The sequence below is a fragment of the Lacerta agilis genome, chromosome 16 (genome assembly GCF_009819535.1).
Source record: "Lacerta agilis isolate rLacAgi1 chromosome 16, rLacAgi1.pri, whole genome shotgun sequence".
Classification (NCBI taxonomy): Eukaryota; Metazoa; Chordata; class Lepidosauria; order Squamata; family Lacertidae; genus Lacerta; species Lacerta agilis.
Window position 1 is genome coordinate 6,215,734 of NC_046327.1, and position 71,819 is coordinate 6,287,552.

General features: G+C 45.6%; 1 protein-coding gene across 4 annotated transcripts; it reads left to right on the top strand.

Moving 5' to 3' along the window:
• Positions 1–506: 506 nt before the first annotated feature.
• On the top strand, positions 507–60,007 carry MUSK (muscle associated receptor tyrosine kinase). 4 transcript variants are annotated; one of them, XM_033173454.1, is made up of 18 exons: positions 507–899; positions 3,255–3,381; positions 5,827–5,978; positions 8,330–8,457; positions 8,592–8,733; positions 11,322–11,351; positions 17,007–17,131; positions 29,229–29,388; positions 30,484–30,490; positions 36,248–36,511; positions 40,465–40,640; positions 42,013–42,036; positions 43,152–43,240; positions 44,155–44,314; positions 47,199–47,388; positions 51,551–51,742; positions 54,700–54,848; positions 58,644–60,007. In XM_033173454.1, the coding sequence occupies exons 1-18, from the start codon at positions 821–823 to the stop codon at positions 59,324–59,326; spliced, it is 2,877 nt and encodes a 958-aa protein (XP_033029345.1). In that variant the 5' UTR covers positions 507–820; the 3' UTR covers positions 59,327–60,007. The 4 variants fall into 4 exon arrangements, with proteins under 4 accessions (XP_033029345.1, XP_033029346.1, XP_033029347.1 ...); XM_033173455.1 differs by lacking the exon at positions 11,322–11,351 and having other exon boundaries at positions 509–899; XM_033173456.1 differs by lacking the exons at positions 507–899; positions 3,255–3,381; positions 5,827–5,978; ... (4 more) ...; positions 29,229–29,388; positions 30,484–30,490 and having other exon boundaries at positions 36,294–36,407.
• Positions 60,008–71,819: the final 11,812 nt, after the last annotated feature.

Sequence of the window (71,819 nt, forward strand, 5' to 3'; positions counted from 1 at the left end):
CTTTTCTGCAGTGGCCCCCCATTTGTGGAATGCAGTGGCTCCCCATTTGTGGAATGCTCTCCCCAAGGAGGCTTGCCTGGTGCCATATTTTTCTCTATAAATTTTTCTCTATAAATGTTTCTCTATAACCAGGCCTTTGACTGATTAACAGCCTTTTAAATCTGTTTGTGAGTTACGGGTTTGTTTTTTTGCGTCATTACGTATTTCGTGTTCTCGTTTTGCATTTTCACGTTGTGAACTGTCCTGGATGAATGGCCAGGGCTTTTTCCTTTTTTGTTCAGCCAGAACTTGCCAGAATTTAGTTCTGGCACCTCTCAGGTGGGCGCCATTGCCCTTCTAAGAGAACGAGGGTGTTCTGGCACCTCTTTTTCTAGAAAAAAAAATACACCGTGAAAGGCGGTATACGAATTTAATAAATGCAATTGAAACGTGAAAGAAGAACACTGAGTTTATTGGCTCTTGGCCACAGAAGAGGCTGGGCATTTTCTGTCTCCCTGGCTCCAGTTATTATATTAGAAAGGCATCAAGGGCATTGTCTGCTGCCGAATGTTTGCTTAGAAGGAATTCTAAAGGGATTTGCGTTCTCTTGTTTCATGAGCCCCCACATTTTGATACTGACCTAAGTGGAAGCACAGCAGCTGGTCCTGTCCATCACTGCAGGCAAGTGCGAGGATTCCTGATTATACTTAGTACCCACAGCAGGGACAGTGGCTGAGAGGGACGTTGCAGAAAACCGTGCTTCAACGGGAAGCCATCACGAAGGAATATGCCTGCCTTTGGCTGAAGGAGACGTACCCCTTTCTCCCTCCGTGGATTAATCATGAAAGACGCTCTCAACATTCCACTGGTTCATTTCTTCACTCTTGCGGCCTTCAGCTTGGCTGAGAAATCACCTAAAGGTTGGTGTGAGATAATGTCCATCTTCTATTTTCTTTGCCCCCAAAGCCTGTGATCGATATAAAAGCCGCAGAAATTTGCACCAGTGAACTCCTTTCTCCCAGCACTGCACCTGCGATTGCCTTCGAAGGAGAACTGGTGTCTCTTTTTGTGTTTGCAAAACTGCTGGATCGGTTGCACTGTGATGGAGGAAGGAATTTCTCTGGGCTGTTTGTGTGGGAAGGCTGCTTATCCTCCGTATCATGTTAAACACAAGTGATAAGACAGAAACCTTTCCCCTGTGCTGTGAGCTGGAATATGCTCCAGCTAGCAATGCTTTGAGACGTAAGTCCCACTGAACTCTGTGCGACTTGTAAGTAAATAGATAGACCATCAGGCTGCATGAGATAAATCTTCAGAAGTGTGCTAGATAGGAAGATGCAGGGATGCTTGAGGAGTTTGATCTTTGCCCATTCAGTGCAAACTAACTGATGCGATTTGTATCTCCCAGACCAATGTGTGGATTAGAAATTAACAGTGCGATTCTCTGCATGTTTGCAAGTCCTTCTGTGTTCAATAGGGCTTTCCTGTAGTTAAGTTTGCAGGGGACTGTAGCCTTATCTGTTTATCCACCGACTTTGGCACTCCTTCCATGATTCAGCTAAACGCAAAACAAAACAGAACACGTCAAATATTTATTCTGAAAGCCCCTATAGAAATCACATTCAGGGAGAAAACACATTTTAAAAGATGCTTTGAAATACAGATCGATACAACAGATCTTCTCACATGGCTACATACACACAGATCCAAATATTCATTGCAGCCTTCTGAACAGTCAACAGCATTCAATTTCAGCTGGAACTATTCCTGCTTTATACTGTATGTTTTATATCTACATATGCATTTGAAGATGTGTAACAGTATCTCTTAAATTTATAGAGTGTCATACCTCTATGGCGCATGATCCAGTTTAAACGTCAACAGACTTCAATTTTTAATTTTCAGACTTCAGTTTGTAAATGATGGCTTCAGAAGTGTGCATGCACACGAAAGTTCGTACCAATAACAAACTCAGTTGGTCTCTAAGGTGCTACTGGAAGGAATTTTTTTTTATTTTGATGACTTCAGCTGACATCTTACAGATCTGTTTAGGGGTCAAGTGACACATTTCTGGGAGTTTTCTCCCCCCTATTGTTCTTTTCTTTTTTTAAAAGGCAACTCTGAGAGAGGTTGACATTGAAAGCAGAGGGCAAGTCGGAGGAAAGAAAGCTGTTTAAGTTTTCGTCTGTTCAGCACCTTTTGTCTGTTCAGCACTGTTCCCCCCCCATTCGACTCCCAATGGCTTTCTCTCCTGCGAGAGAGAAATTTGGAGAGCATGTACCTATTCCCACCTAGCTGAGAAAGCAGACGAACTTTTGTGTGGACATATAGCAGAAAGGGACAGAGTTAGCAGCCCCTCCTCCAGGCCACTTTTCTGCTCTTGGTTACTGCCTGCCAAGCTGTTATTTTCATTTTAAAATCCCCCAAAGCACTGGATGAAGCAGATACTCAATGGCACGCAACACAGAGGTTGGCCTTTAAGGCCACGGGTTGTGCAAACAGTTTTTATCAGTTCAGGACGAACACTACTTATAAATTATTTTTCACAGGGTGGTGGGAGGGAGGGGGGAAATATGCTGGGAGAAAGATTTACACAAATATTTCAAAGAAGTGCTTGCTTGAACTTAATTAAAATACTGGCGGTAAGATTGTGCCCGCAATCCAACTGCATAATGCTGTCAACAGCTTTTGTAAATAGAACAGGCTGAGTCACAAGTTGAAAACATTAGCTCCTAATTAGCTGCCTGGCCCATGAAAACTGGTGCCACGGCACTTTTTGTTGTCTAAGCGCAAAGAAAGAAAGAGTTGTATCCAGCTAAATCGTTGTGCATAAGGAAGAGCTTCCATGGGTACAACAGAGGAGAAAATCCACTTTGAGTGTGGAAATGATTTAGTAGTGGATGCAACCCCCCAAAATGGATGGCATTCTTTGCCTAACTTTGCACGGAGGAATCGTGATCTTAGGGTAGAGATAAAGCGGGATATCAAATCCAAACTCTTCTTCTTCTTTGTAAAGTGTGCATTGGGTAGGGTTGCCTTTAAAACTGAACTGAACGGAATTTCTCCCTCATCCCAAATTACCTGATTGTCTCTTCTTTGTCCTTCATCTTGATAACTTTCAGTTGGGAGTAATTGCTTTTTGCCTTCTAAATTGCCCCGAGGGCTTGCTTTGTGCATAAAAGACAGGTATATTTCTTTTGAGGGAACTCAAGAGTCTACCATGAACGTTACTAGTGTCCTTAAGCCATCTTTCTTTTCCCTCCTTCTGTTTGCAGCGCCCGTCATCACCGCTTCTCTTGAAACAGTGGACGCCCAAGTCGAAGAGGTGGCCATCTTTGAGTGTGTAGTCGAGGCTTATCCTCAGGCGGAGATCACATGGACTCGCAATAACATTCCCGTCAGGTAAAAATTATGTGGTCAAAAGAGGTTGGCACCGCCACAAATGAATTAGCGATAACCGAAGCAAAAGTATTGTTACAGATTTAAGGAGGGGACTCCCTCCCTAAATCCTAGAAATCAATAAATGCTAGGATTCGGGTTATTCGGGATATGAAAGGAGAATTCAAGCAGCAGAGGAAATCCCGGGCTAGCTTATGCAAAACAACCTGAATATTAAAAGAAGAATCAATTAACAATACAGTGGTACCTCGAGTTACAAACACCTCAGGTTACAAACGTTTCAGGTTACAAACTCTGCTAAGCTGGAAGAGTTACCTCGAGTTGAGAACTTTGCCTCAGGATGAGAACGGAAATCGTGTGCCGCCGGCGCAGCGGCAACAAGAGGCCCCATTAGCGAAAGCACACCTCTAGTTAAGAACAGTTTCAAGTTAAGAATGGACCTCCGGAATGAATTAAGTTCGTAACTAGAAGTACCATGGTACAAGAGAATTCCTTCCAGGGGCGTAGTAGGGGGCGGACCGCCCCAGTTTCCATAATGGAGGGGGTGACAAATTATCATGCAACAATTACTGCCCTACTAGGGCGGTTCATAAAAAACTTTTTTTTATAAAAAAAATGCCTGATCCAAAGCTCTTATCTTACTATACTAGGGATTATATAGCTATATATGGAATTTCATGCATATCGGTAAATATCTTGACCCTCCTCCACCAAAATAGATGTTCACTTGGCTGTTTTCCTATGTCGTGAAGGCTGAAATTTCAGTTCAGTGGAGCACTTACTGTTCCCGACCCTAACCCTGTGGAAAGCCATCTAATTAGACTTATATTTGATTTTGAGATGTTTTTAGGAGGTAATTTAATTATTGTTTGATTTTAGACCAATGTATCTGATGTTAGCCACCCTGAGCGCGACTTCAGCTGGGGAGGGCGGGATATAAATAAAAGTTTATTATTATTATTATTATTATTATTATTACTACTACTACTACTACTACTACTACTATTACTTGTTATTATTCCTTTGTAAGAAAATATGAAATAACGTAAAACCATTTTTGTGGGACGGGGGAATCAATGGGGGGGGTGTGACAAGAAATTTTCTGCACCGGGTACCACCTGACCTTCCTATGCCTCTGACTCCTTCTCCCTTGCCCTGAGGTGTGAACAAAGACTGGGGATTTGGAAGGCTGCCAGGGTAAATGCTCTGGGAGCAAGGGTGCCTGAGAGGAAGAAGCAGGAAGAAGAGCTGAGATCCATCTTGGGCAGGTTGGCTGAAGGGTGTCTGCATTGTTTTGTGAGTTAACAGCACCTCTTGAAATGATTTTGCTGTAAGATCTGGACTTCTTCGAAGCAGACTGTAAATATTTTTATTCATTCATTCATTCATTCATTCATTCATTCAATTTTTACACTGCCCTATACCCAGAGGTCTCAGGATGGTTCACAAACAAAACCACAGCATATAAAATGAAACCAAAAACAACAACCCACTTCCACCACCAAAAGAGCCACATTCTAAAAGGGTGTTGGATGTCAATAAGATCAACCAAAGGCTTGGTTAAAAAGGGGCATTTTTGCCTGGCGCCTAAAGGTGTGTAATGAAGGAGCCAGCCGAACTTCCCTGGGGAGAGCATTCCACAGATGTGGAGCCACTGCAGAGAAGGCCCTGTTCATGTGTTGCCACCCTTCGGACCTCTCAAGGAGACGGCACACGAAGGAGGGCCTCGGAAGATGATCTCAGGGTCTGGGTAGGTTCACATGGAAAGAGGCAGTCCTTGAGGTATTGCTGTCCTGAGCCATTTAAGGCTTTATAGGTCAAAACAAGCACTTTGAATTGGGTGAATAAACCATTTTTTCTTCAAGCCACAGCTGTCTCTGCTGTGTCTTCAGTTCTTCATAGGAGCACAGATCCAGTGTGGTTGCCTGGGACCCCATGGGTTCTTGCCACTGCTCGGCAGAGAGAGGGGCAGGCACCCAACGTTTGTAACCGACTTAAGCTCCACAGCTATTTTTTGCCAGTTATCACTCCCCATCCTATGTTTGTATTTGCTGGTGCAGCACATTAATTTCCACACATTTTTGAAAAGAAAGAAAGAAAATAGCCTATTTCACATACAGTGGTACCTCTGGTTACGTACTTAATGCGTTCTGGAGGTCCGTTCTTAACCTGAAACTGTTCTTAACCTGAAGCACCACTTTAGCTAATGGGGCCTCCCACTGCCGCTGCACCACCAGAGCATGATTTCTGTTCTTATCCTGAAGCAAAGTTCTTTACCTGAAGCGTTATTTCTGGGTTAGCGGAGTCTGTAACCTGAAGTGTATGTAACCCGAGGTACCACTGTATGTGAATGTGATAAGCCCACCTTTCAAAACAAGTGAATAATCTCAGGTCTGTAACGTACATCTTTGAAAATGCCCCTTTAATGCACTTAAATATACTTTTCAGGTTCTTTGACACACGGTATAGCATAGAGAAAAATGGACAGCTCCTGACCATTCTGAGTGTGGAGGAAAGTGATGATGGAGTCTATTGCTGCACTGCAAACAATGGCGTAGGGGTACCGGCAGAAAGATGTGGGGCATTGCAGGTGAAAATGAGTGAGTATACACGTGCAATACTGAACGTATAGTTGGTTTTGTCCTCACATGAAAAAGAAAACAAGACACAACATATTATTTGCCTTAATACTATATGGACTCAACTACACTAGTAAAAAAAAAGTTATAAATGTGTTATAACACCGTGACACCAGATGGCGCTGTGAAACTTTTCCATTGTGAGCTTTAAAGCGGTTTTTTAATAGCTGTGTAGATGCAGCCTATGTTTCAGTCTCTTTCTGCCCTTGGGATGAATCTGTGATTTGGGACATGGTTATGAATTGCTCCTAGCTGCGGCAGTTGCCTCACGAGAAACCCAACTTTGGGGATGTGTAGTCAGGATAACTTTCAGTGAGCCAGTGTGGTGTAGTGGTTAAGCGCGGTGGACTCGTAATCTGGTGAACCGGGTTCGCGTCTCCGCTCCTCCACATGCAGCTGCTGGGTGACCTTGGGCTAGTCACACTTCTTTGAAGTCTCTCAGCCCCACTCACCTCACTGAATATTTGTTGTTGGGGGGGAGGAAGGGAAAGGAGAATGTGAGCTGCTTTGAGACTCCTTAGGGTAGTGATAAAGTGGGATATCAAATCCAAACTCCTCCTCCTCCTCCTCCTCCTCCTCCTCCTCCTCCTCCTCCTCCTCTTCTTCTTCAGTGTGCTCATCTGCATGTTTACTCCAAGGTTTATCCCATCCAGGCCTCTCAAATGTCACCCTTTACTTACCCAGTTGATCCCCGTGCTCTGCAGGAGAAAGCCTTCTGAGGATGCCATCTTATCCGGCAGTCCATTCTCTGCAATATTGGAATTGGGAGCAATATTGTGGAGCCCCTGCCTTTGAAACCTCCTCCTGTAATATATTGGAGGGTCGCTGTTTCTGTTGTCTTTTCAGCAGCTGTTGAAGCCTGTCCTCTTTCAACAATCCTTACAACGGGTTTTGTTTTTTTTTAAGATCCCAGTCAGTGCCTTTGTTCCCTCCCAATCAGGATCCTAAACTGGAAATGAGCCCAAGTGAAGGGTCAAAAAAACCTCAAGGAGGGTCTGTGAGTGTAGAGAGTTCAGCACCCTCCTCTTGCTTGCCTCTTTTCCACTGAAAATGCCTCTCCACTCTCCTGCTTCACAGGGGTTGTCAGGATGCTGTCAGCTGCTCCTGACTGGTTGCCCAGGGAAGTATAAAGACAAGGAAAAGTTTCTTACCGTCCCTTTTTTATTTCAATATTACAGAGAGAGGCTATAGAACCCAGCCTCTTGGATAATGGCATTGTCCTGAGTGAATCTCTCCCACTTCCTCCTTCGTCATCATCATCACCTCCTCTACGGGTGCTGCTATGTGCCTTCTGTCTTTGAGCTCTTTGCTCTCCTACTTTTAACGCTCGCCGGGTTCTGGGAGATGGAGATGGAATGCTTTCTAAAGACACCGTGTCAGCCAGCTGCCATTCCGGTTCTGCCTCCTCCTCTCCCATTATTTCCCAACTTTCCCCCTCATCTGCCTCTGAGCTGTGACCTCCCTCAAACCCCTGTTGTAAATGTATACTGTCTCCATCTTCCTCCTCCCTGAAAGGGTCAGGCTGGGGAGGTGGTATCCACCATTCCTCCTCTGCCCAGTCCCTGACAGAGGTTCAGGGAAACCTTTGTTTCTGCTCTGAACTTTAAGAAAGTGAATATACCTATTTACCTATTAAGTGAGAGGGAAAAGAGGGCTGTTGTCTCTCCCCCCCTTTTTAGTCTTTGTTGTTTAGTTGTTTAGTTGTGTCTGGCTCTTCGTGACCCAATGGACCAGAGCATATGTGGCGGCTATCTCCATCTCATTTTTTTTCTTTGTTGTTGTTCAGTCGTTCAGTCGTGTCCGACTCTTCGTGACCCCATGGACCAGAGCACGCCAGGCATGCCTATCCTTCACTGCCTCTCACAGTTTGGCCAAACTCATGTTAGTAGCTTCGAGAACACTGTCCAACCATCTCATCCTCTGTCGTCCCCTTCTCCTTGTGCCCTCCATCTTTTCCAACATCAGGGGCCTTTCTAGGGAGTCTTCTCTTCTCATGAGGTGGCCAAAGTACTGGAGCCTCAACTTCAGGATCTGTCCTTCTAGTGAGTACTCAGGGCTGATTTCTTTGAGAATGGATAGGTTTGATCTTCTTGCAGTCCATGGGACTCTCAAGAGTCTCCTCCAGCACCATAATTCAAAAGCATCAATTCTTCGGCGATCAGCCTTCTTTATGGTCCAGCTCTCACTTCCGTACATTACTACTGGGAAAACCATAGCTTTAGCTATACGGACCTTTGTCGGCAAGGTGATGTCTTTGCTTTTTAAGATACTGTCTAGGTTTGTCATTTTTTTTCTTACTTTTTTCATTTTAGAACCCAAAATAACCCGCCCACCTTCCAATGTGAAAGTAATAGAAGGACTGAAGGCTGTTCTTCCATGCACTACGATGGGGAACCCCAAACCTTCAGTATCGTGGATCAAAGGAGAAAATGTTATAAAGGTGAGCAACCTGTTTCAAGTGTGAGTGGTGGCGCTGGGCTCAAAAGACCCTTACTGACCCATCCCCTGAAAGCTCCTTAGCCCTGGTGTAAAGCAAATCCCTTCCTTTCTCACTCTGGGCATTTTTTGTGGCAGGAAAATGCTCGGATTGCTATTCTTGAATCAGGCAACTTGAGGATTCATAATGTTCGAAGAGAAGACAGTGGTCACTATTGGTGTATGGCAAAGAACAGCCTTGGGACGGCGTACTCAAAGCCTGTAACTTTGGAAGTGGAAGGTGAGTGATCCAGAAGATCCATCTATAGACTCAGCTTTGGATCCAAAGTCCATTTGGAAGAAAGACCATGGGATATTGAGCCTAAAGACTAGCTTAGTTTTCAGGAGGGAACTGAAAGCGAACCAGTCAGTCTATTCTGGGAAGCTCAGCTTTGTTACTGTGGAAATTCTGAATAAAGAAACTTTTCCAGGAACGTACATTTGGGGATTCCTCTCATGCCATTGCTAATCGCAGGGTGTAAATTAGAGCCGTTCTAAGATATTTTGGGGTGATGTGTAACATCCGAATGGAGTCTTCTGTGAAGGTGCCAGAGAATGAGATCACTTCAATTCCATCAATATGTTGCTTTTCTGGCAAGGCACTCTAGGCAGATAAGCAGTTTTGTAATATGAAAACAAACAAATGCTGCAAATGATAGAACAACAGAGGTCTCTCGGGCTGACTGGTGGTCTCTTGAGGAGCTTATGACACAAGGTCCCTGGCTTGAAACGCCTCATTTTTGCACTCTTGCAGGGCACACAGGTCTTAGGTACCCTAGGAAAGGTAGGGGAGGAGGTACCTCAATAGTTCTGTCAGGAAGTGATGGCGTGTACACATTGCCCTAGATTCCCTAATTTCTACCTTCCTTCAGAAATTATATGGTTACTGTCAGCCTACTCCAACATTGCTTCCAGGAACATCTAGAACATGGGTGGGGAAATCTGTGGCCTTCCTGAAATGTAGCTGGAACACAACTCCCATATTCCCTGCCCACTGTCCATGCTTGTCTGGGATAATAGTAGTTGGCGTTCTGCAGAAAGTTGGAGTTCTACAGGTTCCCCATCCTAATTCCAGCCATGTGAACTAGACCATACTGGCAGCCCATCCTTCTACGTCACTAACATGTCACATAATCATATTAGCAATGATACGTAATCACACGGTCTGAAAAGAACTGAATACGCTGTGAGAACAATCACAGAGATAGAAGGAAACACACCTTGTGGGTCACGTATAAGTGGAAGCAGAGCCAGCAATTTCTAAGCAGTAGCCATTGGCTTTTACCTCTCTAAATGCGCCTTCATGTCCTCAATCCAATATTAATTGGCAGAACTTTCTGGCTGTAACTGGGGAGCAAGCATCTTGAGGTCCATCTTGGGCACTCTGCCATGTGCCCAAGATGGACCTCAAGATGCTTGCTCCCCAGTGGTACCTTGGTTCTCGAACTTAAGCTGTTCTGGGAGTCTGTTCAACTCCCGAAACTGTTCGAAAACCAAGGTCGGGCTTCCGCCCCTCATGATTGGGGGGCTCAACTACTTTCCCCCATACTTTGGGGGGAGGTAAAGTGAGGTGTCTTCAGCCCCATAGGAGTTGGAGTCTATGATCGCCACCCAACCAACCACAACTGCTCTCAGTCTTCCCTTCTTCAGGCTTAACATAAATATGCCTACATTTTACAAAAATAAGAAAAAAATATTTTTATGATCCTTCAAGCTGTGAATACTATCTTTTGGGCTTTTGGTTTTAACTGGAAAAGCCTCAAAACCAGTTTAGCACTTGGAGTGGTGTCCAGCTACGCTTCCTCTGCGTTTTCCTCTCCAGTGCTTTTGCAGAGTTTTTTCAAACTTCTTACTTCTTCTTGCGCAACGGTATGTGTGCCTTTCGTGCCAGCAATTAAACTCCCACAACGTCTGGGTTGTTTCAAAGTAAGCAAGCTTTAATTACAAGCATCTAAATCACGGACACTCTCCTGGAGACACGGACGACATGTCCTGCCTCTCCGGTTCGCTCAAAAGCGAAAGTAAGACTGACCAAAAACAGTCCGTCACATCAATCACAAAGACATTGCATACAGCAGATACCCCGGATGTTGTGACACATCCCTGTGGGAGGGGCATACTGTTGAGCTTATTTAACCCTGAAAGCTCCAAACCTAACACCCTATGCATAAGCATTCGTATTTGGTAATGAGTATACCAACTAACCTTGCCCATCTCTCTTTAATGCTTTCCTATAGATTATTATTATTATTATTATTTGAAGTTGGCAGCATTTTTACAACAATTTATTCGCTTCTAAATGTTCAAAATATTCAAATTCTGAACACTGTGTCCTTGATACATTCCTCCCCCGTTACGCCTGCACTTAAATGATTTCTTCATTTATAAAACTGACGCTAATGGGGACGGTCTGGTTCAAAATAATCTCTTTAATTCGCTCCGACTAATGCACAGACTGTTCTGCCCTATGTTGCAAAATCGTACAAATACAACGCTTCACCCGAAGGGTTTATCTGCTTGCAGGACTGGAATGCTCATTCTAAATAAACAATGACGAAAGGCCTTAAAAGTCTTCTGCAGATGTTCCAAACTTGCATTGCTTCCCCCATAAGGAATTACGATATTTTAACACAGCTCCTGTTTTAATTCTGCCTCCTATCAAAATTAAGCATTGCACTTAAGATGTGGTCATGGTAGTAAGTAATTTGGTAGGTGTTTTTTAAAAAAAACAAATAAATACATAAATACATAAATTGTAGCATATGCAGGGCTTGTTTGTTTGGAGAACTTGGAATATTCATCTCTTTTATCAATTTCTTTGTTGTGCAGCTCTTAATGAGAGAAATGCAACAGACGGAGGTATTTTCAGACCATGTGTGCTGTGTTTTAGTGATTATAGCATTAATTATCTTTGCAGTGGCAATATTCCAACCCGTCAACTCTGTTTGGTTGATGACACTAACAACACATCAGTGGAACTGATGGAGGAAAGAGAACATACGAGAAATTTGGCATGGGCGAATATTGCAAGCCACTGTATACTCAGTAGAACCCCATTAATCAGACACGATTTAATCTAAACAGCACATTGCACAAGTTCATTCTGTGCATTCACTGTGTGTTCACTGTGTATTCACCCCACAGAGCAGTATGTGATTGGCATACCCATTTATCCAATTCTCCAATTATCTGAATGATTTGGAAGTCAGCCAGGATAAATGGCTGCGCGTACCTCACTGGGAAATGCCCTCCCCCCCCCTCGCACACGCAAGATGCATGGTTTAACAAAGTGCATGTCTTAAACAGGGGCCTTTGTAACAATTATTATGATGCATGTGGGTGTCACGAAGCTGTGACAGTCTCAGAACCTCAGGGTCATCAGCAGGACTGTGCTTTCCACATTTGAAAATCCAGAGAAACTGGAGAACTCGCTGGGCTCAGTCCAGTGTGTAACAAAAAGCAAAGTCTGTGTGAAAAGGACTTGATATGTGGGCATGAATGATGGCACCTAAATGACTTCAGCAGATCTCGAAAGCTAAAATTCCCCCCCTGCTTAATCATTAGTCCTTGGCAGGGGACATGCAAGAACTGCAACCTTCACAATGAAGTTCAGACAGAGAAAGGAGAAACTCCTCCAGCTTCCCAGTCTCTTCTCTGGACCACGTCATGTCTCTTGACTGTCGTGTTTCTTCTCATGCACCCAAGTCGGCCCCGAATTCCTTGCTATGGGGAGTTAGATAAATGTCCGCATTCAACTTGAGGGCAAGTCGCTTCTTGAGTTGTCAAATGTTCGTCTCCAAACCCTCATTTGCTGTGTTAACAGAATGTTGGGCTTGGAACGGGGGAGGTTTTTGCATGTGGAAATTGGCAGGGAGAGGGTACTTAATATTTCCCACGCCAGCCAGTTCTCCCCCTGAAAGGGTTGCATCTGGTTATTTTTGCCCCCTCAGCTGGGCTTGATTTCAGTTCTGGAGACCAGTAAGGAAAAATAAATCCATACAGCCTGGGGTGCATTTGCAGGGGAGAATAATTGGTGTTAGTGGAAACCAAAAAGGTAAAGGTAAAGGGACCCCTGACCGTTAGGTCCAGTCGCAGAAGACTCTGGGGTTGCGGCGCTCATCTCGCTTTATTGGCCAAGGGAGCCGGCGTACAGCTTCCGGGTCATGTGGCCAGCATGACTAAGCCACTTCTGGTGAACCAGAGCAGTGCACAGAAATGCCATTTACCTTCCCACCAGAGTGGTACCTATTTATCTACTTGCACTTTGTGCTTTCGAACTGCTAGGTGAGCAGGAGCTGGGACCGAGCAACGGGAGCTCACCCTTTTGCGGGGATTCGAACCGCCGACCTTCTGATCGGCAAGCCCTAGGCTCTGTGTTTTAACCCACAGCACCACCCGCGTATCCCCTAATTTGCACTGATTCTTTCTTTGTCCCTCGTATCTGTATCGGAGAGACGAGGAAAACACAGTGCTTGGTTCATCTCCTATTGTTGCCGCGTCTGGGGGAACCTTGGGAACAAAGGAATTTTTGGTTTAGATCAGAGTGAAATTTCATTTAATTTGCTGCCCAGCCTGTGTCTTTGGCCTCCAACAGGTGCTGGGCCCAATCCACTGAGCCTTTCTTTTACTCAAGCCTTTCCTTGCCTCCACTTTTTTTAAGAAGGAGGCTTCCAGACTGACTGTGTGAACTTCACAACAAGTTGCTAGGCAATGACTTGACCTCCTGTCCTGATTCACTTAAGACTTTGGGGCCCCTTCACAACTTTGCGGTGGTGGTTGTTGTTGCTATTTTAATCATTCTTCATTATTTCCCTGACTTTGATGGATATGCAGAATGCTGTTGGGGATTTTAGTCAGCCCTGTAATATTTGCTGCGGCAAACTTTACAAAGCACAGAGTGCGGAGAATTAAACAAAGGGACTTTAAACTTTGTGTCTGAGCATTATTATTATTTTTTGTCGCAGCGTGGTGTATTGGTTAGAGCAGGGGTAGTCAACCTTTTTCTACCTACCGCCCACTAATGCATATTTCTTGATGGTAAAATTTCCTTACCGCCCACCAGTGCTCGATGGAAGGAGGATTCAGCTTGTGCCGTAGAACCCACTACCGCCCACCTAAAATCCTGAAACGCCCACTGGTGGGCGGTAGGGACCAGGTTGACAACCTCTGGGTTAGAGTGTTGGACCAGGACCTGGGAGAGCAGCGTCCGAATCCCCACTCAGCCATGAAGCTCACTGGGTGAACCTTGGGCCAGTGACCGTCTCTCAACCTAACCCACCTCGCAAGTTTGTTGTGAGGATGGAATGGGGAAGAGGAGAACCATGTATCCCGCCTTGAGATCCTTGGAAGACTGTTGTTGTTGTTGTTGTTGTTGTTGTTGTTGTTGTTGTTGTTGTTGTTGTTCAGTCGTGTCCGACTCTCCGTGACCCCATGGACCAGAGCACGCCAGGCACCCCTATCCTCCACTGCCTCCCGCAGTTTGGTCAGACTCATGCCAGTCGCTTCGAGAACACTGTCCAACCATCTCATCCTCTGTCATCCCCTTCTCCTTGTGCCCTCCATCTTTCCCAACATCAGGGTCTTTTCCAGGGAGTCTTCTCTTCTCATGAGGTGGCCAAAGTATATAAATGTATATAAATGGTATATAAATGTCATAAATAAATTAAATGATAATAACTTCCCCATGGAAGCCCGCTCTTTAATGCTGAATCAGAGCACATACCGTGTTTCTCCTAAAATAAAACATAGCCATAAAATAAGCCATAGCAGGATTTCTATTCATTTGCGAAACATAAGCCGTTCCCCGAAAATAAGCCATACCCTGAAAATAAGCCATAGTGACGCGGCATCTCCCATTAAAACAGCCTGGAGAGGCGTGGCTATGCAGCAATGCAGCATACCAATGCGACGTGGTTAAAATAAGACATCCCCTGAAAATAAGCCATACTGTGTTTTGTTGAGGGAAAATATATATAAGACGGTGTCTTGTTTTAGGAGAAACATGGTAGCAATCCTCCAAAACCCGAATTGCTACAGAATTAAAGAATGGGTTTTCCTAGGGAACGGGGTGGGGAAAAACAAACAAGGAAACAAACAAACAACAACAATATTCGGACTGCAAACCTGTGCCTAGAAACCGAAGGGCAAAAGGGATGAATGGATAAGCCCGGAGTCCTGAGACATCTTTAAAACAATTATTATGGTGTACAATTTCCTGGACTTGAGTCATCAGATGCTCTCGACAGCTGAGCCAACAGGCTTGGCTTACCTTTAACTTTATACATGAGGCTAAAGGCTCCCTTTACGTGCGCAGAACAAGGTCTGGCATGAAAAGAACTTCCTCCCTCATTTCCTTAGGAAGGTAATTTGAACACAACTTATCCTTCCATGCACTTGCCTTTAGGGATTTGCTGCTGCGAATATAGAAATGAGTCATTGTATTGCATGGATTGCCAGACAAAAAAATATTTACCGTATTTTTCGCTCCATAAGACACACTTTTTTGTCCTAAAAAGCAAGGGGAAATATCTGTGCGTCTTATGGAGCGAATGGTGGCCCAGGGGCCAAAAGAGGATCATGCCTTTTATTTTACAAAGAGAAAAGGGGGTGTTGAAAGGATCCTGCTGAGCAGCTGATCAGCAAGAGATCGGGAGAGAGATAAGAGTCCCCGGCTCCCTTTCAGCCCAGCCCTCCTTTGTTGAATGTGCTGCAGAGGAAGGTTGTTTGTTTGCTGAGCTGATCCTCAAAAAAACAGGGTTTTTCCCTTTGCAAAAAAAGCTGCAAAACTTTTAGCTGATCCTCCCAAAAAAAAACCCCCAGGGCTTTTAGAGGAGGAAAACCAGAAAAATATTTTTTTTTCTTGTTTCCTCCTCTAAAAACGAGGTGCGCCCTATGGTCCGGTGCGCCCTATGGAGCGAAAAATATGGTACATCTTGTTTCGGTCTCCGCATATGGATGTGTCTAAAGATGTTTCTCCTGATAATCTACTTGTGGAATACATGCAGTGTGATTCCCCACCACAACCGCTGCTAAATTAATCTGCAACCTATTTGATTTACAAGGCCTGGCTTGATTCTGTAAGGCAGGAAAGGGGAACTTCTGTTCCTCCAGATCAGGGCAGTCCAACACACATCCCGAGGGCCACGTGTGGCCCTTGAGGCCTTTTCTGGCGGCCCTCTTTGCCTGCTCAAGCAGTAAGGTGTAAAAAGAATAATAGAATCATAGAGTTGGAAGGGACCCCGAGGATCATCAAGTCCAACCGCTTGCAATGCAGGAATACGCAGCTGTCCCATATGGAGATCAAACTTGCAACCTTATCAGCACCAGGCTCTCACCGGTTGAGCTATCCAGGCATGATCGGGATGCAATTTGTATATTTTATTCATGCAACAGAAGCCAGCTTTTTGACACAAGCCTTTATTTTAGCATGATAGATAGTTGTGGAATTTCTTTTGTAGGGTATGCATAATTCTGTGTACAGGACTGTAGAACTGGGGATAAATATATAAAGGTAAAGGGTAAAGGGACCCCTGACCATTAAGGCCAGTTGCGGAAGACTCTGGGGTTGCGTGCTCATCTCGCACTATAGGCTGAGGGAGACAGCGTTTGTCCACAGACAGCTTCTGGGTCATGTGGCCGGCATGACTAAGCCACTTCTGGCGAACCAGAGCAGCGCACGGAAACGCTGTTTACCTTCCCGCTGGAGTGGTACCTATTTATCTACTTGCACTTAGATGTGCTTTCGAACTGCTAGGTTGGCAGGAGCTGCGACTGAGCAACAGGAGCTCACCCTGTTGCAGGGATTTGAACCGCTGACCTTCTGATTAGCAAGCCCTAGGTTCCGTGGTTTAGACCACAGCGCCACCTGCGTCCCTTACACACACACACAAACACAAACACACACACACACACACAGTGGACCCTCCAGTTACGTACCACTCTGGTTACATAACTTTCAGGGTACGAACGTGGCAAACCCGGAAGTGTATTCTTCTGGGTTTCGCCTCGTGCGCATGCACAGAAGCACTCTATCGCGTGTGCGCAGAAGCAGGCCTCTGGTTACGGATTTTTCGGGGTGCGCACGGACCCCTGGAATGAATTAAATCCGTAACCAAAGGGTCCAATGTATATGCGCGAAAGTACAACAAACTGACATCTTGGTATTGGCGCCCTCCCTGTGGAAGAATGCCCTCCTGTCAGATGTCAAAGAGATAAGCAACTGTTTAACTTTTAAAGACATCTGAAGTCAGCCCTGTTTAGGGACGTTTTTAATGGTTGATGTTGTATTGTGTTTTAATATTTTGTTGGGAACTGCCCACAGTGGCTGGGGCAACGTAGTCAGATGGGTGGCATATTATTATTATTATTATTATTATTATTATTATTATTATTATGCTTGTTTTTTTGCCTTCAATGATTAGCTTGACTTTCAGCTGTTTGATGAGCTTTCCAACAGAGAAATCCCCAAAGTTTTGACCAGTGGTTGACCACAAATTTATCTTCTTCCATGTACAGTTTTCGCCCGAATCCTGAAAGCTCCCGAATCCTACAATGTCAGCTTTGGCTCTGTGGTGACTCTGCGGTGTGCAGCAACAGGCATTCCAACCCCTACGGTGACATGGCTTGAAAACGGAAAAGCCGTAAGTGTCTTTGCAGTTGCTGGGAACATGTGTGATTCTTCAGCTGAGGTCTGGAGGCCACATTCTGTCAGCTGGGCCTCGGGGAGGCCAGGGAGCAAATAAGGAAACATGCAAAAAAAATGCTAACGGCTTTTGCAAAGTAAATGTTGTTGTTCAGTCGTTCAGTCGTGTCCGACTCTTCATGACCCCATGGACCAGAGCACGCCAGGCACCCCTGTCCTCCACTGCCTCCCACAGTTTGGCCAAACTCATGCTAGTCGCTTCGAGAACACTGTCCAACCATCTCATCCTCTGTCGTCCCCTTCTCCTTGTGCCCTCCATCTTTCCCAACATCAGGGTCTTTTCCAGGGAGTCTTCTCTTCTCATGAGGTGACCAAAGTACTGGAGCCTCAACTTCAGGATCTGTCCTTCCAGTGAGCACTCAGGGCTGATTTCTTTGAGAATGGATAGGTTTGATCTTCTTGCAGTCCATGGGACTCTCAAGAGTCTCCTCCAGCACCATAATTCAAAAGCATCAATTCTTTGGCGATCAGTCTTCTTTATGGTCCAGCTCTCACTTCCATACATTACTACTGGGAAAACCATAGCTTTAACTATATGGACCTTTGTCGGCAAGGTGCAAAGTAAATAGTGATGCTGAATGAAAACTCAACTCTTTCTACCTTCCGACGGAGCTAGACTGAATGACTTATCAGCCCTGTATCAGTTTTGACTGATACATAAATAGTTGATGTGAAGCATGCACAAAACTTGGAATAACTATAATACTAATTATTAAAAAAAATGTCCAGAAGCACCTTAGAGACCAACTAAGTTTGTTCTGGGTATAAGCATGCACACAAAAGCTTATACCCAGAACAAACTTAGTTGGTCTCTAAGGTGCTACTGGACATTTTTATTTATTTATTTCGACTGCATCAGACCAACACAGCTACCTATGAGAATCTATAATACAACCCATCTGTCTGGGTTGTCCCAGCTACTCTGGGCAGCTTACAGCATATATAAAAACACAGCAAAATATTGAACATTAAAAACTTGGCTCAAGGGTTGCCTAACTCCATGCACTCCAATGTTTCTCCAATGAAAATAGGGACGTCCTAAGGGAAAGCGGGACATTATGGGATCAAATCAGAAACCGGAAAACAGCTTCTGTAAAACTGGGATTGTCCCTGGAAAATAGGGACACTTGGTTGGAGGGTCTGCGAGCCGGATAGGACTGCTGAGATTTGCGGCAGCTGCAATGCAGGAAAATATGTGAATCGCTCAAAACAAGAACTAAGAAAGCGGTCCTCAAGACATCAGAGGTTATGAATTATTAGGCTAAGGCAAAATAATAATAATGAAGGTCTAGAAAGAGTCACTGCAAGGTGTGGGGGGGACCCACGGGTTTAACTCAGGGGGTCTCCCAGCTCAGCTAGTACAGCATGTGATCCTTACACAGATATGTGCTCTGTGCAGCAAGTTAGCTACCGTATTGGCACGGATATGAGCCGCACCCGAATATAAGCTGCACCTTTAAAATTGAAGGGGAGGGAAAGAAAAAAAGAAAAAATACCCGAATATAATTATCTGGGCCTGGCTCCTGGGGAGGAGGGTCTGCGACTGGTCATGCAAAGATATGCCCTCTGTTAGCAATGCTCAGGCACAAGTGCCGATCATTTTGTAGCTGAAACTGTACCACCCACCCACAAGAGGGAGGGACCAGCCTGCTCAGGGTACCCCCCCACCCCAGGATTGCGGAAGTACATAAATCACTGAGGGTAAAGGTAAAGGGACCCCTGACCATTAGGTCCAGTCGTGGACGACTCTGGTGTTGCGGCGCTCAACTCGCGTTACTGGCCGAGGGAGCCGGTGTACAGCTTCCGGGTCATGTGGCCAGCATGACTAAGCCGCTTCTGGCAAACCAGAGCAGTGCACGGAAATGCCGTTTACCTTCCCGCTGGAGTGGTACCTATTTATCTACTTGCACTTTGACGTGCTTTCGAACTGCTAGGTTGGCAGGAGCAGGGAGCTCACCCCGTCGCGGGGATTCGAACCGCCGACCTTCCGATCGGCAAGCCCTAGGCTCTGCGGTTTAACCCACAGCGCCAAGCTAACTGGGCATAAAGAAGCCCCATGAGAATATACTCAGGGGCCACAGAATACCGTGTGTCTATTGGAGGTGGGGAAATAGAAAATGCGAGATGGGGATTGAATGGAATGAAAGCGAACATAGCTGGCTGGAACTCTGAACAGGAGCACTTTGCGCTGCAACCTTTTGTGGCAGGCCCCACTTGCACTTCCCTAATTTTGTTGAGCTTTGTTATCAGTTACAAGGCATTGCTCTCTCTCTCTCTCTCTCTCTCTGGAAGGAACGCTATGAACTGAGTGCATGGGGACCCATGATAGGGAAGTATCAGCTTTCCCGCCAAAGTACAACAGCTCTCTGCACTCTTTTTGTCAGTGGAATGGCTGTAAAACTGGATCTGAATTTTTAGCCTAAATATATACTTGGTCTTGTCTCAAGTTTAATTCCTAAATTGATATATTTTTTAATTTTTGATTTTTAAGGATAAAAAAGTGATTTCTAGACAGTGAGTGGCAGGATTTTTGTACAAAATAAATTGCAATAATTTACCAGGGTCTCACATTTCAAGTTGAAAAGCTGCCCAGACTAAAAATGCAGCCACTTGCAATGTTCACGAGGCTTCCTGCAGCTATTTTCTCCTCGTTTCCACGGTGCAAATGGCAGAGTGTAGTGCTAAACTGTCTTCCAAGCTGGTCTGCAGTTAGCTGTGCCAAAGCAGTAAGGGATTGTTTTTATCTAATGGGAGCTTGGCGACAGAGCTTGCCCCCATAACCGAAGCTCTTTTCAATTCTCCCCGAGTTGTATTCCTGCCCCTGTGAGTTCTACCAGCGAACGTGGCAAGGAAAGTCTCCTTGGCTGTGTGGTCCAGGCTGAGAACGGAGCCTTCTGACTCACCCTTCTGAGTTCTCACATTTCCTTTCCAAAATCTGCAGCCAGGGCGGAAAGCCACACACACAAAAATTTCCCTGACTTGACAGGGTCCCTTTAAGACGAAGAGGAACAGAAGGGCAGGGGTGTAGCAAGGTAAATTGGTACCCGGGGGCAAAAAAAAATTGTCACCCCCGCCCCCGAGGCATGGGAAGGTCAGGTGGTACCCGGTGCGGAAAATTTATTGTCAACCCCCCCATTGATTCCCCCCCCGCAAAAATGGTTTTACGTTATTTCATATTTTCTTACAAAGGAATAATAACAAGTAATAATAATAATAATCTTTTATTTATATCCCGCCCTCCCTGGCCGAAGTCGGGCTCAGGGTGGTTAACATCAGATACATAACATTGGTATAAAATCAAACAATAATTAAATTCCCTCCTAAAAACATCTCAAAGTCAAATTAAAGTCTAATTAGATGGCTTTCCACAGTAATAATAATAATAATATTTATTATTTGTACCCCGCCCATCTGGCTGGATTTCCCCAGCCACTCTGGGCGGCTTCCAACAGAAACCAAATACAACAATATCAAACATTAAAAACTTCCCTAAAAAGGGCTGCCTTCAGGTTTTTTCTGAATGTCAGGTAGTTGTTTATTTCCCTGACCTGTGATGGGAGGGCGTTCCACAGGGCGGGCGCCACTACCGAGAAGGCCCTCTGCCTGGTTCCCTGTAGTTTTGCTTCTCGCAGTGAGGGAACAGACAGAAGGCCCTCGGCGCTGGATCTCAGTGTCCGGGCTGAATGATGGGGGTGGAGACGCTCCTTCAGGTATACAGGACCGAGGCCGTTTAGGGCTTTAAAGGTCAGCACCAACACTTTGAATTGTGCTCGGAAACGTACTGGGAGCCAATGCAGATCTCTCAGGACCGGTGTTATGTGGTCTCGGCGGCCACTCCCAGTCACCAGTCTAGCTGCCGCATTTTGGATTAATTGCAGTTTCCGGGTCACCTTCAAAGGCAGCCCCACATAGAGCGCATTGCAGTAGTCCAAGCGGGAGATAACCAGAGCATGCACCACTTTGGTGAGACAGTCCGCGGGCAGGTAGGGTCTCAGCCTGCGTACCAGGTGGAGCTGGTAGACAGCTGCCCTGGATACAGAATTAACCTGCGCTTCCATGGACAGCTGTGAGTCCAAAATGACTCCCAGGCTGCGCACCTGGTCCTTCAGGGGCACAGTTACCCCATTCAGGACCAGGGAATCCTCCACACCTGCCCTCCTCCTGTCCCCCAAGAACAGTACTTCTGTCTTGTCAGGATTCAACCTCAATCTGTTAGCCGCCATCCATCCTCCAACCGCCTCCAGGCACTCACACAGGACCTTCACGGCCTTCACTGGTTCTGATTTGAAAGAGAGGTAGAGCTGGGTATCATCCGCATACTGATGAACACCCAGCCCAAACCCCCTGATGATCTCTCCCAGCGGCTTCATATAGATATTAAAAAGCATGGGGGAGAGGACAGAACCCTGAGGCACCCCACAAGTGAGAGCCCAGGGGTCTGAACACTCATCCCCCACCACCACTTTCTGAACACGGCCCAGGAGGAAGGAGCGGAACCACTGTATAACAGTGCCTCCAGCTCCCAACCCCTCTAGCCGGTCTAGAAGGATGTTATGGTCGATGGTGTCAAAGGCCGCTGAGAGATCCAGCAGAACTAGGAAACAGCTCTCACCTTTGTCCCTAGCCCGCCGGAGATCATCGACCAGCGCGACCAAGGCGGTTTCAGTCCCATGGTGAGGCCTGAATCCCGATTGGAAGGGATCCAAATGGTCCGCTTCTTCCAGGCGTGCCTGGAGTTGTTCAGCAACCACCCTCTCAATCACCTTGCCCAAGAATGGTAGATTTGAGACTGGGCGATAGTTGGCCATATTGGCCGGGTCTAAAGATGTTTTTTTAAGAAGCGGTTTAATGACCGCCTCTTTCAGCGGGGCTGGGAAGGCTCCCTCACAGAGGGAAGCATTCACCACCCCGCGCAGCCCATCGCCCAGCCCCTCCCGGCTAGCTTTTATAAGCCAGGATGGGCAAGGATCAAGGAGACAGGTGGTTGGTTTCACTCGTCCAAGCAGCCTGTCCACATCCTCGGAGGTAACAGACTGAAATTGATCCCACGCAACTGGACTAGACAGGACTCTGGCACTCTCCCGCCCTGGCCCTGCTCCCACGGTGGAGTCTATCTCTTTCCGAATCTGAGCGATTTTATCTGCAAAAAACTTTGCAAACGCATTGCAGGAGATCTTGGGGTCCCTACCAGGCCCCGATGACGAAGGTGGCTCCGATAGATTCCGAACCACCTGAAAGAGTCTCCTGCTGCTATTTTCCGCAGATGCAATAGAGGCGGTGAAGAAAGTCTTCTTCGCCGTCGCTATCGCCACTTGGTAGGCTCGACGTTGAGCTCTAACCTGTGTTCGGTCGGATTCAGAATGGGTTTTCTGCCACCGGCGCTCTAGCCATCTCAACGATTGTTTCATCGCCCTCAGCTCCGGGGAAAACCACGGGGCTGTCCGGGCTCCATGCAACCGGAGAGGGCGCTTCGGAGCCAAACAGTCAATAGCCCTGGTTAGCTCCACATTCCAGCGGGCCACCAGGGAATCGGCTGAAAGGCCATCAACATGGGATAAAGTATCCCCTACCACTCTCTGGAAACCATTTGGATCCATTAAGTGGCGGGGGCGGACCATCCGAATTGGTCCCACCTCCCTGCAGATGGGAAGGGTTGCGGAGAAGTCCAGTTGTACCAGGAAGTGATCTGACCATGGCACTTCTTTAGTTTCACTTTTTTTTAATGTCAGATCACCAACATCCATAGAGGTGAATACCAGGTCTAAGGCATGTCCTCGGCTATGAGTTGGACCAGACTTATTCAGGGACAGCCCCATGGAGGCCATGCTTTCCACGAAGTCCCGAGCGGCCCCTTGTAAGGTCGTGTCGGCATGGATGTTAAAATCCCCTAGGACGACCAAACTAGGTGACTCCAGGAGAACATCCGCCACGACCTGAAGCAGCTCGGGCAGGGAATCCTTGGTGCAGCGGGGAGGTCGGTACACCAAAAGGAATCCTGTACTGCCCCTATTGCCCAACTTCCAGAACATGCACTCAGAGAACTGGGTCTTCCCAATAGGACGCCTGGTGCAAACTAATGACTTCCTAAAAATCACTGCAACCCCCCCTCCCCGCCCAGATGGCCTGGGTTGCTGTGCGTAAGAGAAACCTGGTGGACAAGCAGCGGCAAGGACAGGCCCATCCGCTTCATCCAACCAAGTCTCTGTTACACATGCCAGGTCAAGTCCACCATCCACAATCAAGTCGTGGATGGCAGTGGTTTTATTCAACATTGACCTGGCATTGCACAGCAGCATCTTCAGGTCATGTGGGTATCCCTTGCTGAATCCAGTATCCGTCCGGTCAGGACCAGACCCGGAGGCAGGAATAGTCCTCAGACAACGACTAAACCTGCCTCCTCGGCAATGACATGGTCTGGTCTTAGCGTAACTCCTCCTCCTGCCCGTGATCACTGAGATCGGTTGTCCCAGTGCATCCCACCCTGTGGAACCTGCCCCAGCCATTTTGTTGGCCGGGACCCCCTCCCAGGCAGCCCTGACCCCACCCCTTAAGAACAAAATTAAACCTATATAAAAACAGAAAACAAAACACAACAATACAAACCAAAAACTATAAAAATTACAAGTAACCAAAATTATACAAAACTCAAAACCCCACTAAACATCTATCCCACCCCCACAACAAGAAAACTTAAAAAGATGAAAAGAAATAATAATAATAATAATAGAAACATTTTAAAACATTTAAGAAAAAAAAGAAAAAAGAAAAAAAACATTTAAAAAAGAGCTGGACAGCAGCAGCACTCAGGCACTCAGGCAGGGGGGTCCTCCTGGGCAGCAGCAACCAGCAGCAAAGCAGAGGCAGCAGCAGTCCTTTTATGGCCTTACCAGGCCCCGCCCTGGGCCAGATGGTGAGTGGCAGGAACGGGGCCCTCAGGCACTCAGGCAGGGGAGTCCTCCTGGGCAGCAGCAACCAGCAGCAAAGCAGAGGCAGCAGCAGTCCTTTTGTAGCCTTTTCAGGCCCCGCCCTGGGCCAGGTGGTGAGTGGCAGGAACGGGGCCCTCAGGCACTCAGGCAGGGGGGTCCTCCTGGGCAGCAGCAACCAGCAGGGTTAGGGTTGGGAACAGTAAGTGTTCTCTGAACTGAAATTTCAACCTTCATGACATAGGAGCCAAGTAAACAGCTATTTTGGTGGAGGAGGGTCAAGATATTAACTGATATGCATGAAATTTCATACAATCCCTAGTATAGTATGATAAGACCTTCGGAGCAGGCATTTTTTAAAAAGATAAAATAAAGTAAAGTTAAAAAAAAAAAATCAAAAATCACCCCCCCCCCAAATTGTTCCTTGATAATTTGTCACCCCCTCCATTATGGAATCCGGGGCGGCCCACCCCCCGCCCCCTTGCTACGCCCCTGCAGAAGGGAAAGGAAGTTTGAGGGGCCACATTAAATATCTTAAGGGCTATCACATGGAAGATGGAGCAAGCTTGTTTTTTCCTGCTGTGGAGGGTAGGACTCGAACCCATGGCTTCAAGTTACAAGAAAGGAGATTCTGACTAAACATCAGGAAGAACTTTCTGACAGTAAGAGCTGTTTGACAGAGGAATGGTTTCCCACGAGAGGTGGTGGATTCTCCTTCCTTGAAGGTTTTTAAGTAGCAGTTGGATGGCCACCTGTCCTGGATGCTTTATCTGAGATTTCCGCATTGCAGAGGGTTGGACTAGATGAACCTTGGTGTTCCTTCCAACTCTATGATTCTGTAAATCTGGATCTGGTCCACATTGTCATATGTTGTCAATTCATAACTGTCAACCTTTTCCTTTTTTTGCGGGAAATTCCCTTATTATAGCATTGGGAAACAGCAGGGAGGGTTGACAGTGTGTGGAGGAAAACCTTAAACGCGTTGCAGAGTTCAGCAGAGTTCCCAAAAATAGACCAGAGGCAACAGTACTTCATTCAGCAGAGCTTTACTTTTGCTGAAGGCAAATGTAGTTTAAAGGTAAAGGTAAAGGGACCCCTTTACCTAATGTATGGAAGAGAGAGCTGGACCATCAAGAAGGCTGATCGCCGAAGAATTGATGCTTTTGAATTATGGTGCTGGAGGAGACTCTTGAGAGTCCCATGGACTGCAAGAAGATCAAACCTATCCATTCTCAAAGAAATCAGCCCTGAGTACTCACTAGAAGGACAGATCCTGAAGTTGAGGCTCCAGTACTTTGGCCACCTCATGAGAAGAGAAGACTCCCTAGAAAAGACCCTGATGTTGGGAAAGATGGAGGGCACAAGGAGAAGGGGATGACAGAGGATGAGATGGTTGGACAGTGTTCTCGAGGCTACTAACATGAGTTTGGCCAAACTGCGAGAGGCAGTGAAGGATAGGCGTGCCTGGCGTGCTCTGGTCCATGGGGTCACGAAGAGTCGGACACAACTGAACGACTGAACAACAACAACAACAACAACAACAAAGAGACCCCTGACCATCAGGTCCAGTCATGTCCGAATCTGGGGTTGCAGCGCTCATCTCGCTTTACAGGCCAAGGGAGCCGGCGTTTGTCTGCAGACAGCTTCCAGGTCATGTGGCCAGCATGACTAAGCCGCTTCAGAGCAGCGCACAGAAACGCCGTTTACCTTCCCGCCAGAGCGGTACCTACTTATCTACTTGCACTTTGACGTGCTTTCAAACTGCTAGGTTGGCAGAAGCTGGGACCGAACAACGGGAGCTCACCCCGTCGTGGGGATTCGAACCGCTGACCTAGCAGTTTGATAGTCACCATGACCTTAATTGGGAGAAAACTAATTCAAAGCAGCTGTACTCAGCTTCTCTGAATGTATAACCCAAACAACCCTTAAACCCTTCTGCCTCTGCTTCTCTCACACAGAGAACCTTCTAGTAGCTTCTAGGATTAATCAGAATAGGAAAGCATAGGAAGGATCTTTACACATAAGAGGAATACTTTGTGCACTAAGAAATGCAGTCTGACAACATGTCTCGCTGAAAGTGTGTCTTTGACCTCCTCCTTGAAGGCAGGGAAATCTGCCTTTATCCTATGGCAAATAAGGAAAAACAGTTTAAACCTGGGACTTTATTAAATCTGGTGCATTCGCCTCTGACATTACAGCACCTCGATGGACTCAATCAGAACTGGGTTCATGCCCTTGAGGAAATTGCTTCTGCACACTAAATCCAGAGAAGTGATTTCTGATGAAAAGAACGACCTGGTTAAATATTTTGATCAATGGAATATTTAGACAGAAACAGGAAACCTGACACCCTGTGGATTAACTGACACCGGCACTTTTTCACCAGACCAACTTCTGGCTTGCTCTCAGTATTTGCATAAGCATGCCTATTAATGTAGGGATTATGTGCTCCTAATGAAAGCGAACAAGTGGCTCTAATTGCTGGTGTGAATCAGAGGAGGGTATAAAATATCAGCGTTAAATCACTGGCTCTTCAACACTTTCTCCCTTATTCGTTTCCTAGGCAAGAGAGCCACATTAATGTACTAATATTACAGGATTAAATCATTGGCCCTAACCTCACAGTCCATGTCCCCCCTTTGCAAGCAGGTTGGTTATTTATAATTAAAAACAGTCGTAATCTACCGTGCTACATATTGAAGGGACCACGAGACTCATCTAGTCTGACCCCCAGCAATGCAGGGATCTTTTACCCAACATGGGACTCAAACCCACAACCTTGAGATTAAGAGTCTTGTGCCCTATTGACTAAGCTATCCCAGGTCCTTATTAAGTTTCTTTAAAAAAAAAAATTATTTGCACCCTGCCCATCTGGTTGGGTTTCCCCAGCCACTCTGCACTGCTTTCAACAAAATATTAAAAATACAATAAAGCATCAAACTTTAAAAACTTCCCTAAACAGGGCTGCCTTCAGGTGTCATCCAAAAGTCAGATAGTTGTCTATTTCCTTGACATCTGATGGGAGGGCGTTCCACAGGGCGGGTGCCACCACCAAGAAGGCCCTCTGCCTGGTTCCCTGTAACCTCATTTCTCGCAGGGAGGGAACTGCCAGAAGGCCCTTGGAGCTGGACCTCAGTGTCCGGGCTGAATGATGGGGGTCGAGACGCTCCTTCAAGTCTACTGGGCCGAGGCCGTTTAGGGCTTTAAAGGTCAGCACCAATACTTTGAATTGTGCTTGGAAATGTACTGGGAGCCAATGTAGGTCTTTCAGGACCAGTGTTATATGGTCTCGGCGGCCACTCCCAGTCACCAGTCTAGCAGCCACATTCTGGATTAGTTGTAGTTTCCGGGTCACCTTCAAAGGTAGCTTAATTTAGGCTTAATTCTGTTTTATCTCTCACTGCATTTGTTGCATGAGGGTCCCATCCACTTTAACAGCCATGCACAATCCTGGGAATTGTAGATTGTTAAGGGTGCTGGGAACTGTAGCTCTGCAAGGTCAGCACCCTTAAACAGATGGCAGCTCCCAGGATTCTTTGCAGGGAGAGGGAGCCATGACTGTTGAAGTGGTATAAGTGTGCCTTAAATGTCACCTAGATCTACCTTTCATTCCTAGTTTTATTCGTTCATGTTGTGTTGGCCCAACATTCATTCATTCATTCATTCATTCATTCATTCATTCATTCATTCGGTTTATATGCTGCCCTATAGCTGGAGGTCTCAGGACGGTTCACAATAAAAATCACAATATATAACATCAAAAACAAAAATAATCCGATAACTCCTCCCCCCAAAAAGAGCTACCTTTAAAAGGGTGTAGGATGTTGAGCGGTCAACTAAAGGCCTGGTTAAAAAGGAACGTTTTTGCCTGGTGCCTAAAGGTGTGTGATGAAGGCGCCAGGCAAACTTCCATGGGGAGAGCCTTCCACAAACTGGGAGCCACTGCAGAGAAGGCCCTGCTCTCGTGTTGCCACCCTCTGGACCTCTCAAGGAGGAGGCACACAAAGAAGGGCCTCAGAAGATGATCTCAGGGACTGGGTAGGTTGATATGGGAAGAGGCGGTCCTTGAGGTATTGTGGTCGTGAGCCATTTAAGGCTTTATAAGTCCAAACCAGCACATTGAATTGGGCCCCGAAACTAGTTGGTAGCCAGTGCAGTCTGACCAGGATTGGTGTCATATGCCCAAACCGTTTTGCTCCAGTAAGCAACTTGGCCGCTGAATTCTGCAGCAGCTACACTTGTTTTGCTTTTATATTCTGAGGACCTGTGGTTTTTACCCAAAGCGGGTTCTCCTTCATGGACAGCACGTGTTGCGGTGGGGGCCAGCAAGTCACCCCTCTGTTGCTGGGCGGGATTGTATAGATGGCCACTGCAGTGATTCGGCTCTGGGTGCAGTTGGGGAGATTTCCATGTTGCAATTGTTGATGGACAGCCCAGTGACTATATATTGCTTCGCTCGCAGCATGATATACCTCTTTGCTGCGTGCACCGGATCACCCGCCCCCCTCCCTATTATTAGGCCTCTGCGTATGACCTTGATATGCCTGTCATGGGGTCGTCTGCTTTTGAGGCAGGGGCCTGGTAGGAATTTTTCCATTTGGCTGATTGGCTGGTGCCATCTGGTTTTCGCCTACTGCGTAGCAATTAGTCGCAACTTGTAAGGTTGGCGGTTAGGCATTGGTTATTATTGGTTAGTGGAGGGGCAGGGTTGGCTGTGCCTGCCCCTCCAATGCTGCTGCTGCTGCGCGGGGAATTCCGTTAAAGGAATCCAGGGGCTCGCCATGCTTGTCCGTATCCCCTGGTTGGGGGCCAGGGCCCACGCAAGAGCCCCTGGGAGCATTAGGGGAGAACGGGCGCACATTCTCTCCCCAAAGTGTTTCCCCCTTTACTGACTCCACAGGCGGGTGGATGTCACTTCTGTCCCCAGCGGGACAGATAGTCTTAACCAATGCCTAAGCAACCACTCACGTATTTTGTATTTTAATAAAGTTGTGGCCAAAATTATGCCAAAAAACCTTAAACTTAAATTTCTGTGTGAAGTGTGTTTCATTTGAGGGGTGGTTTGGGGACCTCGACGCGCAACACATCTGAATCGTTGCCCGTTTGTTTTAGGTCTCAGCAGGATCCATCGTAGAAACCGTCAAAGACCGAGTGATCGATTCTAGGTTGCAAGTGTATGTCACCCGGCCGGGTTTGTTCACCTGCATAGCTACGAACAAGCACAGCGAGACTTACGGCACAGCGAAAGCCGCGGCCACTATCAATGTATCAGGTATGCTTTTGGAGAAAGAGGCAGTTGCGGGGGAACCGAATGTCCTTTAACTTCTGCGTGGGGTTTCGCTCGCACACAGAGAGAGACCTCATAGAAAGTTGAAGGGCTCGGCTTCCTTGTAATTTGCAGCAGGATAAATTTGATCTAGGAGTGCAGCTCATTCCCGGCTCTTTCTTCCTATATTATTACACTTCAGAGGTTGGCACAGCTATAATTTCCGACATATTTGCTGCCGTCCTGGTTACGGTGTCCCAAGACACTCTGTAAACTCATCCAGGAGGAGGAAATGACTGTGGAGAAGCTCTCTATATTAATATCACCTAACAGCCATGTGAAAATAGTTCAGGGAGGCACGAACATCTTGAGTATTACTTACATGAACCGGGAACAGGTTAGTCCCAAAGGAAAAGTATATGGAATACCAAAGTGTTCAGGGAAAATGTTGTGGTCCCCCATTTACCCTTCTGCTCACAATGTGTGCAGCAGGACGAGGTGCAAAAATAACGCCGAGATTACTTTGATCTTGTGTGTGGTCTTCATTTATTAATTTATTATTTGTATATACAAAGAACTAAAGAAAATGATTAAGTATCCTTTCAAGAAAAATACGGAGACGTTCCTGCTTATTTTGAAATTTTGTTTTATTATCACATTTTTGTATTGCGTTAGATTGTTATAAGATGTACATTTTGTTGTTTCTTCTGCTTGTAAACCGCCTTGAGTATCGCAAGATAGAAAGGCGGTATACAAATGAAAAGTTATTATTATTATTTATTTGTGTAAAGATGTAAATCTACCGTATTTTCCGGCATATAAGACGACTGGGTGTATAAGACGACCCCCAACTTTTCCAGTTAAAATATAGAGTTTGAGATATACTCCACCGCAGATTCTCCACCCGGCGTATAAGACGACCCCCGACTTTTGAGCAGATTTTCCTGGATTAAAAAGTAGTCTTATACGCCAGAATATACAGTATTTTGAGTACAGCACAAACAACACTGGCCGTTTCACCTCTCTCTTTCTCTCTTTCCTCCTCTCGCTCCCTCCAACGCAACTGTTTTCTTCGGATGGGCCTCACGCTTGCGCTATTAGAATGGAGGTAAGGGTCACCTGGGAATGGATTTTGCTGAGATTGTGTGACACGAACAGGGCACATGGAACCACCTGGTAAGCAGGTCATGGAAATTTTCCTGCTGGGGTGGAAATTAAGGATATCGGAACAGAGGAAGCTGCCTTACATGGAGTCAGAACTTTGGTTCCTCTAGCACAGAGTTGTCTCCGTTGACGGGCATTAGCTCACGAGGATTTCAGACATGTTCCGCTCCCTGGTGATGCCAGGAATGCTCTACGCATTTGATGTTTTTGGGCGATGTGTGGCTGCTATTAAAAGCAACATCTGAAATGCCTGATGTGAAACCATCCCATTGTGAGTTACCCCCACTCAGGGGCGTAGCAAGGGGGGTGCGGTAGGTGCGGCCCGCCCCGGGTGTCCCCACTGAGGGGGGAGACAAAATGGCGGGCGGCACTCACCACTGGCCCTGCAGCACACCCAAGCTAAGTGTCTCGGGTGCCCACAGGCTCCACTCTGTCTGCCCTCTGCCTTCCCACCAGCTGCAGGGCAGCTGAGGCCCCGCGGTGTGCCCCATCCCTATGGCTGCCACGCACCCTGTCCCCATGGGTGCCGCATGTCCCGCCCCGCCCCACCCCTCCCTAAGGGCACCGTGTGCCCCATCCCTATGGGTGCCGTGCGCCCCAGGTGCCAGAGAGTCTTCCTCCGCCGCTGACCCCACTTTTGCTAACAGCAGTCTGTGGAGTGAAGGGTTTTAGGGTGTCACGAACTATAGGGAGGAGCGGAAAGGTGAAATTCCCACCACCACTTGGCAAAGGGAGGAAACGAGAAGCTTACTAAGTGGTGAAATGCATGAGATTGTAAGTTACCGACTGCTATTCGCTCATTGCCTTGCTGTTTATCTTCGCAAACTCCTTCTAAGCCTCGTAAACCAACAGCGTTTGGAACGATGGAAGGGATTAGTCGAAACAAAATAGAAAATTCTTTCCAGTAGCACCTTAGAGACCAACTAAGTTTGTTATTGGTATGAGCTTCCGTGTGTAACTGAAGAAGCGTGCATGCACACGAAAGCTCATACCAAGAACAAACTCAGTTGGTCTCTAAGGTGCTACTGGAAAGAATTTTCTATTTTGTTTCAACTATGGCAGACCAACACGGCTACCCACCTGTAACTGGAAGGGATTAGGTTCCCTTTGGTTTCAAGCTAATATGTTTTAATTGTTATAGCAACCCATTGCTGTTGTTGGAGAATACAAGTCAAGCCAGAGTCAAATGTATTTGTTTTTAGCTGTAAGCTATTGCAGAGCTCTGCATCAAAGCAGAGGTAAGAATCAAAGTAGAACAAATTCAAAATCTGAAAAACATAAAAAATAAAAACACCAACGTTGCCAGACCTACTCTCAATACAGGGACCCAAAACGAAATGGCATCAGATTCATCGAACCATATGAATCTTGACAATAACTAAGCACATTTCAGTCACAACCAGGGCAAAAGTTGTTGATTGTGTGCCTCTTTTCAGTGCAAATATTGTAATCTCCTAGCAACAACTGTATGAAGAATCTGACTGGATCTAAAAAAAGGGAAACACATTTTTCAGTCTCAGGTTGATAATGTCAGAAAAGACTAAGATGTAACCTTAGTGTTGGCCAAAATAAACTAATTATGCATCTCTTACTTTAAAAAATAAAAATAAAAATCCAGTTTTGTAATTGCTGCCCTAAATCTGATAGAAGAAAGGCAAATAATTCATGGAAAAGCCTTCAGGATGAATCATCTTTCTAATCTTCCGAAACCATGTAATTTGTTTATCTGAACATGATTGGATCTGTTCCGTTAAACAAACATTTGGGAGCATGTCTTCAGGAATTTTCAGTTACATAAACCAACGGTTGAAAAACTGTTAAGTACACTCTTTGTTCTGCCTGAAATATGCTGATTTGAGGCCTTAAATAAAACTCAAGACATGCTCTTAAGAATATTTAGGACGGTTGTAAAGATCTTATTCTGAAAAGACTCAAATCTAATAGATCCATGTTGTTTTACCAGCACGCCATTCTTCTTGGCTTTTAAAATTTAGGCGACATATTGTCACAACGATTTTTTTAAAAAATATTATTATAAAGCCACACTTCTATAACAGAACAAAGTACTACAGTGTAAAAGGAATGTTCAAAACCAGGCAGAAACGTCAGTAAAATTAATTCAATGAATGCAACCACTGAATTTGTGCGCATGTATCATTCATGAAAAGAGATTGAGCTACACACAGGAGAAACATTAATCTTGGCTCGTCTGCTATGTCCACGGGGACATTGCACTGCTATCAGGTTACTGTCGTGATTAATCACTTCCTTTTCTGCAAACACGAGCAAAATTTTTTTTTATCCAACCCTGTTAGTATCCCAAAAGAAATGGAGTCAAGGGAAAAAGTTGCAACCTTGGTATGGAATGCTGAAAGAGAGAGAGAGAGAGAGAGAGAGAGAGAGAGAGAGAGAGAGAGAGAGAGAAATCAGTGTCCCCACAGCTGGAAAGCATATTTACACATATTGAGTGTTGGGGAAACCTTGAGTCATCTTGTCCATGGCAGGCAGCTCACTTCCTTCAAGCAAATAAGTTGGTGATGGATGTCAGCCGAGGGAAGGAAGTTTTTTAACGGAGGTGCAGATAGCTCCGTTGGCATTTCCAAATATTTGGGACTGATATAAACTGAACTCTGTGACCTTTGTGTAAAATGACACAGAACGAACAGCAATCATGCTTCCAGTTAGCTATGATCCTCCTGTGGTGTAGTGGTTAAGAGTGGTAGACTCGTAATCTGGGGAACCGGGTTCGCGTCTCCTCTCCTCCACATGCAGCTGCTGGGTGACCTTGGGCTAGTCACACTTCTCTGAAGTCTCTCAGCCCCACTCACCTCACAGAGTGTTTGTTGTGGGGGAGGAAGGGAAAGGAGAATGTGAGCCGCTTTGAGACTCCTTTGGGTAGTGAAAAGCGGGATATCAAATCCAAACTCTTCTTCTTCTTCTTCTTCTTCTTCTTCTTCTTCTTCTTCTTCTTCTTCTTTCATGTTGAGCTGGCGAGGCAATGAAGAGACCCATCTTTGAATTTCCATCTTCATCGTCCCCTTGCTCTCTAACCAGCTAGGCTTCAGAATGCCTTTTCGCTTCCCCTTTGCCTTAGAAACAGCCTCTGCCATTAGCCTTCACACATACAAGTAACATGCAGAGAGTGGAAGGGGCTTACCTGTGCTGGCCCCGCCCACTCCCAAAATCACTGTCCTGATAGTAAGAGCTGTTTGACAGTGGAACGGACTTCCTCTGGAGCTTGTGGACTGTCCTTCCTTGAAGATTTTTAAGCAGAGGTTGGATGGCTGTCCGTCCTGGATGCTTTTGCTGAGATTTCTGCATTGCAGGGGCTTGGACTCGATGACCCTTGGAGATACCTTCCAACTTTGACTCTCTGATTCTATCCCACACTGTGAGAAGCCTCGACTGACTGATATGGAGAAGTGTGCTTCATGCCTTTTGTCAAATGAATTAATATTTAAGAGGCACTTGATTTCTTTTACCAAAAAACAAACAAACCACTTCTGCATGCCTGAAGTACACAGTGCCTTTGCAAGATAGATGAGATTGATGGCCAAATCAACACGCAATTAGCTGATAAAAGTATGGAGCAGTAGCTCATGAAGTACAGTCGTAGCTTGGAAGTCAAACAGAATCCGTTCCGGAAGTCTGTTCGATTTCCAAAACGTTCGGAAACCAAAGTGCCGGCTTCTGATTGGCTGCATGAAGCTCCTGCAGCCAATTGGAAGCTGTGGAAGCCCTGTCGGATGTTCGGCTAACATTCGAAAACCGGAACACTCACTTCCGGGTTTCGGTTGTTCGGGATCTGAAACGTATGAGTACCAAGGCGTTCGACAACCAAGGTACGACTGTAGTTCGCTGGAGACGACCGGCGTGCAGTACTGAATACTCAAGGAGACCAAACACCTTTATGCTTAGTCTATAAAACCACAAAGAGCTAACTTGGAATTCTTAGTATTTTCACGTACATCTAAAATTAAACAGGTTAAACAAAGCTTTGTTTATGATGATACAGCATTTAACAGCAAGTCATGTAGCTATTATTCTAAAACTTAGGCCACATGTCAATATCCAGAACCTCATGCAAATAATTTCTTATGGTGATTTACCCGGTACTTCCTTTGCACTGAAACGAATGAAGCAGGTTTTGCAGGCACAAGAGCTCTGTAAGACGAGGGAGAAGCTGTCTCTGCAAGGCTGCAAGCTTGAGACTCTCCCATCTCTGGCAGGGACTCTGTTCGAGTGAGAACAGGCATGCGGTTACAGAGAAGTTGCTATGGCTTGTTATAGCCCCTTGGCAGCCACAAACCAGCACAGCGTCAAGTTAACCGCCCTATGCATCCACCATTGCTTCACAATACCCTCCGACCTTTATTTTGTGTCGGGCAGAAGCTCTGAAAGGGGAACCTATCCTGTTCCATTGTCGTGTGATTGGCAGCAGAAAGCATCCCTTGCTCAAAAGTCAAGGGATGGAGCCGGCAGGGATGGAGATGTTGTGGCGACACACATAGAGGTGAATTCGTGAGGGAGGCTAGCGACCTTCTGAGCCTTCACTATGGCTCAGTTGGTAGAGCGTGAGACTCTTAATATGAGGGTTCGAGCCCCACATTGGGCAAAAGATTCCTGCATCGCAGGGGGTTGAACTAGATGAACCTCATAGACCAGGCATGGCCAAACTTGGCCCTCCAGCTGTTTTGGGACTACAACTCCCATCATCAGCTAACAGGACCAGTGGTCAGGGATGATGGGAATTGTAGTCTCAAAACAGCTGGAGGGCCGAGTTTGGCAATGCCTGTCATAGACCCTTCCAGCTCTACAATGTGGGAATGTATAGGAGTGTGGATGAATATATATTATTTTATATATATCATCCCAGCTTGTGTGAGCAAGCTCCAAACTTAGCAGAGCTACATTCCCTTTTAAAACACAGCAGAAAACGGTTGCATAGGCTTGCTAGAGCCTCTATAAGAAATATATATTCCTGGTATATTCCCCTTCTTCCCTCTTAAAAGTAAAGACACAACACAGTACTGATTATAAGATATAAAAGAGTTTACTTACAGTCATCCATGAGTTACAGTACAGGCTCAAAGAGGCAGATAAGCTTAGATAAATATATTTACATGTGGTGAAGCTGTTTCCATAGGGGAACAGGCTTCACCTCTGCTCCTCTCAGCTGCAAGCTGAGAGAGAGAGCATCCTGCTTGTTCAAAAGATGAGGCAAAATGGAGAGTGATCTTTGGGATCATGTTCCCAGGTAAGACCACACCTACTTCTGGTTCCTGTAACAATAATAATAATAATAATAATAATAATAATAATTTATTATTTATACCCCCGCCCATCTGGCTGGGCTTCCCCAGCCACTCTGGGCGGCTTCCAACAAAATATTAAAATACAGTAATCCATCAAACATTAAAAGCTTCCCTAAACAGGGCTGCCTTCAGATGTCTTCTAAAAGTCTGGTAGTTGTTGTTCTCTTTGACATCTGGTGGGAGGGCGTTCTACAGGGCGGGTGCCACTACCGAGAAGGCCCTCTGCCTGGTTCCCTGTAACTTGGCTTCTCGCAGTGAGGGAACCGCCAGAAGGCCCTCGGCGCTGGACCTCAGTGTGCTGATGGTATAGTCTGCAGATTTGTCTGCACAATTTGTCAACACTCAGAAATCCCCATGTGTGTGTTTTTCTCTTCCCCCCACATCAGACTCTACAAGGGTGATACAGGCTACTGCAGCACATACCGAGGAGAGGTGTGTAGCGCTCTGTTGGCAAAGGATGCCTTTGTTTTCTTCAACGCCTCCTATGGAGACCCAGAGGAGACCCAAGAACTGCTTGTCCGCACAGCCTGGGCTGAGTTGAAAACAGTGAGTCCTTTTTGCCGACCAGCTGCTGAGTCCCTGCTGTGCCATTACATCTTCCAGGAGTGCAATCCCTCCAGGATCGGAGCTGCTCCAAAACCTGTTTGCAGGTAACACAAGTGAGCAAAACAAACAAACCTGATCCTCATCCTGCCCCCCCTCACAATTTCACCACATCCTGCAGGATAGGGTAGGGTACACATGGAGAAATACAAAGAACTATGTCGTATTTTGGATATGGTTTTGGAATTACATTCCAAATTATATTTTGAAATTCCTATTATATTTCCCCCCAATACAGGCATACCTTGGAAGTCGGACGGAATCCGTTCCGGAAGTCAGTTTGACTTCCGAAATGTTTGGAAAGCAAAACGTGGCTTCTGATTGGCTGAAGGATGCTCCTGCAGCCAATCGGAATCCGTGGAAGCCCTATCAGCTCCCAAAAATCATTCAAAAACCAGAACACTCACTTCTAGGTTTCAATTGTTTGGGAGCCGATTTGTTAAGGAGCCAAGGCGTTTGAGATCCAAGGTACGACTGTATATTTTATCGATTTTCATGATGAAACAGTGACAATATAGAAACAGGTAAGTTACCCCTCTGCCTTCCCACCCACAGAGAAAAAAGCAGTTGCAAAGCTTTTGAGAATACCCAAAGCAGAAGAATTTAGAGTCTAAATTGCAGAGGACAGAAGCTACTTCTTTCTGCCTGTGTTCCACAGTCTCAGTAATGCAGACAAAAGATGAAGACTTTGTATACATCACTTAACGTATTCTTATCGTTTCTCTATACTAAGCTGTTATAACTTTTTGTCAGGATAAAATCTGTAGTATATGTAAGGAGTGCTTTTGGATTGACCATTGTTACATGGGATTTTGTGTTCCAAAGAAGGATTTTTACTTTAATTTTAATAATAATAATAATAATAATAATAATAATAATAATAATGCCCAGATAATCTTGATCGTTGTCATCTGATATTTCTTAAAGAACCTAAACTGTGTACCAGGCCTTGTAGAACAATGAAAAATCAACAAGATGCCTACTTAAAACCTGAAGTGAGACAAGACAGATACTGTAGAATAGGAAATGGAGAGAGGAATTCCATGGTTTGAAAATTGGCTTTTTAAAAAACAAGCCGTAGTTAAGGTTACCTGCAAGTTAGTGGGTTTGGACAAATTTATGAAAAAATTTAAAAGTTAGAAAAATGAAAGCAAAAGCTTCCAAATTCTTCCTTGTGGCTGCATGGAAAGAAGAGGAAGGAGAAGGGGAGCTCGCTCACTTAGTCATGTTCCTGACACAGCAAGTTATGTTTTATGAGATCTGAATGCAGCTACTATGCCAGTAACAAAAAAAATAAGAGGCTAAAAGTGAAAAATGAAAACCCATTTAGAAGTTGCAAATGTGAGTTGCTTTGAAATCAGATTATTTATTAATTGGCAATTGGCGTCGACAGTGACTGCTGTGTATAAATATTGCTATGGTTGTGCCTCAGTAGATGTGGAACAAGAAGTTAAGTTTTAATCAATAGTACTATCCAATATTGGAGACAAATCGCAGGCATTGTATGCTAGACATTCCTGAGCGTTTGGCAAGGCTTGGCTCGGCGTCTGTTTCATTCCCACCACCCACCACCCCTGACTGGAATGCTGCAAGTATCCTCAGCTAATTAGGGGATCAGGCCCAAACGAACCGCATTGGCTTGGGTTACTTTGGTCATTATTCCAGATCAAATGCGCATTTCATGACTGCGTTTATTATGAGCTTTCGTGTGCATGCACACTTCTTCAGATACACATGCACACGAAAGCTCATACCAAGAACAAACTTAGTTGGTCTCTAAGGTGCTACTGGAAGGATTTTTTTATTTTTTTATTTTGTTTTGACTATGGCAGACCAACACAGCTACCTACCTGTAACTGCGTTTATTATGGCATTGATCCAAAGTGTCGTTTCAGGTGTGCCCAAAAGGTCATATCTGCTCTGTGGCATTTCTAGATACTTTCCTCTGGACCTGCCCGCCCACAACTGCTGTCATGTCATATCACAGACCGCTTTTGCCAGTCCCCGGGGGTCCCTAAAGCTATTTGCTATTCAGTAACCAACCCGAGGCGAGAGCCTTGCTGGGCGTGCCCTACTTGGAACCAATCAGAGAGCTCCTTGGATCCCAGCCAGCGAACCCTTTCATACCATGAATATTTACGTTGACTCAAAGGTCATTCTGAAAACATTAAGCCTTCCCAAATCCATCCTAAAGCAGGGCTTTCTCCCCAGAGGCTTGCATGGGGCTGGCCAGCCGCCGCTACTACCACCTGTTAATTTGAGTGAGAAGTGTGGCTTTGTCTTTTGTTTATAAGAGCATTTATCGGGTCATTTTTAGATGTGACCTCCGATAAATAAACAAACAGTCCTGTCCAATTCATTCTTTCCATCTGACTCTGATTTCCCCAAATAAAGTGGGCAACCAGCAAGCCTGTGTTTTCATAGGAAAGCAATGGAACCTGCCAGTGCTCCTTGCTATCGATGGAATACAACCTATATCCTTTCTTTCATCATTGTTAGTCAATGATTGGTGCATAGCTATTGCCTGGTAGAGAGCCAGTCGCTAGCATGTAGTAAAGAACCAGAAGCTGTTCTCTTGTATGAACGTCCTGAGTCATAACATCCATGGGGTTTGCACCTGTTTGCTGTAAAGTGGGGGTGGGATGGGATGGGAGAGTGGGGAAGGAGGGTCAAGTTGAGTAAATCCAGATACTCTTCCATACTGTTCCATAGCTACTACACATGGAGGCCTGGTTCACTTTAAACCATGGTTAACATCTAGCCACGGTTGGCTTCCGGTTCCTGTCTGCCTTAATGGAGGCACCTCCCACAACAGCGGGAGATCACTGGCAAAGAAAAAAACAAGGATGATTGAGGGTAATTATCCTTGCAAATCTCCCCCCCCCGGGACGGGGGTGGGTGGGCTCCACTTGCAGTTCATCTCGGTACCTGGCTCTCACTCCGGCATGGAATGCGAGAGGCAGGGAGGCACTGAGTGCAAAAGCATTTTGCCTGCCGATAACCCCGCAATGCCGCCCTTAAGAAGCAGAGGTTCTTCTTTTAGTTAGAGATTAATTTAGCCATGGTTTAACATGAAGGATGCTGGTGCATTCTGCTGAAAAATCCCCGCTTCACTCCTTCACTGACCCAAACCTGGGTTGGCGGTTTGTTGCTTTCCAAACAAAATCGCGAGTAATAGCCAAGGTTTGTTGTAGCCTAACGCTCATGGTTTGTTGCGGGAAATAAACCCGAAAGCTGGGTTTGCTCCAAGTTACATGCCGAGGCTTCTGGTTTGCTGCTCCCAGTTCAGCAGGACCAAGAACAAAGAGGTCCTGCTCATTCTCATTTATAATTTCTCATGTCAACAGTGCCAGAGACTGTTCTGGAAACCAGATGGTCTCAACCAAAGCCACACTGTCTCTCCCTCTCCCTCTGCTTTAGCCGGACACTTTCTCAGGGATTGTCTAAACAGGCTTTGTTTTTGAGCTTTGTTTTTAATGTCAAACCCGAATTTCAGGAGAAGCACCAGCGTGTTCTGTTCTACTGCCATACCTTATCCTGGGAATGGGATTTTAATTTCTTTCAAGAAGAAAGTCCTATGTGAATATGCTTGCAAAATCCCGGGACAAAACCTGCTAAACTTACGTGGGAAGGCTTCCCTTAAAGAGAAAGAAGCGCAGAAAAGCACGGGAATATTCAAACTATATTCTGGTCTGATCTGTGGAGAGGGCCTGGTGGCGTCAAATGCTTCTGGTAACGTTTCAATGACACAAAGAGTACCCAAATGCATCGCATGCCAGAAGCAACTTCCATTGAAAACAATGGTAAAGGAGTAGGGCAGTGGCAGTGTCCGGCCAGATACTTAGCTAGCATTAAAAAAAAATCAGAATCAATGTAATCTGTACTGATTTACGCCACTTGACGACTTTCTTGCATGCTGCTGGCTGTCCATAGTTAGGGTGATATTGTCTCTGTCACTTCATTGACTGTGCATTCTGCTGTTGCTTGTGAAACACTCTAGAGAGCACTGCCTTGCTGTAAAGGATCTCTACTGCTTTAAAGAATGGCTTTCGATGGAAGAAAATGCCCGCAAAGGAATCTATAAGCCTGGATTGATGTTGCTTACCCTACCCAAGTGTAACAGTCTTCCCAGCATACAGCAGGACCCCAATACTTGCACGAGGATCCCACAGTTTGGTAAGCAGTTCAGTAAGTAGCCTGTTGTCTCAACAAATGACTATGTGGCGTAAACTTAATATTTCTTCCCCCGACGTTTTTTAAAAAAGTTTTCTGATATTTCACACAAACATTTCAATACATAATAAAACCTTTTCATTTTGACTTCCCACCCCCTTTCCCATCGTGTTTTAATAGATGTCTTCTATCTATTAAACCTTAACAAAACTACTATCATCTTCAATCCCTTCTGTTGCTCATAGTTCAAATCCTGCTTGCATGTTCATCATATACTGTATATTCTGGCGTATAAGACTACTTTTTAATCCAGGAAAATCTTCTCAAAAGTCAGGGGTCGTTTTATACGCCGGGTGGAGAATCTGCGGTTGAGTATATCTCAAACTCTATATTTTAACTGGAAAAGTTGGGGGTTGTCTTATACGCCCAGTCGTCTTATATGCCGGAAAATACGGTAATAATTTTTCTTTAAATAATCCTTGCTTGTCCAGTCTTCTTTAGTGGGTATTTCTGCTTCTTTCCATTTTCATGCGTAGAGATTCCTACCTGCACTGGTAACATACATAAACAACTTAATCATCTTTTGGGGGACTTCTGTCCCTATTATCCCTAAAAGAAAAGCTTCAGTGTTGTTTTTGTTGTTTACCTCATCATATATCATCTCTTGCAATGTCCTTGTTTTCTTACAAGTCCACCACATATGAAAAAAGGATCCATGTATCTGGATGACAAAGGAAATGGCGTTGGACTTTTGGAGGAAGAGAGGGGAACTAGCCCCATTGTATATTGGGGGTGTGTGTGTGGAGAGATTCTCTTCCTTTAAATTCCTGGGAGTTTACCTTAGTGAAGACCTCACTTGGAAAATCAATACAACCCAGGTGGTTAGGAAGGCCCAACAGAGACTCCCATTTCCTCAGGGTCTTGCGAAAGAACAATGTTAAACAACAATTGATGACCTCCTTCTACCGGTCCACAATAGAAAGTGTCCTCTCATATTGTATCACAGTGTGGTACTCTGGCTTGACAGCCACGGTCAGAAAGTCTTTACAGAGGGTGGTGAACACAGCACATGATATCATGGGCTGTCCCCTGAGCCCTCTAGATGACATCGCAAGGGATCGATGCCTTAGGAGAGCGAGAAAAATTCTCAGGGACGATTCACACCCCAGCCACACCTCTTTAATCTTCTACTCTCGGGCAGGAGATATAGAAGTATAATCAGTCGTACCAACAAGTTAAAAACCAGTTTCTATCCGTGGGCTGTTAGGCTGCTGAATGGAAAAATAATATAATGCTCTAACACCGCCAGACAGCGAAATTTCAAAATCTTTCCGTTACAAATTGATGACATCTTTGTGTCTTTTTCCTTCCTCAGAGCTTAAAAAGGAGGATATAACAAGTGAGTGGCTCTCTTCGGAATCTGCACTTTACCGGAAATGTTTCGTGGTTGTTGTTGTTTTTTTAAAATTTATCAGATTTTCTATGGTAACGGTAAATCGGGATTAAGCAGGACAATAACAGGGGAATGGTGTTTTGACGATGATGTCATGCAAAAAACCATGCATGCCTCGACAGTGCCAAGCATTTTATAAGCTGCTATGTGGAAGCACTCAGTGTTGCACTAATATAATGAGAATTATTATGTAGCCTGGTGTTTTGTTATATAAAAAGGTAAAGGGGCCCCTGACCATCAGGTCCAGTCGTGTCCGACTCTGGGGTTGCGGCGCTCATCTCGCTCTATAGGCCGAGGGAGCCGGCGTTTGTCCGCAGACAGCTTCCGGGTCATGTGGCCAGCATGACAAAGCCGCTTCTGGCGAACCAGAGCAGCACACGGAAACGCCGTTTACCTTCCCGCTGGAGCGGTCCCTATTTATCTACTTGCACTTTGACGTGCTTTCGAACTGCTAGGTGGGCAGGAGCTGGGACCGAGCAACGGGAGCTCACCCCGTGGCAGGGATTCGAACCGCCAACCTTCTGATCAGCAAGCCCTAGACTCTGTGGTTTAACCCACAGCGCCACCTGGGTCCCGTTTTGTTATATACATATTTATTAAATTTGTATACCGCCCTACACCCGCAGATCTCATATGACTGTAGGGCATTAAACTTGATTCCATGCCAACAATCATATTTCTGTGCTATATTTTTGGATGCGATTGAAGACTTAATGGGTGATAAGGAGGCTGCTGAAATGGGTGTTGCAGCATTTGGGCGTGGGCAGGGGAACAGAACATAAGCAGAGCTTTGCTGGATCAGGCCAAAGGTCCATATAGCCTAGCTCCATCTTCTCACAGTGGCCAACCTAGTGCCTGTGGGAAGCCTGCAAGCAGGAGCTGAACGCTAAAGCACTCACCTTTACCTGTGATTTCCAGTGACTGGTAAAAGGACATTCTAAGATGTTCAGCCCAGTTGTTGTCCATCAGGAGGGCATTGAGATAGGGGCATGGCCTTGTGTTCAGCCCGGTGGGATGTGGCACCTTGCTTTACGGTTCCGTTTTCCTCTGTTTCTCTTCAGCAACTTGTTACAAAGGCAATGGGTTAACCTATGAAGGTCCTGTCAATGTCACAACCTCTGGGATTCCCTGTCAGAAGTGGAATGAACAGGTAAGAAGGTTTACTTGAAGCTGGAGGGCGGTAATGGTTTAAAGCAGACTTGAGGCAAGGATTTGTCCGGTTGGAACTCACCAGAACTCATAAATTCCGGCATCTGTCAAGTGGGCGCCATTGCCATTATAAGAGAACAAGGAAAAGGCGTTCATGGTGAGTTCTGGCACCTCTTTTTCTAGAAAAATAGCACCGACTTGAGGTGTACCTGGGAGCCAGTGGTACTGGAGCCTTATTTGCCGCTATGGGTTCCCATGGTTGCGCCCAGTGAGAAAACATGGAAGCAGAAAGACACCTGAGGCTGCTGGCTTCAGAGAGAGAAATATTTATTTCCTGCATGCAGAGGTACTGCGGTGTTCAGACATCCATCAAGTACAAAACTAGTCAATTTTCAGACAGTTCTTATAGACAGTTCTCTGGCTCATCTTCCCACCCCAGAAATCTTCCTCTTGTCCATATAAGGAACATTTCCTGTTGTACATTTCCTGTTGTACATATAAGGCAAAAAGACATTTAGCCCTGAGTTGGTTCATGCGCACTCCAGCAAGGCCATCCTATCTCTGACCTACACAGTCAGTTCCTCTCTGTGCAAGGACAGTTACTCTCTGTGTTATCTCCAGACTCTTAGTCATAGCTTGCCAGAAAGTAGTACAATGCAGATCAAAGTTCACAGCTTTACAGCAAGGTTTCATAAGGCAAAGCTTAAAAAATTCTTTTATACTTCTGGACTAACAATACATTCAGGTAAATATATACAGGTTAGCTAATTAACCCCTTCCAGTACAAATCACTTCCATGGAAGCAGGTCCCATCGCCAACCAGTCCGTAAGACGTTTGATTATTGTTTTTCAAGATGCCAATAGAATTTAACTCACTCTGAAAAAGTATTCGTTTTCATTATTCCTTGTCACCAGGTACCACATTCACATCGGAAAACCCCTCTGGCTTTCCCGGAGCTGTCCAGCGCAGAAAACTATTGCCGCAATCCAGGGGGTGAAAATGCACGGCCCTGGTGTTACACGAGGGACTCGTCTGTGAAATGGGAATACTGCAACGTGCCTCATTGTGGAGATGGTGAGAAACCATAATGTACAGTTTATAGCGAAAGGTCCCGCTTGGGTGTTGATTTTATCACGCGTTGGCTCTAGTCCAGTCGTTTCCATTTCATTTTATTTATGGAAATGCGTTTCTGAGCCGCGTAATGTTGAGAAATCTTTAAACCGTTAGCCCCAAAAGCTGCAGATGCGTTGCTTCAGAATGTTTGACGCTGCGCCCAGTTTTAGCTGGCTTGTTTTGAATCAATAAATTGTGCTGAGAGATGTTGCAGGCATACCATAGATCTGAGCTGCATAGCGCTATTGATAGCTTTGAGCCAGTCTATCAGAATGCAGAACCACGAATCAATCTCCCCGTCTATTTCTGATGTTGAGGCTGTCAGCACCGTTACTCATGTCGCCAAAGTCGAACCACCTGCATGCACACACTGGAGGCCTCAGCAGGCTTAGGAGAACTCCAAAGTTTGCAGAAGTACAGAAAATCTATAAGAGGGCAAATAACTAAGTGGGGGAGAACCCCCAAAACAGTCCAGTGAGCATTCAGTGTGCTCAGTGACCATGGAATGTTGACGGACTCGATGACCCTCGTGGTCCCTTCCAACTCTACAATTTTATGATTCTATGACGGCTGCGGCAGGAAAACTGATGGGTTTTTGTTTTGTTTTTTTTAGAACGGAATGGGGTGGAGTTTCTGGGCCCCTGAACATTATCATTTACGGACTGCAACATTTCAGTTTGCAAGAAAAGATACTGTAAAGGACAAACTGCTTGAGATTTAGAAAGATTATAGGGTTTAACAGATTATAGTCTCTTATCTATTACCTTTCTTGCCTTCTTGCTAACTCATGATTCCCTCCATGCATGTATGTATGTATGTATCCATGTGTGTGTGTGTGTGTGTGTGTGTGTGTGTGTGTGTGTGTATGTGTGTGTGTGTATATCTCAATCACACACTGTTAAATGAGAAATTTGTTGTTGTTGTTCAGTCGTTCAGTCGTGTCCGACTCTTCGTGACCCCATGGACCAGAGCACGCCAGGCACGCCTATCCTTCACTGCCTCTCGCAGTTTGGCCAGACTCATGCCAGTCGCTTCGAGAACATTGTACAACCATCTCGTCCTCTGTCGTTCCCTTCTCCTTGTGCCCTCCATCTTTCCCAACATCAGGGTCTTTTCTAGGGAGTCTTCTCTTCTCATGAGGTGGCCAAAGTAATAGGCCCCATCATTAGAGAAGATTGGAAAACGTTTATTGAATATATGGGGGTGGGGGAATTGTGTACACCTGAAAACTTTGGCAGCATTAAGATAAATTCAACAGTGTAAATAGGTTTTGATGGATGCAATAATGAAATACTGAATGGTTTAGTTTTTGTAAGATATGAAGGTATTTAGGATATGCAAAATGAACCTGGAAAGAGAATAATGGAAGTCATTGATATTTTAAGGATGCTTAAATGAATATTTTAAATTTTAAAACAGCAAATTTAATAAAAATTATATATACAAGAAATAGGACCCATCTGCACTATAAACACACCCTCCAACATTTCTCTGATGGAAATAGGGACGTCCTATTCCATAATAAGAATAATTTTATTATTTCTAGCCCGCCTATCCGGCTGGCTTGCTTCAGCCACTCTGGGCAGCTTCCAACATATATAAAAACATAATAATACGCCCCCCCCCCCAAAAAAAAAACCTTCCCTATACAGGGCTGCCTTCAGATGTCTTCTAAAGGTTCCAGTTACAGGTGGGTAGCCGTGTTGGTCTGCCATAGTCGAAACAAAATAGAAAATTCTTTCCAGTAGCACCTTAGAGACCAACTGAGTTTGTTCTTGGTATGTGCATGCACACGAAAGTTCATACCAAGAACAAACTCAGTTGGTCTCTAAGGTGCTACTGGAAAGAATTTTCTATTTTGTTTCTAAAGGTTATAAAGTTACTTATCTCCTTGGTTCAAGGGTTGCCTAACTCCATATCCTCCAACATTTCTCCGATGAAAATAGGGATATCCTAAGGAAAAGCGGGACATTGCAGGATCAAATCAGAGACTGGGACAGCTTCTGTAAATCTGGGAAATGTTCCTGGAAAATAGGGATAAATTTGGAGGGTCTTTTATGCAGGGTACCCTGGGAAGAGGAATTAACCATTAAACCAGCCTGGGAATTGTCACCCATTGAAGGGAATTGGGATTTCCCCGTTGATAGAATCCATGTATAAAAGCTATGTCTTTGCTAACTTGTTGTTGCTTAGTTGTTTAGTCATGTCTGACTCTTCGTGACCCCATGGACCAGAGCACGCCAGGCACTCCTGTCCTCCACTGCTTCCCACAGTATGGTCAGACTCATGTTGGTAGCTTCAAGAACACTGTCCAACCACCTCGTCCTCTGTCGTCCCCTTCTCCTTGTGTCCTCCATCTTTCCCAACACCAGGGTCTTTTCCAGGGATTCTTCTCTTCTCATGAGGTGGCCAAAGTAATGGAGCCTCACCTTCAGGATCTGTCCTTCCAGTGAGCACTTAGGGCTTATTTCCTTCAGAATGGATAGGTCTGATCTTCTTGCAGTCCATGGGACTCTCAAGAGTCTCCTCCAGCACCATAATTCAAAAGCATCAATTCTTCGGCGATCAGGCTTCTTTATGGTCCAGCTCTCACTTCCATACATCACTACTGGGAAAACCATAGCTTTAACTATACGGACCTTTGTCGGCAAGGTGATGTCTCTGCTTTTTAAGATGCTGTCTAGGTTTGTCATTGCTTTTCTCCCAAGAAGCAGGCGTCTTCTAATTTCGTGACTGCTGTCACCATCTGCAGCGATCATGGAACCCAAGAAAGTGCCAACTTAACATTTATCAAATAAATGTGCTAACTTAACATTTATCAAATAAATAAATGTTTCCCTTTCAGCATCTTTGACCCAGGAAACTACAAAGTTGAGCGCAGCTCCTCCACATTTCCCCTTCGCCCCCTCTTCCTCCCCGACATACTCCATGACTGTCATTATCTCCATCATCTCCAGTTTCGCAATGCTGATCATCCTTGTGATCCTGGCTCTCATTTGTTGCCGGAGGCGCAAGCAGCTGAAAAACAAAACAAGGTAAGATCTGGGGCTTCCCTGGTTGCAGCCTCCTTCAGAGAGAGACCCCTTTAAGTAAAACTCTTGGAGGGAGGGAGAAAGAGAGAACGCTTCATGCCGTTAATTTCAGCTTTGAAACGGTGCTTACGGTTGAAACTTCAGCGCTGATTTATTTTAATGCAAACGAAGGATGCTTTTCGTCCATCACGGGGGGAAATAATTAGAAGCAAGGGTGGCGAAGAAGAATTTGGCTCACCAACGTTGTTTGTGGTTTGCTTGGCAGAAGGACAGTCCTAATCATGTTTAATCAGAAGTCCCACTTGGTCTAACATAATGACAGCACTTAGGATTCTGCATGTAGAAAAATGGAAGGAAGAAGAAGTTGCCACCAAAGAAGAATAGATAAACAGAGTGGTGGATTACCGCATTTTTCGCTCCATAGGGCGCACCGGACCATAGGGTGCACCTCGTTTTTAGAGGAGGAAACAAGAAAAAAAAATTTCTGGTTTTCCTCCTCTAAAAGCCCTGGGGTTTTTTTAGGATCAGCTAAAAGTTTTGCAGCTTTTTTTTTTTTTTTTGCAAAGGGAAAGCCCTGTTTTTTTTGAGGATCAGCTAAAAGTTTTGCGGCTTTTTTTGCAAAGGGGGGAAAGCAAAGCTCCTTTTGCAAAGGGGGAAAAGCAAAGAGGAAAAGCTCTGTTTTTTATGGGGTTCAACTCACATTTCTGCAGCTTCTAAAGGAAAGGGTGCATTTTCTACAGTTTCCAGACAGATAATCTAATCAGCCAGTCACATGTCGCTGGGAAAACAAACAACCTCCTTCTGCAGCACATTCAACAATGGAGGGCGGGGCTGAAAGGGAGCCGGGACTCTTATCTCTCTCCCGATCTCTGCTGAGCGGGGTCCTTTCAACACCCCCTTTTCTCTTTGTAAAATAAAAAGCACAATCTGCTTTTGGCCCCTGGGTAATTCAGCTCCAGGGACCACCATTCGCTCCATAAGACACACAGATATTTCCCCATACTTTTTAGGAGGAAAAATGTGTGTCTTATGGAGCGAAAAATACGGTATGTGAAATTGGCAAAGTTAATGGCTAAAACAAGAGAACCTAATGAGGATTGTTTTGTGGAAGAATGGAAGCCCCTTTCAAATTATTTAAAGAAATACCATAGCATGAAAAATTCGCAAGCAGGATTTGATCTATGAGCAACACAAGGAATGAGAGGTTATTATATTGTTATTATGGCATAAGAGAGAGAAGCTGGGGTGCAGCAAGGGGGAGAAATAAAAAAACCACTATGGAAAACAAGGTGGGAAGTCGACAAAACGAATGAAAAAATTATCATGTATTGCAGTGTCCATGTGAAATTTTTGAAAATTTAATAAAATATCACATAACAGGGGGGGGGGGATGAAGAAGTCCCACTTGGACTAATAGTTCTTGTAGTAGAGCAGAGGTGAGAGCCAGTGTGGTGTAGTGGTTAAGAGCGGTAGACTTGTAATCCGGGGAACCGGGTTCGTGTCTCCGCTCCTCCACATGCAGCTGCTGGGTGACCTTGGGCTAGTCCCACTTCTCTGAAGTCTCTCAGCCCCACTCACCTCACAGAGTGTTTGTTGTGGGGGAAGGAGAATGTTAGCCGCTTTGAGACTCCTTTGGGTAGTGAAAAGCGGGATATCAAATCCAAACTCCTCCTCCTCCTCCTCCTCCTCCTCCTCCTCTTCTTCTTCTTCTTCTTCTTCTTCTTCTTCTTCTTCTTCTTCTTCTTCTTCTTCTTCTTCTTCTTCTCATTTCAACCCCAAAGCTGCCTTGCCTATGGAGCAGCCTTCTGGCATCCTAGTGGTGGGCTGGCCGGTGGGTGCAGCTCTTGCCTTTGCAGAAGAGATTGCAGTCCAAGTATGCAAAAGTCAGAGGAACATCTGTCCATGCAGGAAGTGAGAAGCATTCGAGGGAGCAAGAAGTGTTCAAGCCCAGACAAAAGAACTGGAGGGTGTGTGGGGCAGGATCAAGGAGGCGGTGGGGCCTATAGAGGACCCCAAGGGCCAGATAGAGAGGCTTGGGGAGCCACTTGTGGCCCTGAACCCTGAGGTTCCCCACTCCTGATTTGCATTGGTGGGCAGGCTGTAGAGTGATTGGCAGTGGTGAACCCCCCCCCCAAAGAAGCTCTATAACACTTGGCTATCTGCTTCCCCCCCCAAAAAAAAACTTTTTGCGGCCCCCCAAAATAGGGGTCGTCTTATACACAGGGACGGAAAAAATACGGTATTTGGGTTAAAACTTATACAAAAATTCATATTTTAGGATAAATGCATGAGCTGTGCCTATTGTGAAAAGGTGCATTCAGAGGGTAATGCAAACATTGTGCACTTCTTTTTTGTTAAAAAAAAATCAGATTGAAGCAGAAATTGGATGAAAGGATTTATGAATCAGCACATGCGAAACGATTGTGGACTAGAAATAGTCAGGTCTATCGATGCCTAGTCGAGGCTGGGTCACAACAATTGCTCATATTAAAAACAGGCTTGTGTCATTGGCTCATAGTTGTCAACTTTTCCCTTTTATTGCGAGGAATCCTATTCGGAATAAGGGAATTTCCCTTAAAAAAGGGAAAGGTTGACAGCTATGCTTCGGCTGATGTAATGCACATTTTGACCTTTGACCTTGAAACCCTTCTCTCCCCATTTTGGTTACCACCTGTCTAACAGACATACTGAAGGCATCTTGCCTTCATGCAAGAACTTCTCTGGTAACCATTTCCTATGTTTGTTCATGAACGATTCTCTTGAATGTGGTAAAAATAGGGTTTAAAAATTTGCTCGAGAAGCTAGCTAAGCAGCATAGCCAAGGGGTCGAGCCAGCCCTGCCATTAGGCAGAGGGATAAAGATATTTCAGGGATGGGGAGATTCCCAGCAAGATGTAGAAGGGCATTGGATATGGGCAAGGTTAGATTACAATAGAGCAGTGTATTTTAGGAACAGTTGTTGTAGTTACCTTTATATAACTCATAATAACTATAGCAGTCTTCCCAACACAAGGCTACATAAGCTGCCCTTTGCTGAAGTAAAGAGAAAGTATTTTTGGCACATTTGACTTACGTATATAAGGCAGTTTAATTTAGTGTGAAGAACTAGGAATACAGATGTTCCTGGGGACCAATTGGAAGGGATGGCACTTATTCCTACATAAATTGTACCCCTATTAACTCCTGGAATAAAAATAGCTTCATACAGATATCCCATCCTTTATACATTTTTCATGCACTAATTATTTTCAGATAAAACAAAATAGAAAATTCTTTCCAGTAGCACCTTAGAGACCAACTGTGTTTTTTCTTGGTATGAGCTTTCGTGTGCATGCACACTTCTTCAGATACACTGAAACAGAAGTCACCAGTTTCCAGTAGCACCAGTGACTTCCAGTAGACTGGTGACTTCTGTTTCAGTGTATCTGAAGAAGTGTGCATGCACACGAAAGCTCATACCAAGAACAAACTCAGTTGGTCTCTAAGGTGCTACTGGAAAGAATTTTCTATTTTGTTTCGACTATGGCAGACCAACAGGGCTACCCACCTGTAACTATTTTCAGATACACTTCTCTGCAGACTGACTACTACAGTCGATGGTTTCGAAAAGCTGCCTGCTGGTGCTATTTGATCTCTCAACGAGGGTCTCCTATTTTAATTGTTGCTGTTTCAAAGGCATTGCTTTATTGCTTATTTTAATTAAGGATGCTTATGTTTTGATGTTTTAACAGGATTGTTTCTCGTGTTTCTTTTACTTGTGGATGCATTCAATTATTGAAGTTAATTTTTAATACTTGTGCAATTGATTTTTATTGATTTTTTTGCTGGTAAACTGCTTAAAACCCACAGCGACACCATCCACAATGTTATGCCTGCTCTAATCTTGCAAAAAAACAGAAAGACAATCACGGGATACAAGTAACCAAGGAAAAAAAGTATCAAATACTCAGCCGTGACTAAATCCCTAAAACGAGGGACAGGTATAATAGTATAATAAAGAAGAAATAACTCAAACTTAACTGAAAAATGGGGTGAGGGTCCCCAAACAACTTGGTGAACTTAGACATATATATATATATATGTATTACTCAAATGAAAACCCTCAAAACTGAAACCCTAAACTGAAACCCAAATCTTGCGACAAATCTTCCATCCATTGTTTCAGGGAGTCGGCACCTCCAGCTCTGACAACACTTCCTTCTGAGCTCCTACTGGACAGATTGCACCCCAATCCCATGTACCAGCGCATGCCTCTACTCTTGAACCCAAAGTTATTCAGTCTGGAGTATCCGAGGAACAATATCGAATACGTGAGAGATATTGGAGAAGGAGCTTTCGGTCGGGTCTTCCAAGCAAGGTAAATGACCAGCTGCCATCTCTGGTCATCTCTTTTTACATGAATGTTAGACACGTTTTTGGTCTTCATTTTTCTATGTTTCGATGAATTATCTATTTTTTATATAATTTTTTTCATATAAACAGAACAAAATACAAAATACAAACACTACACACAAAAGAAAAAGAAAAAGAAAACAAAACACATAAGAACACCTAACTAAATAGCAAAAATTAAAACATCAAAAATACAACAAATAAGTTCTATAACATCCTCAAACTTGTTTAAATCTTACTAATGGACTTCCTCCCATCCTCTATGCTGCGTTCATTTCAAATTTACTTTAGTAACTTTATAACAGCTTTAAATCATCATTAACAATTAATCTGTTCCTTATCTATCACCTTATCTCTATCTTTATAAACTTATATCCTACCTACACAGCTCAACAATTCTAGCAATTATATCCTACTTTTACTGAAAACAATTTATACTGTCGCCATTAATTCAGCTGATTTCCAGTTCATATCTCTATCTTTTCACGTTTTTTCCATATAGTCTCTGAATTTCTTCCAATCTTCTTGCACCACTTACTCCCTCTGGTCTCGGAGTTTCGCGGTCAGTTCAGCGAGTTCCATGTATTCAATCAACTGTTTCGATGAATTATCTAAGCAAGGAATGGCTATTGCCCCCAAAGGCAGAGGTCAAAAAGGCATTTAACTTGAGCTGAGGCATGTGCAGAAAACGGTGTCGCTCGTGGTTGCCAAACCACATGGGCCAGCCTTGCAGCTGTGTTGCTCTCCTGGGAGATTTGTTTTCAGATGGGCACAAGGCCACTCTCCGGCATTTGACAATGATGTGACATTTACTGTATCCACACTGCAGCTGTCACACTGCCATATGTCCGGAGCGGGCGACGCGAGAACTGGAAGTTTGCTTTGGAGACTGGGACTTCCTATAGCTACTGGGTAGTAAAACACCCTGACGTTTCAGCAACAGCTGGACAAGTTGGCTTTGGGATGGCTGCTTCATTCCCCCCCCCCCCCAAGGCGGGTGTCTCCTTCTATATAATGCCATACATAGGGACAGCGAGGAGATGGCATCCCCACAGGCGTGGCCATGGGCCAGCTCAGACATAAATAATCTCAGCTGAATCAAGGGGGGTGGGGTTATTAAGGCAAGAGGGAGTATTGTGCTTGAGTGGAGGTGCCACCGGCCCTGAGGCTGTGAGGTTCCCTTCCCACCTCCTTCAGAACCCCATCTTGAGGCCAGATGCACTCAGATCATGCTAGGACGTGGGAAAGGGATTTCTAAGCAGGGATCCTGAGCCTCGTGTGGGAATGTTCAGGGTGGCAGGAGAGGATATATGGTTTACAGTGGTAAAAAAATGAAACCCAACACATTTCATTTTTTGCCTCTTTGTTTTTTGTTTGGTCTGGATTTGTCCCCTTTGCTGCGACAGCGCGGCACAGGCTTTTAAAATCTTAAACCTATTTTAATAATTTTATTGTTTACTTTTTAACGGTGTTTTATGGTGTTTTGTGTAAAGGCATGGACCTCACAAACCTAATAAATGTTGACTTTGTTTGTTTGTTTGTTTACAGTGGTACCTTGGGTTTCATACGCTTCAGGTTACATACTCCGCTAACCCAGAAATAACGCTTCAGGTTAAGAACTTTGCTTCAGGATTAAAACAGAAATTGTGCTCTGGCGATGCAGCGGCAGCGGGAAGCCCCATTAGCTAAAGTGGTGCTTCAGGTTCAGAACAGTTTCAGGTTAAGAACGGACCTCCGGAACGAATTAAGTACATAACCAGAGGTTGTTGTTGTTGTTCAGTCGTTTAGTCGTGTCCGACTCTTCGTGACCGCATGGACCAGAGCACGCCAGGAACCCCTATCCTTCACTGCCTCTCATGTTAGTAGCTTTGAGAACTCTGTCCAACCACCTCATCCTCTGTCGTCCCCTTCTCCTTGTGCCCTCCATCTTTCCCAACATCAGGGTCTTTTCTAGGGAGTCTTCTCTTCTCATGAGGTGGCCAAAGTACTGGAGCCTCAACTTCAGGATCTGTCCAGAGGTACCACTGTATTAATATCCTTCCTAACATGCGCTAGCAAGTTTCTTTATGTGGCAGAGTTACATCCCCCTTTCTTACATGCACAGCAGATAGCTGGCTGCAGGCTTGTGTAAGCCTCTCACAATAATAGTAACAACAACAACAACAACAACAACAACAACAACAACAACAACAACAACAATTTATTTGTACCCCGCCCATCTGGCTGAGTTTCCCCAGCCACTCTGGGCGGCTCCCAATCGAGTGTTAAAAACAATACAGCATTAAATATTAAAAACTTCGCTAAACAGGGCTGCCTTCAGATGTCTTTAAAAAATAGGATAGCTGTTTATTTCCTTGACCTCTGATGGAAGGGCATTCCACAGGGCGGGCGCCACTACCGAGAAGGCCCTCTGCCTGCTTCCCTGTAACATCACTTCTCGCAAGGAGGGAACTGCCAGAAGGCCCTCGGTGCTAGATCTGTGTCCGGGCTGAACAATGGGGGTGGAGACGCTCCTTCAGTTATCCAGGACCGAGGCCGTTATACTATACAATTATATTATATTATACAATTCAGTCTGTCTATTCCCATTCTTGTTTTACTGTCACTCAATCCTAAACCCTTTCTCTCCCTTTCTCTCCCGTTGCATGCCATAATGGAAAGCATTTGTACACATTTTGTGTGCATGTCTTACGTAAAACACGCACTTTTATTCATAACACACACTTCTACATGCTTTTCTGTGTAATTGCCAGTAACTGATGCATCTTGTATGCATCTTTTGCGTGAAAAATACGTATTTTTTTCATGTGGGTGCACGTTTTGCTCACTGAAAATGCATAGCAAAAGGGATGCTCTCGTTTTCTGCAGTAGCACATGATTATTCTCTCTGCCTCGTTCCCTTTTGTTCTCCTCCTCTCTTAGGGCCCCTGGACTGCTTCCTTACGAGCCGTTCACGATGGTGGCTGTGAAGATGCTCAAAGAAGAAGCCTCGGCAGACATGCAGGCAGACTTCCAGAGAGAGGCGGCCCTCATGGCTGAATTCGATAATCCAAACATTGTGAAACTTTTAGGTACCAAACCTGACATTTCCCCCCCCTTCTTTTTAAAATCATCAATATGCATTTATTTTTGTTATGGACCCCCTGCTTGTCCCACAGCACGGACTCAAAGATGCAGGCAGACTAGGCCACCATCTTGGGTGACATATTGAGGAAGGAGTCTGGCCTCTTGTGCTATTTCTGACTTGGTTCACATGACACAGGGAGCCAAACTGTGGCTTACCAAGACCCATAGCTGTCAACTTTCCCCCTTTTTTAAAGGGAAATTCCCTTATTCTGAATAGGATTCCTCGCAAGAAAAGGGAAAAGTTGACAGCTATGCCAAGACCGCCATTTTGCTCTTCTGTGTTACTTTCTAAACTAAGCCAAGGTTTGACTTAGTTTGTCACCCAAACTGGGACTCATGGCAGGACGTGGGTGGCGCTGTGGTCTAGACCACAGAGCCTCTTGGGCTTGCTGATCAGAAGGTTGGCGGTTCGAATCCCCACGACGGAGTGAGCTCCCACTGCTCTGTCCCAGCCCCTGCCAACCTAGCAGTTCGAAAGCATACCAGTGCGAGTAGAAACGATAACTAGATACCACTGTGGCAGGAAGGTAAATGACGTTTCTGTGCGCTCTGGTTTCCATCACCATGTCCTGTTGCGCCAGAAGCGGTTTAGTCCTGATGGCCACATGACCCGGAAAGCTGCCTGCGGACAAACGCCGGCTCCCTTGGCCTGAAAAGTGAGATGAGTGCTGCACCCCTTAGTCGCCTTTGACTATTAACCATCCAGTAGTCCTTTACCTTTTTATCCTTTTATCTCATCAACTGCATGCCACAGCCGAGAACAAAACAATGTTTTGCAAACCATGCCTCTGACACATCTGGCTCCATGTGTGAAACTGATAAATTAATTCATAGAATTGTAGAGTTGGAAGGGACCCTGAGGATCATCTAGTCCAACCCCCCGCAATGCAGGAATATGCAGTTGTCCCATATGGGGATCGAATCTGCAACCTTGGAGCACCATGCTCCAACCAACTGAGCTATTGGTTTCAAAGAGGTTAAAACCCATTGAAACTCAATTAAAATTGTGCTATCTGCAGAGCTCCGGAGCCAGCTGCCTAACCTGTCGCCACATTAACTGGAAGTCTTTGATCTATCTGTCTGTGTGTGAACTGAGGGCTCTCCCAGAATCCTTTGCAAAAGCAGGGCTGCCTCTCCTTCCTTCCACACAATGCATGATTTGATGATATCATGCTATGCCTCCTTTCTCCCCATCAACATCATAGGCCTTTGGGCTGGTCAGCTGCAAATCTCTCCAAATGAATATGACTGGTTCTAGCAATCAATCCAAACAAAGTTTATTTTGCTAGACATATTGTCAAGCCAGAAGGTTTTTTTTGGGGGGGGGGAGAGGTGTTGCAGAGGGGTTTGAAGTTAGTTCCTTGGGCCAAAGTGACTGTGTACGTTTCAGCAGGAGAAAAGGGGAAACAGGAAGTGGACACTCAGTTGGAGCGATCCCTTTGTTTATTATCACCATGCTGGATAAATTAGGAAAGGCCAAAGGAATCCCATCAGTTTCATGTTGCGGGGGTGTGGGACTGTTGAACATCACTTGACCTGAGAACCCTTTTACGTGCACACTTGTCTTTTAGCCTGAAGCAGCTGTTTTGGAAATGTGAAATGTCTGTGTGTCTCCCCACCCCCCGCAAATGGTGAGAAGGAGCGAAAATTCAGCCTCAGTGACTAAATGGGACAGAAATGTCCATCAGGAAAACAGAGGCTTAGATTTACTTGCACAATTTGTTCAGTTTCCATACTCCATTTTTTTTTTAGGTTTAATACTAGCTCTATAAGGCTGTATACTTCAGCAATTCATATCTCAAAAGTTGCACAATTGCACAATGTAATCATTTAGCTCGTTCCCGTGGTTAATGCTCCAGCAGCTGAAATCTGTAAAAATCCTGAACAGCCATTTGTTGTTGTTGTTCAGTCGTTCAGTCGTGTCCCACTCTTCGTGACCCCATGGACCAGAGCACGCCAGGCACGCCTATCCTTCACTGCCTCCCGCAGTTTAGCCAAACTCATGTTAGTAGCTTCGAGAACACTGTCCAACCATCTCATCCTCTGACGTCCCCTTCTCCTTGTGCCCTCCATCTTTCCCAGCATCAGGGTCTTTTCCAGGGAACAGCCATTAGCTGGCATTAAAACAAGAGATTTGGACATGTGGGAGAAAACCATAAACGTAGCCAGAGATCTGTTAGCAGGAGCACCTATTGTACGAAAGAGGCAAACCACTTTTAAAACAGAACAGTGGTTAAGCTGTTTGGCCACAGAAGCCAAAATAGCAGTAAATGCCCTTGCTTTATGTACTGCTCTCCCCAAGGTGCACAGACCTTTTGGATCCTAAACATTAATCTTCCAGATGAAATGAATCAATTGCTTCCTTTTGGGGGGTTGTGTGTGTGTTATGGTGAGACGTTGCATTTTACATGTTGTGTTTCTGTGCCTTTCTACAATTCTGTTTTGCTTTCTCGCTCGTTTCTTTGCACATGTTGGCAAATTCAGGACCTCTAGGTCTCGACCTCCATGCAATAGGAAGGAGCGGGCATAGCTTCGTCACAGCTTTAGCATTCCTTATCTTCGTTTTATGTATTTGTAATTTTGGAAATTGTCAGTGCTGAAGAGCCTTCATGCATAGCCTTCAAAGGAAAAACAACCAGGGAACAGTGTTGTGAGCAAGGCTGCACATTTGAGAGGGCAGAGGCAGGAAGGGTGAAATATACTCGGAGTCCAGTGTGAATTTCATGCTCTTTATTCAGCTCGTAGTAGTGAGGAATGCAGTTCCCTCAAAACGTTTGCTTTATATACACTATTTACACAATGGGCCCCACGTGATTGGCTAATTCCGGGATACTCCTGTATGCCAATCGGAGTGCGGATTCACTTCCACCTGGAGCTGGATTGGGTGGCTCCTGCGGACCAATCAGACTGCTGCAATCTCAATCCTATTGTTCTGGGACCTATCAGACTGCTGCAATCTCAATCCTATTGTTCTGGGACCAGTCAGACTGCTGCAATCTCAATCCTATTGTTCTAGGACCAATCAGACTGCTGCAGTTTGGATCCTATTCAACTCAGTACATAACAAAGGGACTGGTGATTCTCTTCCCAGCAATGGTACTAAAACAATTAGTGCATACATTGGTGCCATGGTTATTCACACAACACTAACACATGGGAGAGCTGCACTCGGGTGGCAGGAGGAAAGAATCCCATTGGGATCAATGCACTGAAGTCATTGCGCGATAGGACACATTTCTGCTCATGCAACAGAATTTTGGCACCCCCAGCTCAACCTGTGGACCCCTCCCTCCAAAACCTGGGGGGAAGTCCCGAGAGTAGATTGGGGGATGGGTTGTAGGGGAGGGGGGAGAGGGAGGGGAAGTTGCATTTCTTGAGCCACACAGTGGCTTCGTGGGACACAACTTGCCCTTCCAGCAACTCGGTATCATAACATGAGTTATTGTTGATCTCGTTAACAACAGAAGCAATAAAACTCCTAAAACCCAGAGTTTGAGTGTTGGTAGTTGCAATTCCAAGTTGCAATTGCAGTTGACCAGTTGAGGAAGCATTTTATGGACCTCCTTCCTTAAATAGCTAACTGCTGGACATCCTCTGTAGGGGGGGGGAAGGACCTATAAGATTATTATTTTTTAAATGCCTGCATATCCTGGCACATTAAATAGCACCTTGCTATTGCAGACCAGTTTGCTGGCCTGTAAGCAAGCAGATATTTATTGCATGTCTATCCTTGATTTCAGGGGTGTGTGCTGTCGGAAAGCCCATGTGCCTACTTTTCGAATACATGGCCTTCGGTGACCTCAACGAATACCTGCGCAATCGATCGCCACGCAACCTCTGCAGCCTAAGCAACAATAACCTAGACATGCGGATCAGGCCCTCAAGCCCCAGCGTGCTCGGTCTCTCGTGCACCGACCAGCTCTGCATTGCCAAGCAGGTGGCGGCCGGCATGGCCTACCTCTCGGAACGCAAGTTTGTGCACCGCGACTTGGCCACCAGGAACTGTTTGGTGGGAGAAAACATGGTGGTCAAAATTGCAGACTTTGGTCTCTCCAGGAACATGTACTCGGCAGACTATTACAAAGCCAACGAGAACGACGCCATTCCCATACGATGGATGCCCCCCGAGTCCATCTTCTACAATCGCTATACGACTGAGTCTGACGTCTGGGCCTACGGCGTGGTCCTGTGGGAGATCTTTGCCTTTGGCCTGCAGCCCTATTATGGGATGGCTCATGAGGAAGTCATCTATTACGTGAGAGACGGAAATGTCCTGTCTTGCCCAGATAACTGCCCTCTGGAGCTGTACAACCTCATGCGCCTGTGTTGGAGCAAACTCCCTTCTGACAGGCCGAGCTTTGCGAGCATCTATCGCATCCTGGAGCGCATGTATGAGAGGTCAGTGGCAGCTGATCATGCATGAGCTGTGCGACCGAGGGCAGCTTTTCATGGCCTCCTCTCTTGAATGACTAAGCTTGGGTGGAAGAAGGAGTCTGGAGGACCTCAATATATCAGCAGGGGCAATTGTGCCAACACTGTCTTTGTAGTTGCTGCTTAGGCAACATTCCCAATAGGAAACTGAAGCAAGTGTGGTTGTTGACTTGAGTGAAGACCGCAACTTCAGGAAGCGTCACAAGTGTATTTTGAAAATAACCAGCAAGGACACTGTTCTTGAAATGTCATTTTTGTTTTCTGTTTTCTTTTGAAACTTTTTTTTATCACGACTTTCTGTTATGCCAAAAACACGACGTTTAAAAATAAAAAATCCGCCGCTACTAAAACAAGATCAGAGAATAAGCTAAACCCAGCAGCAGAATTTCAAATATTATCAATCGGAAGAGGAAACGAAGAGTTTGGAGGGGGGGGCATGTTGGCTATTATAGCAGGAGCACTCAGATCAATTCTAAAAACCCAACTCCTTCCAGAGCAGGAAGTTATTTACAGGTGATTCTGAACGTGTGTCTGTATCTCAAGTCTTGATTTATCCTGAGTCACAACATTGCTCAATCTGATCAGGGCAAGCAAAAGTACAGGGTTTCATCTTGTATGTATTTTATTGGAAAACTGCTTCCAAAATATGTTTATTAGAAGAAATTCGCACTGATGCGAGGGTTGTTGTTGTTTTTCATCGCAAATTTGCTGCAGAAATATGGAGAACTGAATTTAAGAATGGAGAAATCAATTCCTTGTATACCGTATTTTTTCGCTCCATAAGACGTACCTAGTTTTTAGAGGAGGAAAGGGGGAAAGCCCTGTTTTTTTGAGGATCAGCTGAAAGTGGTGCAGCTTTTTCTGCAAAGGGAAAACCCCTGCTTTTTGAGGATCAGCTGAAAGTGGTGCAGCTTTTTTTGCAAAGGGAAAAGCCCTGCTTTTTTGAGGATCAGCTGAAAGTGGTGCAGCTTTTTTTGCAAAGAGGAAAAGCCCCGTTTTTATGGGATCCAACTCACAGTTCTGCAGCTTCTAGTCCTACAGCCCTTTCTACAGTTTCCAGACAGATAATCTAATCAGCCAGTCACATGTCGCTGGGGAAACAAACAGCCTCCCTCTGCATTCAACAATGGAGGCCTGGGCAAGGAGGCGGAGCTGGAAAGGGAGCCTTATCTCTTTCCCGATCACTTGCTGAACAGCTGTTCAGTGGCTTCCTTTCAACACCCCCTTCTCTCTTTGTAAAAAAAAAAGAGCAGGATCTGCTTTTGGCCCCTAGGCAACTCGGCTCCAGGGACCATGCATTCGCTCCATAAGACACACAGACATTTCCCCTTACTTTTCAGGAGGGAAAAAGTGTGTCTTATGGAGCAAAAAATACGGTACACCCTGTTCCATGAGGGACCACTTTAGATGTGTGGGTTAAGAACAGAAAAGCACCGATCAATGTCCTGCAATTCTAACCCCCTTTAAAACCTCGTTCATTTATTTTGTCTGAAAACGGAATACACTGTATGTACAGACTGGCTGCAAATCAAATGAACATGCACGTATGTTTCTGTGCATCCATCACAGGAGACACAGAATTTTCGGGAACTTTAGATGTGGGGAGGGGGAGCGGTGTCTTGTGTAAACAAACAACTTCGTGGTGAATGAGCAGAGCTATACACTGGGCGAAGCCAGCAGGGTTATGTGAATGAAAAGAGCGTCATTCACTCTCCTTGGCGGTGAGATCATTGCCTTCTAAATTTACCAGTTTTCGTTGGGGGAGCTGGATTCAGTTCACAAGACGGGGATGCCAGGGAATAAGGCAGTCGGAGTTGGGTTACAGCGAAGGGGACTTGGAAGTCTTTGGTACCCTGCCGATCATTAGCAGGATGATACAGCATGTCTCCCAGAAAGGAACAGCAGGGGAACGGGAAGTTCTTAACATCCAGACATGTGACAGTCTGTTGAGAGATATGCCAAGTGCACTTGACCCCTAGAGAGAAAAGCCTGCAGAACTATGGAATGCCTCGGGGTCCTCTTAGCTGCTGTTTGCAACCACCACAAAGTCCCAAGGCACAAACTGACAAATGGTCAGGGACCACAGCTGCCCTGGTTGCAAGGCCTTGCACAAACACGCACTCACCCAGATGAGAATGCCTTTGCATATAGTCAAATAAATGTGCAAACTTCCTGAAGTTTAGGGCCCCGCCCAGGACTGGAAACTTCATGCTCCCATCTCTATTAGTCATTTCTCTCTGTTCCTCCACCACTCTAGTTTACATAATCAGCTGTCAGCCAGCACTAAATCACACCTCTCAAAGTTTGAGTTAACTCTTCATTAGCAAAAGCACAATCTCCGCACACAGGTGGGGGTCGGGCCTAATGAGCACAACAGCTCATCCCAGTATGTCTGGCCCCATGAATCAGCTGCCAAGTCTGAAAGTCCCTGCCTCCCCACTGCCGTCTATGTCCCTTCCTCTCTAGGGCTTTCCCCAAGCAATTGGAGACTGCGTCTGCATGCAGCCAGCCTCTGCTCTGCCCTTTTCAGCTCTCTACTGGTTCTGGGAGACAAGGCAGGAGGGGAGTTTGTTGCAGCAGGAGGGGGAGACCCCTGTGACTCTTCACCAGCCTGACTCATCTCCGCCTCTTGGCTTTCTTCCTCCCACCCTCTTGCTTCAGCTTCTGCCTCTGCTTCTGGACTGCTCTCTGCCACCAACTCCCCCAGTTCACGAAGCCCTGTTATCTCTTCATCTTCTGACACCTTCTCTTCCCAGTCTTCTCCCTCTGGCCACTCATCATTGTCCCTCCACCAGTCCCCAGGCACTGAGCCTTCTTCTCTGGTTCCTCCCACTATTCCTCTGCGTCCCATCCAGTTTTTGACATCAGCTGTGATATGGAATCTCTCAGCCCTTCTGCATGGTGTGGATGAAAGAGATTTTTTTTTTCTTCCTCTCTCATAATTCTAGAACTTCGAGGCATTTACTGAAGCTGAATGTTGTAAGATTCAGGAGAGATATGGAAGATAAATCTATTAATGGCTTGATGGCTATATTTCCACCTCCAGTTCTCTGAATATTAGTTGCTGGGAAACCCAAATGAGGACAGTGCTGTTGTGCTGAGGTCCTGATTTCAGGCTTCCGGTTCGCCACTGGGAAAACAGAATGGAGCGATGCATGAATTCCAAACAACAACAACAACAACAACAACAACAACATGTGAATATTACCGAGATTTCCAGGCACTTCCACCACTGATCTCAGCCTTTCCAGTTGCTGCTTTTAACTTCCACCTTCCCTGACAGTTGCTCATGCTGGCTGGAGCTGACGGAAGTTGTGTTTTCCAGGTTGGGAAAAGCTGGCCTTTCCAATCTGGCACCCTGTGTCCAAAAGCAGACCTCTCTTGGTGCTGTCTGGAAGCTCAGAAGCAGGGTCCGAAGGCAACAGTTCTGCCATCTTGCCTGTCAAGGCCACTTCTGGGTCCCAGTAGGGATGAGGGCAACACATAAGGTCAAACATCTTCGGCATCTGGAATGGAAAACCTTCCGTCTTCTGGATGTTGTAGAACTCCCAACTCCCATCAGCCTCAGTGAGCATGTCCAGTGGTCAAGGATGGAGATAATGTTAAGCTAACTTTGGAGTCAGGGCCGTCTTAAGGAGATCGGCCGCCGTGGTGCAGTGATCCCTCCGGCGCCCCCGGCATACCGCCTCTCCGCTGCCTCCCTCTCGCACTTGCCGCCCCTCGAGAGGGGGGGTGGGCGAGCAGGGGATGAGGGGCGTGGCGCCGGAGCAGTGCGGGGCTCTGCGCGCCCTTCCAGTGCTCTCAGGATGGGAGGTGAGGGCGGGAGGCTCGCAGCCGGCCCAGACCGGCATGGGTGGCAGCGGCTGCACCGCTGGTGCATGAGCGCCCGGCCGACAGCCCGTCCTTGAGGGTGGGGTGGGTTGGGGAGGGGGGCAGCCGGTATGCCGGTGGGCTCGATCCTTCCAGCGCCCCATGCATCCGGGGGAGAGCGCTGGCGGTGCAAGCACCCGGCTGCCCATGGGGGTGGGGGGGGAGGCCATCGGCAGGGCCGTGCTACTCCCCCCTGCTCGCTGCGCTCGAAGACGGGGCTGTGGGGTCGGGTTGGAGAGGGGGTGGCCAGTATGCCAGCGGGCTCGCCCCTGGGGGCCCGGCACCCTGGTGCGCCGCGCCACCAGCCCAAATGGACGAGGCGGCCTTGTTTGGAGTCCACAAGTTCCCCAGCTCTGTTCGGCACCTTTCCAAACTGGCTGCTTCAGCCATACACAGTGCTCTACATATATCTTTAAAAAATCCAGCTGGGTCTATACACCAGCGACAAAGCCTTTATCTCTATGTTATCTCATAAACACAGTGCTATAAACACTCTCACTGATCCTGCAGGAGGAACAAGCTGCAGCATCTCAGTTGCCATCATGTTTTGCCAGCGACCTTCCATGACACAAACCAATCGCGCCAAGCAAAACGAGCGCGTTGTTTATTCTGAACCATATGTTGAGTCAGCACGAAGCAGCACAAATATTTTTCTTGGCGAGCTCACTGCACTATGAAGCAGATGCTTCAAAATGTTCCTTTTTCCACACCAGCCTATGTCGAACAAGCCCAAGCGTTTACTTACTGGCCGGCAGTGTTTAAAAAAGCGCTGGATAAAATATTATGGTATACTACATACTAGACGGTTTAGAAAGATAAGCAGGCTTTCGACGTGAAAACAAGAATATATGGTGCAAATGATAATGAGCTCAGAACAAGATTCTGATTCAGGGCAGAGGAGTTTGTTTTGTTCTGTAGTCGGGAATCTCAGGCTCAGGAACTGAGTGCGGCCCCCCAGGCCTCTCTGCCTGGCCCTTGCGACTTTTCCCAGGCTTCACCCCTCCTCAAATGTTTTTGCCTGGCTGGAAGTGTGCTAATGACTTTTGCTTGGGTAAGGTTAGGTGTAAGTGTCTGGAGGCGATTGGAAGGTGGATGGTGGCTAATGGATTGAGGTTGAATCCCAACAAGACAGAAGTATTGTTTCTGGGTCACAAGGGATGGGCAGGTGCGGGGGACTTCCTGGTCCTGAACGGGGTAACTGTGCCCCTGAAGAACCAGGTACACAGCCTGGGAGTCATTTTGAACTCATAGATGTCCATGGAGGTGCAGGTCAATTCTGTGTCCAGGGCAGCTGTCATAACAGCTCCATCTGGTACGCAGGCTGAGACCCTACCTGCTCATGAACTGTCTTGCCAGAGTGGTGCATGTTCTGGTTATCTCCCACTTGGACTACTGCAACGCGCTCTACATGTGGCTACCTTTGAAGGTGACTCGGAAACTACAATTAATCCAGAATGCGGCAGCTAGACTGGTGACTGGGAGTGGCTGCTGAGACCACATAACACTGGTCCTGAAAGACCTACATTGACTCACAGTACGTTTCTGAGCACCATTCAAAGTGCTGGTGCTGATCTTTAAAGCCCTAAACGACCTTGGCCCAGTATACCTGAAGGAACGTTTCCACCCCCATCGTTCAGCTTGGACACTGAGGTCCAGCTCCAAGGGCCTTCTGGCAGTTCCCTCAGTGCAAGAAGTGAAGTTACAGGGAACCAGGCAGAATTTGCTCTACTGCACCATCTGGTGTTGCATGTTTATAACACATTCAAAACACTGTTTTTTGACTATTGTAGCTGAGTCTTTTAAATTATGGTGCTGGAGGAGACTCTTGAGAGTCCCGTGGACTGCAAGAAGATCAAACCTATCCATTCTCAAAGAAATCAGCCCTGAGTGCTCACTAGAAGGACAGATCCTGAAGTTGAGGCTCCAGTACTTTGGCCACCTCATGAGAAGAGAAGACTCCCTAGAAAAGACCCTGATGTTGGGAAAGATGGAGGGCACAAGGAGAAGGGGACGACAGAAGATGAGATGGTTGGACAGTGTTCTCGAACCTACTAACATGAGTTTGGCCAAACTGCGAGAGGCAGTGAAGGATAGGGGTGCCTGAACGACTGAACAACAACAGCTGAGTCCTAAGAAAACCTAATGATGGTTGTTTTGTGGAAGGATGGAAGCCTTTTTGGACTATTTAAAGAAATATTACAGTATGATGAATTTGCGAGCAGGATTTGAACTAGGAGCAACTGAAGGAATTGGCTATTTTTCTGAGTCATGCAGCGGTTTCACCCTCAAAGACACAAGGTTTTGAAGATGACTCTTCATGGCAACTATTAACAAGCAGTGCTATTTATGCATATCAAATCCAATACAATGCGTTTCTCTCCCTTGAGCCCAAGAGAGGGTTTTCTTGCTTCTAAAACTCCTTTGAAGAGGTCCATTAATTACATCTTGTCTGTCCTCACCAATTCCGTCTCCACTCGGCGAAACAGTGGCAAAACAACTAGCCAACCTCCAACTCCCACCCAGGCTTCCTGGTTTAGTTATGGCTTCCTAAAAGAAGGGGTGAAGGGGCTGCAAGGAGGTGGGAAAGGCTTGAGACTATATTGGCTTAATCAGCTGAGATATTATTATCATCTGAACGGGACCAATGGCAAGCTGATTTTAAGACACCCCCCTGCCATTTGGTGAGCATCTCAACACAATGAACAAGGCAGATTTCAGAACAGTCCAGCACCACTGTTGCTGAATTTCCCTTTGTTTGCGTGGGCAGGCGGAGTCCCCCAACCCCCAGGCGACCCCCGAGCGGAATAATGACACCAGACAACGTGCTATGGGGTTAAAATTGGCCGCAACTTTATTAAGATTCAGATGTAGGGAGACCTTGGCTCAGGCATTGGGCGTTTATCCTTCCCAGCCCCCAGCCGGGGATCTGGGAAACTGCAGGGTTATCCAGAATGTGCGGGGGTTGGGCTAGCTCTGGAGAACATATGCTCAAGCAGAGAGCCCGCCCCTCGTTTGCCGCCACTGGTGGGGAAGAGCAATGACAACCTCTCGGCGTATGGTCAATGCCTCCCCCCAATACCCCTTTAACGGGAACCCTGGTATCGCCGTCGCACTGGGGGATGGAGTCATCGCCCCCCCACCATTTAGGAAGATGACTAAAGGATTCCGCCCAAGGCCTGAAACCGCCAAAGTAGTGACGAATTGCTACGGGAAAGGCGAAACCTGCCAATGCAGGGAAATTCCTTTCCGGCCCTTTAACAGTGGCCTTGACATAGCAGCGCCTGCGTACCTGTGAAGAAGAGGTTAACCTGCAAAAATAAGTGTTAATTGAGGGAGTGCAGGGTGGGAGAAGCTCAGGAGCCCAACTGCTGCTTCCTGGTGAGCTACCTTCTATTGTGTGGGCTAGGTAGTCCCACCCCTTACCTGACCAATCCCCTGGCAACGCCTCTCCCAGGCGGGATTGGGCGCTTACCTGGGGTAGGCAGAGACCCCAGGTATCCCTCCTGGGGAAACGGGCAGCCAGTCCGAACTACCAGGTGTCGCCTAGGAGCTCAAGGGGCTGTGCGCGACCACACAAACGTCGCCCCCCATTTGATGTGGGGTGCGATCATTCCCCCAAAATGTTGACCTCTTATACCTTAGTAATCTAGTATAATATATGCAACATGTTAGCGGTGCACACAATAATCCCCAAATCAATAATATATTCTTTATCATATATTGATCATCAAAGTTCTGAAAAGTATATATCAAGTCTTATACAAAAGCCACAAGGACTTGTAACCCGACAAGTCTGAAAACAGTCTTACAGATGTTAAACTCAGTCTTTAGATTTCATTTAGATACCCGAAGATATCAACAAAGGTAAATTCACTGAGATTTCCAATAACGTGAGGAGTAGATGATTTTCCAGACAAATGTTAATAAGGATGTAAATAAAGATGAAGATGGAAATGACACGACAGGGTGCCGGCGTTTTTCACCTGTTTCGGCCAGGCAATTCTGTAGTTTAGGAGGCCATTATTCGCCCCCAATGGGGCCCTCTTATACCTTGGCTACCCTACCTGCAACATCTGCTTCATGTCCCATGTTGGAAATAGTTCTGTGACACGAGGTGATTACTGTATGTATGTGCATTTTCTTTTTTTTAATTTTTATTAATCAAAATACACACTTACATATACAAACATATACACATAGAACAAATACACATTTAACACACCTACACATATAGATCTAATTCCAAATACATTTTCATCCATATATTTTTATCACAAAAACTCTTTAAAAATATAGGTTCACCAGAAATACCAAAAAGGGTGAGAATTTTTTTTCTTATACGCCTCAGCAGCGGCAAAAAATTTAATAGGATCAAAGTGGAAAAGTGCAATAGTACCCAGTAAAAAGGACTGGATTAATAAAACACTAGAATTTATAGAGCTGGCATATCTTTCAGAGAAAATAAAAGACAATCCGAAGGGAAAATTCATAAAGGAATGGAATGATTTTATACAATATCTTTAAAAAAGGTGCAACACTAATACAGTTATAATCTTGGAATAGCTCCTGCCTTACCAAGAATTGGAACAGCAATAATAATAATAAAAAATGATAAAAAGAATACTAAAAAAAGAAAAGAAAAGAAATTAAAAGGAAATAGAAAAAGAGCAATATCAGGGCTGAGTCATGAAAATATACATATTGAAAACATGTTTAATGTTTAATTTAATGAAGAGATAAAGTGGGAAGCCCATGGATGAGATTATGTACAAATTCAGCCCTACTGAAGCGAACAGGAGGCTATGTATGTGCATTTTCGAGAAGCTCTCGAGCTTCACCTGAAAGGTTCGCCATTGTATTATTGGCTTCAATGGGAGCAGAAATAGTGTAACACTGACTTTTGTTTTTTTGTTTTTAAAATCCCACCTGGGACTCCCAAATTGTGGTTCTTATAACATCAGCGGTTCTGCAAGATTAAGATTTATGGCTCCAAAGGCAAGGAGCGGCAGACGCTTTTCCCGTGCACTCATAGACTGTTAACGCAGATTTATGAATTGTTTCATGCTATTGCTAAAGTTACATAAATGTGGCCTGTGGCTGACCTTCCTTGGCAGCTTCCCGGGTTTGCGACAGGAGATCTATTCATTACAAAAATGTGTTGGGATCCCAACCATTTGACTGATCCTAGACACTCGTTTTTCAGCAAGCTGGACGCAGCAAACACCCTGAAGCTCTCCTCTGTAGAACGTCACTCCCTGAGAGTTGCATACTTCCCCTGGCAGATGCAAGGCATAAGAGGGCCTCAAAACACATGTGCGCACAAACTCTTTCCATTAGAATTCCCAAGAGAGCAAAACATAATGTTCAAGTACCTAAGATTTCCACAGTGCTTATTGGCAAAAGGAGAAAAAACAATTAATTCTGTACCTCTTCCTCTCCCTCTCTCCAGTGTGGTGTAGGGGTTAAGAGCGGTGGACTCGTAATCTGGTGAACCGGGTTCGTGTCTCCCCTCCTCCACATGCAGCTGCTGGGTGACCTTGGGCTAGTCACACTTCTTTGAAGTCTCTCAGCCCCACTCACCTCACAGAGTGTTTGTTGTGGGGGAAGGAGAATGTTAGCTGCTTTGAGACTCCTTCGGGTAGTGATAAAGCGGGATATCAAATCCAAACTCTTCTTCTTCTTCTCCGATCAGCTCCAGAGGGTAGGGGGCACCCCAAAACAGATTTAGTAGGGAACATGGAGGGACAGGAGGAGAATGTTCCATTGCATAAGGAGAAATTATCTTACTGATGGAATGTTCTATGTTGAATACAACTGCCCCATCCCACAAAAAATATTATTTGCTTTAATAAACTTTTTTTTTTTAAAGACAGCTTTACATTGATTTTCATAATCTTTGCAACACACTGAACTTCTCTCTATTTTTTCCAATGAGAGCAGTCACCGTTGTGGTTAAAAGAAATATAAATTGATGAGCTGCTTCCTGGCAGGAAATATTCCCCATCAGACACACTGCACCTCAGGGTGGGGCGGCCTCATCCTGAGACACAATGATTCTCATGAAAAAAACTATAATAATTTATAGTTTTGGCCTGTGTGGCTTTTTAAAAAATTCTCTATGGCTTAGCTATCTGTTTATTTCATTCTCTCGCCTTTCCCGAAGGTTCTTAATGAAGGTCTCCGGTTTTAAAGGGGACCAGAGTTCAAAAGATCTCCTTCCAAAGTCGATATCCAACAATCCTTGTGTGGCCTTTCAGACCACACACAAGCTGTTTTATTGCACGCAAGAGGCAGGCTTCCAGAGGCAGCCGAAGGCCAAACAGGCAATCACAGAATTAACCATAACTGTTAAGCATAGCTCACTGCTAGAGGAACGGCTTTACAGGCAGAATGTTGCAGGTTCAATCCCTGGCCTCTCCTGGTGGGACGGAGAAGGATCTTTTCTCAGAATCCCTGGAAAAGTGCTGCCACTCACTGCAGTATGTTTGCGCATTTAATGTTGGGAACTAATATGAGATATCTGTGTGCAAAAGTCAGAAATTGGGCCAAGCTACCAGAATATTATCCGCAATGTTGGTATTATATTATTATTAAACACAGCTTAAAATTCACTTAGCGTACAGTACACTTTCATATTGTCAGCCTCAGTCCCAAACCATTTCACACACTGACATCTATCCAGTTACATGTAGGAAGCCACGTTGGTCTGCCATAGTCAAAACAAAATAAAATAAAAAATTCCTTCCAGTAGCACCTTAGAGACCAACTAACTTTGTTCTTGGTATGAGCTTTCGTGTGCATGCACACTTCTTCAGATATGAAACTCTGGGGTCTACACGGATGTCCTTATTTTATCAGAGAAATGTTGGAGGGCATGGAGTTATCCACCCCCCCCCGAGCCATCTGAAGGCAGGCCTGTGTACAGGGAAGGTTTTTTTTAGTGTTTTATTATGTTTTTTATATATGTTGAAAGCCACCCAGAGTGGTAACCCAGTGAGATGGGTGGGGTATAAATAGTAAAAGTCTTCTTCTTCTTCTTCTTCTTCGTCTTCTGCGTCTTCTTCTTCTTCTTCTTCTTCTTCTCCTTCTCCTTCTCCTTCTCCTTCTCCTCCTCCTCTTCTTTTTGATTAGGGCGTCCCTATTTTTATCAGGGAAATGTTGGAGGATATGCATTTTTGGTTCTTCCATAATGTGGGAACATCTTTTGTGATTCAACCAACTTACGTGATTCAGTTGCATGTTTAGACATTTAACTTCCCCCTTAAATAAATTCGGACAAGACTCAAATTTTTGGTTTGGTTTTTGGCAGAATTTAGGCCACAACTTTATTGATTACAGCAAGTGAGTGGTTGCATAGGCTCTGGTTCGACTAGCTCCCTGCACCGTTGCAGGTAACAATGACCCAGGGCACCAGCATAGGTGAGCCTAGGGTGAACACCTGGAACAGCGGAAAGCCGGGGTCAGGCTAGTCCACCACCCAGATGTCCCCCTGGACTCAGGCACGGGCACAACCTCTCGCAGGGTTGATCAAACCATTGAGTCCCTGGATTCCTTTAACGGAATACCCTTCGCTTAGGGATGGTGAGTGTGTTCCCCCATCCCTATCAACAGAACCTATCCGCAACCTTACAAGTTGTGACGATTTGCTGCGCGGCAAGCGAAACCCAAGTGGCAACAGCCAATCAGCCAAGTGGGGAAAATTCCTGCTGTGCCCGTCCCAATGACAGATGGCACACGGTGGCATAGCAAGGTCAAGCGTGCAAGCCCTAAATATAAGGGGAGGTGGGTGTTCTGATGCACTGGCCCAAAGAAGAAGCTCAGGGACACGTGCATGGGGCTTATGTAGGTCCCTCGAACCATTTGGCTAGCGTCCCATTGGTCCGATTACACCCAGCATCGAGGGACCTACCAATAGGGTGTTGTGGCTATCCAATTGGACCCACCCACAACACAAGGGTTTGGTTGCCAGGTCGCACCGCAACACGTGCTCTCTTTGAGGGAGGACACGATTTATTCAAATGATGCTGAAATTGGGTGGAATCCCTCCCATAATGACTTCTACACCCCCCTGGTTAACATACAAATTAGATTTAAATTATTAGACCAAACAGAGGGGGAACTGGTAAAAACTAGCACCACCTTATAATTCTGAAATCTTTCTGTAGCTCCAGCACCACATTGGTAATGTGTGAGTCAGTCTTCAGCACACACTTTTTGAACCGCTTTGTTTTCCCTCCCTAGAAAGGATGTTTCAGCAGGGAGTGTCGAGCAGAGCAGAGTAAAAGTTTATATGAAATTTGGGGGACATTTCATCACAACCAGCTTAAATCCAAGAAGCCTAGGTAAATTTAAACAGCACACATTCTCCCGATACCTTCCTGTCAAGTACTGTTACGTGAACTTCAAAGGAATTTTTAATAAAACTGTAACATCTTTGATCTATATTTATAAAACTGAGCTCAAGTATAAAATGGATCATGTAAAATAAGAAAGCACATATACGAAGGGCTTAACAGTGGAATGTGCGGATGAGCTGCTTGAAAACTGTGCCAAGAAAGAGCAAACACACACTTTAAAACCAAGGTAACACATTATAGTTCTTCCAACAAGTTGCC

Coding starts and splice junctions, on each gene's coding strand:
- MUSK (XM_033173454.1), top strand. CDS start 821: ATGAAAGACGCTCTCAACATTCCACTGGTTCATTTCTTCACTCTTGCG. Junction 5,979..8,329: donor GGCATTGCAGGTGAAAATGA/GTGAGTATACAC, acceptor TTTTCATTTTAG/AACCCAAAATAACCCGCCCA. Junction 40,641..42,012: donor CACGAGGATCCCACAGTTTG/GTAAGCAGTTCA, acceptor TTCCTTCCTCAG/AGCTTAAAAAGGAGGATATA.